Source organism: Elaeis guineensis, chromosome 10, assembly GCF_000442705.2.
Source record: "Elaeis guineensis isolate ETL-2024a chromosome 10, EG11, whole genome shotgun sequence".
Classification (NCBI taxonomy): Eukaryota; Viridiplantae; Streptophyta; class Magnoliopsida; order Arecales; family Arecaceae; genus Elaeis; species Elaeis guineensis.
The window spans coordinates 32828912-32901000 of NC_026002.2; the positions used below are offsets into that span (position 1 = coordinate 32828912).

The following is a 72089-nucleotide window of genomic DNA, read 5'->3' on the forward strand; positions in this document are numbered from 1 at the left end:
ATACGAAATACAAAGGCGAATAGCATGTTGTACAAAGGATTGCACCAAGAGGTGTTTATGACGTAAATGTTCATTCTGAGATAGAAGTAGATGAGGATTTCTTTTAGGAGGAACAGAATACAACTGACTTGAGACGGTACAGTGCCGATATTAGACGTATATCTCCTCTAATTAAAGATGACATGCAACCTGATAATATTGATGTTAGTGAATTAAATCTGAACATCTCGGAGGATAATGATGACAATGATGAGAACTTCATAAATAATGATGAGAAAGATTATACATTGGTGGATTATGATGATGAAGATGTTGATAATCTTGCTGGTGAAGATACAGATATTGAATAATAATATGTAATTTTTCAAAAAAAACTCATATATCTTATATTTCATATCATTGAGTATCAATGTAATTTTTATCCATATTATACTATCTCTAGTGTATTATTTGATACAGGCATGGCGCTAGGAGCATGACCGCATAGGGTGGACCCACATGAAGATGAGGCAGCCACATCATCTCCTGCAACAACAGATTGATTTTGTATATTATTATTTTTTATATTTAATTTATTTTAATTTTTTTTTCTTGTAGAAATAACTGATTTTAAGCTATGCCACTAGGAGGAACATCTCACAGGAGAGGGCCACATGGAGATATCGATGCATCTCTATCTTAGCAACATTCGAATCATCCAGAGGCAGGCACATCATCTCCTGCCTTGACAGGTTGATTTTACATATTATAGTTTCTTATATTTAATTTATTTTAATTTTTAATCATATATAAATATTGATTTTATACTATGCGACTAGAAGAACCATCTGAGAGGAGGGACCCACATGGAGATGTCGGTACCTCATCTCCACAACTGTCTACTGAGGCAGGCACATCATCTCCTGCTATGATAGATTGATTTTATATATTCTAATTTTTTTTATATTTAATTTATATTAAATTTTTATCATATATAAATAATTGATTTTAAGCTTTTATTTTGCTGTAGCTGATACTGTCATTAGACGGACTTGTGGAGCCGCAAGAAATGAGAAGCTTGAGGAGTGGAGGAGGGCACAATTCGAAAAGAGGATGAGGGTTGTCATCCCATTGAGATATGTCATGCCAGTTCAGCGCCACGTCAGAGACCCGTACGTATGCGAGGTTGACATCATTGTCTGAGCATACACTCCTCTAACGATATTTGACTGGCAGAGGGTTTCGAAGCCGTAGAAGCAGATCATCATTGACCATTTATTGATAACTAAATATAAATTATATTATATTTTTTTAATACAAATCTTTCTATTTATTTTATATTTAATTTGATATATACTTAACTTTTATTTTTTTAAATCTTATATGCTAAATATTATTTCTGCAGTACAACTTTGATATCGAGGAGATTGATACCCCGCACGTGTAGGAGGCTATTCTTAGGCATATAAACAAATTGCTTAAGGGATTCAGATATGAGCTCCATAGCCATTGAAAGGAGGTCTTCGATGCACGTGGGCTGGGGGGGCACGTGAGACACCCCACAGGAATATTTCATGCCTTGATTGGGATCTCCTCTGCAATAAGTACGAGGATCCTATATACCAGATATAACTATTATATATAATAAAAATATGAATTATTGAATTGATATAGTATAATATGTTCATTAATATCTTGAATGCATTTGCTTATTCGGCTTTTTGCGATACGAATGCACAGAATTGGTCGAGGCTCATGGTGATGCATTGTGGCAGATCGAAGTCATTTGCTGTATCAGTATGAGCTGGTAAGTGCATATACATATATCTCTAATAATTTTTTAGAATATGTGTGTGTGTCTGTATATTTATATTCATCAATTTTAGAGGAACATCGAGACAGGACAGCTGTCTAGGTGGATTGATGTCTACCAAAAGATCCATTGCCGAACGGTAGGGAAGTGGCTTCCTGGGATCAGGGAGAGGCATGTAAGTATTAATTAATTAAGTTCTATATTTCAATTTCATTATGAAGTTGAGACTTTTGATTACATTTTTTTTTTTTTTTAATTAGGATTGGATGATGGAGATACAATCCCAGCCCATCACTGAGGGCTCCACCCCACCCATAGATGACGATATGTATGATGAAGTGCTTGGTAGGAGACTCAGTTATATTACGGGATCGAAATATGCGGTTGCGGCTTCCAACTCCTCTAGAGTATCACATGTTTTTTGTGATTCTCGTCCGCAGAGAGGAGACATGAGGAGGAGATTCATCGAGCGGAGGACCACCATAGATCTCAGGAGAACATAGTGGTCCTACAACGTGACAATGTTGAGCTTAGGTCCCAGCTTACAGTATTTGGGGCAAAGCTTGATGAGTTAGTTCGCCACATGCCTCCTAGCATGCCTCCCCCACTGGCTCCCGATGTCCCTGTTGATGCCTATGATGATGACTCCATCGATGATGACGATGGATGTCTTTCTGTGATCGGTATTGTTTTATATTATTTTTAATTTATATGTTTTCTTTATTTAGTAAATAATTAGTTTGCTAACTTAATTTCTTAATCCATTGTAGGTTTGTGATACGGCTTGGCATATGCAGTTTTATTTTATATGGATATATATATTTTAAGTATAGATAAATTAACTATTTTCGATAATAATTTTACGTCGCTAAAACATCTTTTTGCCGATACTTATTTTAAGCGTAGGTAAATAATCAACGATGCTAAAAAAAGCATCGATAAAAATTAAAATTTGCTGATAGAAAGATCTTTATGTCGGCAAAAGGAATCAACGACCTCCCTTTTGCCGATGTATTTTATGTCGGTAGTCATATTTAGTTATATTTTTTTAATATTTAATTATACTTTTGTTCGTCGCTGATTGTCTTATTTTTTATAGTGAATTGAGATCGGTTAAGATGCCGAAGATTGTATGCAGCCCACAAATTTTTTTTTTTTTTTAGATAAGATGATATATTTATACAATCTTGATATAAACGCAATCAAAAATATCAGAACACATAAAATATCACGAAAGTCATATGGCATGGAGATCATATCAATCCAAATCACATCTTAAGAGTGCTCCGTCGCGAAGAAAGCGATCCAATCAATTTGCCGTGGTGTTAGCCTTTTTGTAGATATATCTGGTATATATGACAGGGGCCTCTCGCAACAACGCAATAACATCTCTTAGGAGCGATTGTGCAACATCGTCCCCGTCCCCACAGAGCCCTTCGTTTTCAAAATGAAGAGTGGGCGGCAATCCAGACATGCAACAATCGTGTCAGGTGCAAAAGGCGCATCGCAGAGGATCCCGCCCCCTTTTTTATGCCGGATGATCGGTAGAGTTTTACTCTATAAGCTTTTGACCCTCGATGGTCGGTAGAGATTTACTCACTATAGCTCATGGCGAAACCCGACCACCTCCCGTACGTGTCCCTACGCCCCACATCTCTGTTAGCTGACATGGCAAGGTCTGTGGCACGCTTTTATTGCATGGATTCAGTGGACGACAAGCTGCAATCCACCAAATCCGCACCCACAGGGCACGAGGCTATATAAGCACTTGATCACTGATCTCCTTCTCTCAAAGCCCAGAGTCGCACAGAGAGAGACCTCTGACCTCCACCCCTTCTCTCTCCAAAGCAACCATCGTTGCTTCTCCTCCCCCTCCAATTCACTGCCCAACTCTACCACCAACCACCCCTTGTCTCAAAAGAAAAGAAGTCAAAGATATAATTTACCACAAGCAAACATATAGACTAACGAGTGCAACAAAGTTATTATGCTTGCTCTAGACTTTTACTCCCAATTTGCCGCGTCTTCTACGGTTATAAACCTTTTCGTTTATAGCTTTTGGTAAGAAAAAGTTAGGTTGCACTGCGCCGATATAGATACACCCAGCTTCAACCATATTGACAAAATCGCGTCGTTTAAAGAGAAGTGGCTTCCATGGCCTATGAGGATGATATCGAGATAGGCTGAAAGATCGATAGATATATAGCTCCGGTGGACTTGCTGTTCTTCTCTTGTTATTATCTCTCATGATGTTGCTGGAAATTCTGAACCAGGTTTGCTTTCCGAGAATTCCTCCAGCAGACTGCCGGCCTGTCGGTGGGCCGATACTTCCGATAAGCTCCTTCCCGGTGCGTGTTCGGAAAGGGAAGGTGGTGGTGGTGATGGGCGCGACCGGCACCGGCAAGTCGAGGCTGGCGATCGACCTCGCGGTCCGCTTCAACGGGGAGGTGGTGAATTCCGACAAAATGCAGCTGTACGACGGCGTCGACGTCGTCACCAACAAGGTCACCGACGAGGAGACTCGCGGCATCCCTCACCACCTCCTCGGCGGGATCCTGCCGGATGCCGACTTCACCGCGTCGGACTTCCGCCGTGTGGCCGGCCGTGCCATCAGCTCCATCGCGCAGCGCGGGCGGCTGCCCGTCGTCGCCGGGGGCTCGAATTCCTACATCGAGGAATTGATCGAGGGGGGCGGGAGGGAGTGCGGGCGGTCGAGGTACGAGTGCTGCTTCCTGTGGGTGGACGTGCAGCCCAAGGAGTTGCACCGGTTCGTGGGGGAGCGGGTGGACCGGATGGTGGAGAGGGGGCTGGTGGAGGAGGTGCGAAGGGTGTTCGACCCGGAGGCGGACTACGGTAGGGGGATTCGGAAGGCGATCGGCGTGCCGGAGATGGACGGGTACCTGCGGGCCGAGAAGGAGGGTGTCGGCGAGTGGACGAAGGCGAGGCTGCTGGAGTTGGCGATCGACGAGATCAAGGCCAACACCCGCAAGCTGACCTGCCGCCAGCTGCAGAAGATTCATAGGCTACGGGCGCTGCCCGGGTGGGACGTGCACCGCGTGGACGCCACCGAGGTGTTCCGGAGGGGAGGGGAGGAGGCGGACCAGAGCTGGGACGAGCTCGTGAGCAGGCCCAGCATCGAGATCGTCGGACAATTTTTGAGCCAAGAGGAGAAGGTAGAGGAGAGAGAGGATGGACGGGAAGAAGTGTACTTTGTCGCCGGTAGCTGCGGCAAGGAGGGGAAGAGAGTGTTGAGCAATGAAACAGTGGTGAGAACGGGCGGCGCCGCCGCCCCAAGTTGGCCTCAGCGGTGGCAGTGGGGGCCACCGTGTGAGAGATGAAGAGGTGGGGCCCGCGGCACGTGTAGGAAAGTCGGGGCATGAGTGGGTGGTGGGACCTGAGGTGGGTGCCGCGCGGGCACAAGTGGGTGTGTGGGGAGCAGGTGGGTTGCTTTCAGAGCCGTTAATGGTTCCCTGCCCATACGAATTAATATATTTATATATAACATATATATAGAGAGAGAGAGAGAGAGAGAGAGAGCTGTTGAGGTCGTACGGGGATGGTGTCCGTCCGCATCGGCCCAATTGCAGGGTCGCACGCGCGGGTATCCGTACGTTGTGCGGCCGCACCGAGTTGCGTGGTGGTCCCGGCAGAGCATGGCTTTTGCTTCCGTTCCCTCATCATGCGTAACTAATAAATTAGGACGGCTTTCTCCTATTAGCTTTTTTGTTTTCCCCTCAAACTTTCTTCTTATTTGATGGGCATGTTTTTTTTTTTTTTTTTTTTTTTTTGTCAAGATATCAGTTTGTATCAACAAAAAGCAGCTATATTTACCAAAAAATAAAAAATAAAAAGCAGCTATTGGCATTATAATATCTATATGATAAGTATATTAGTTTGTGTCAACAAAAAGCAGCTATTAGCATTATAATAGGTATACGATCAGCATATGCTTGTGGTACATATTTGAAAGCAGTTATATGTATGGCTCCAAGGTGATTCTTCTGTCGTGGTTAATCAGAATTTGAGTGCCCCACTCATGCTTGAGAAATATATGGGACCCAACGAACTCTTCTGGAACATTTATCTGCACTACTCCATGCCAAGAAGCCAACCACACGGCTAACATGCTTGCTGATGTTGTTAGTCTAGTTTATCATTTTAAAAAAGGGATGATATTGTTAGTCCAGTTATTTTGTATTTAGACTTCTCCTCCATTCCTTAAGTCTGTCATCTTGCAAATCGTAGATCATATCTTAGGATATCTATTTTGAGCAGATGTGATGTGAGGTAACTAAAATTGTTGCTCCGTGAATTTCATAACATGCATTAAGAATTAAGATCATACTCAGATTGATGTGTGCATCTAGCACTTGCTGCATATTAAGATTAGTTTTCTTTACTAGTCGGTATAAATTAATATATCAACAAGTCAGCTAAAACTTTTCAAAATGTTAGGCCAATGTCTTGACGGACATCTTATTTATGTGGAGCACAATTGGTGAAATTACTTGAAATATCATAAGGTGTGGTCAAAAACTTCTCTTAAATATCACGAGGTGTGGTATGGAGTAATGTGGGGAAGAGGATACCATTTTATCATCTTCATTTTATGTGTTCGGACACGTATCTTACCTACAAAAGAATGATTGATCTTTTCTTGCGACACCAATCATTAGATTATAGTTCGTGCAGGCCTCAAAGCATTTCAAGTTCTTTCATTTATCTATTTACACAAATCTTATAGTAGTTATTATGTAGTTTAATGGTGCATATCTTGAAAAATCGTGGATCATTTTTCCATGCCAAAGACGCAATATGAACCGTCGTTTTACATGTCAAAACCGAGGAAGTTTTGACTGCGAAAGACGCCAAAAGGAGACTTTGGACCAAGCATGGCATGTCAACATCTGGAACTGGTATCTATTTTTTTTTTCTTTATTTTATTTTATTTTATTTGAGCATAACGGCACGCCAAGTGGACGAACCTTTTTTTAGTGCACTAGAAATAGAAGTATTGAGGCCCTACAGGTCCTAGCACTTACTTTATCCTTTTGTGCTGAGGGGGCCACGCATGAAGTGGGGAGAGCAAAGCAAAGCAGGTACCAAGCGGACACATATGATGGTCTCGCATTATCTCCTCTCTCTTTTTTTGGTTGATACCGTTCTCATGAGGACCTTGGTTTTGGCGAGGTAGGATGGGTCCAAACAAGACTTCCATGAGAAAGACCTTTCAGTGAAAGGAGTCATTAGCCTGTTGAAGAATACTGACAGCAGAAGAGCCAGCGAAGGATACCTTTCAATCCATGTCCTACCAATATCTTTTGTTAATTAAAGCTCAGTGCAAGCATGCTTAACAGAGCTGCTCACATATTTTGGTTTTTATTTTAATGGTTTCGTGGACTTCGACTCAAGACTGTAGGTTGGTTATATATTTATATATCAAGTGGTCATTGTGCAATGCATAGGGCATGGCTCTTCTGGTAGGGAGTGATGACCACAAAACACACACACAAAAAAAAAGTCTCCGTGGATGTAAGACAAGATTTTAAATCCCAATATCAAAGTAAGGATGATGTTGTCCAAAGCAAGAACAGAGCGAAAAAAAGTAATTATGATTTGAAAAGATATTAACAATTTTTAAGAGGTTTTAGGAAGTTAAGAAATTAATATTGGAGGGAGATATAAATTAGGAAGTAAAAGATTAGTTATAGGAAGGATGATCAATAATGCTACATGAGAAACACAGCCAAGAAAGCGCATTAAAACAACTACATTGGCTTTTGAGTGATTTACATAAAGAAAAAGGTTGTGTATTTGGATAACAAGCAAATACAAAATATTTATTATTCTATAGGTTAGTAATAGAGTTTTTCAATTTAGTTCATGTCATATATTATTTTACACACTAAAGTCGTTCATGGCTTACACGATTTAGTGTTTTGCAAGTGCGTTGCATAAATGGAATCATGCTTTGCTAGGTCTATTGGGGACCAAGCATAACCTGTTAAGGAAACCTACACCCTTCCCGGAAAGCAAAACGTAGGCTTTAGGTTAGGTTTTGAGGGCAAACTATGACATTGTTAGCGATCTTAGAGACGATGTAACACCTTACTTTAAATTAGTCTAGAACATGCAATTGAATAAAAATTCATAATTATTATTAGGTCAGACAAAATTTCGCTAAGGTTTTTTATTTGTGTAGAGGAAAATCTCCAAAGGTTTCAAACATATTAATTTTTCTCGGATTTCATATGAAAATTTTCTCTTAGACACCCATCGTAACTTTGTATATGTATCAAGTGAAAGCAGCTAATCCTCAAACAACTGTTTATTGTATATATATCACATAATCTCCAATATGGTACCATAGTTTTATTATTCTCATGCATATTTGGAATGATGAAAATATCGGTCTTGTATCATTGTAATCATTTTGGGCTGAAAAACTTTCATCTCCTATTTGAACATGATGGTTTACGTCCTTTTTTAAATTCAAGTCCCCACAAAACTTCACTAAACTTCAAAGATAAACTAAACCGGTCATATTTATCACAATAAATACTAACTTAATGCAAAGATTACAGTTTTGCTGTATACTGTATTATTATCGACTCATTTGATTAGCGGAAAAAAATTTTTCTGACTGAAATATTTTTTCTAAAAGATTGTTACTTCAGCATAGGATGTTAAAAATGATTTTTGTATATTTCTTTGATAAAGAAGAAAGCTGCTTTTAGGCTGTGGTGTGGCGCCGGTCAAAAGCATCAAGAGATGTAAAGGCAAGCATCCCACCTCATCAGATCTCATTGGCTCTTCTCAATATCAATCATGATGCACATTATTTTATTATCACTGGAAGAGCATTGCACTCATCACGTCCAAATAGAATACAAACAAATAGGTCTATTCCATTACATCAATAATGTTTAGTCCTATCCTCGGATGTACCATCATTAATATCTTTTTCAATCATGAACAGAAGGCAATAATGGCCGCAAGTTTCATCTTATATAAAACCTATTGTCATGTCATATCACACGTTATCGAGTGCCCTTGTCCACTATCTTCTCTAAGTTGCATCTAGAGAGAACTGACAGTAACCACAGACTTCTGAATTTTTAAGTCATTAGGCGCGAAGAATTTATTCAATGGCCCATCTATTTTATCCAGCCATTGGGATGGGAAGACCATGATGCCTTTCATATGGAAATTGACCCTTGTTCCTTGTCCTTTTTTCGAAATAATATAATAGAAAAAAAAGGGCTTAGATTCACCTTTTTTTTTTTTTTTTTGGGTACAGGCTCAGATTCACCATTTAATCTAGCTTTGGAACATTATTTTACCTCAATGTGAATCTTGTGAATAAACTCTGAAGATGGTTTAGGTTTAGGGTCAGCTCCAAAACATGGTAGAGGTAGTAGTGTGAAGAGCCAAACTAACTCTTCTTGAGTGGCTTGCCATAAAGCCGAAGGGCCATTCCGTTTCTTTATAAAAGAAATGTAAAGAATACACCAGCTGCAAAAATCTCAAATAGAATGATACCCATTCAGATCTTGGGCTAAATCTGGTCCCCTTGCTATGATTCCATGGATAGCTTGCATGCATATTATGGAATCGAATTCTCCTTGTCCACCATAAAATAGGTTGGATGTTGAAGGGGAGAGCGATGAAAACTGGCAGAATCTATCTACTAAAAGGCCTAGAATCAAGTATCCATACAGATATCATACTTAAATTAGAAAAAGAGTACCGTAAGCAGGTTTGTGCGGTTTAAATCATTCGAAGAAAATGCTCTCACTGTATTGGATGCTTGTTGCCTGTCAATGTTCATGGTCAAATAATCTTTAGAGACAAATTGCATCTTCCAGCTGATTTTCTAATAGTTAGTGATTTTGCACCCTTTTGAACAAAATAATCATACAATATCATCCCCACTTGTGTATCCCATGGAATAATCACTTTGTTAGAATTGTGAATGGAAAAGATTATATTGCATATCTCATACTCAACCTCATAAATACAGCTCTATATATATACTGAAGTAGAAAGGCTACTATGGTAGCTTTAATGAGAAGATTTAGAAGCCTGAAAACAGAGTTGACTTTGGTTTGTGCAGTAGATTGCTGGATGCAACTGACTAATCGGTTGCTGAAGTTTTCTGGCTCTTATTAGAAAGAAAAGGCTGTTCTGCCTTGCTTCAGACATGATTCAAAACCTTGAGATAATAGAGCAACATGAGATCAACCTTATAAGAACATAATGATAAAAAGGCCAAACAAGGATTTGCACTTCTGCATATAGATGAGAAAATCAAAAAATGCTACCATGATGACTGGTTCTGGGAAGAAGTTCTTCGAGGAAGAAGAGATCGATGTATTTCATTCCAAAGTATTATGCTACAAATAGACATTGAAATGTACTTCATTCCGAAGTATTATGATTTAAATAGACATTGGAACGTAGTATTTTGTTTATATTGGTAGCATACCCGATAATCTATCCAAAAAAAAAAAAAGCATGTCCAATAAATCTTTGGATTGAAATATTCTACTTGAAGAAGATTTAGTAAATGGTCGGTTTGATGGTCCATGGATCAACAGACGCTAGCAGCTAGAAAATAGTGATGAGAACATGAGAAAGATACATCAGAAATATCATGTTGATATTGGTGCTGCATTCTTCAAAGATCTATCCACAAAACATTGGTTTCTAAGAACATGGTTAAGTATGTGAATTCAAATATTACATTAATATATGACTGCCTTCTAAAATACAAATACAATAATTGTCTAATAATTAATGATGCAGGAGCTCCAAACATCCATTTCGCACACATAAACACATACTCAAGACCTAATATTTTTATAGGTATTTAATTAGCTATCCCTTGATTGATGCCACTTTAACAAAAACTCAATGTTGACCAAAATTCGATCCCTACTTACCGTAACCAAATAGTTTTGATGCGAGATGGCTTGAAAAAATACCTAAAATATCCTTTCACATTACGAAATATTTCTGATTCCATTCTTTTACCAAACATTCCTCTGTTTTTTGGAAGAAACGACAAAAGCCCATTCTTTGAGGGATTTTCTATCCAACTTCATCTTTCCAAATTTGTCAAAACTCAAGTGTGAATATTCTGATGTGGACATTCACTTTTTGAGAGATTTTCTGTTCATTTTGGCCTCTCTAATTTCTATTGTATTCAGATCAAAATATTCTGATGCAAACATTAGGTTTTAAGGAATTTCATTCAGATTTTTCAAAGATTTTGTTCTTTATTATAGTCGAAGTGATTTAAAGGAGCTCATCTATCATTTTAGATGACCTCATCTAGCTTTCTAATAGTCATGGATTCTAAAAACATCGAAAATTCAATTTTTATGACTGTATGCTCTTATGGTATGGAGGGCCATATTATTTCAATTTCACAAGACTCAACTCTCGATTACATTGTCAATGAAATAGTGGAGAGATGGAAGCATCTATCCTCTGCAATGATAGAAATCAAATTCTATATTCCTAACAATTCAAGAATATTTATTAAGCTCATCGTGGATAAAGATATTAGGAATATGTATGAAATATATTTGAAGTTAAAAATTGTGATAATTAAGATGGTTGTATCTCATTGTGTATCCTCAACTGAATCTCCTAAAGCGGTAATCAATATGAGATAATACAGAATTTAATTACAAATTATATATCTTTTTTTATTTTTAATTAGTTATTTTGTGCATTTATATGTAACTGCAGCATGAATATAGTACTTATGATATATGTAATAGTTCAAAATTGATTGGTAATATAATAAAAGAATAATCCTTTTATATTGTAGGATTAGTGATCCAATCCATGATGCTGAACATACAAATTGTTATAAAAATAGTTAAATAGTTGATTCATCTCGCTTTTCATCATTTGCTAGCTTAAGTAATTTCATTCGAGTTGTCAAAGAAATAAAAGCTACAATTGAAGATGAACCAAGTCAAAAAAATATATTGGATACTTGGAAGAGCTGCATAGAGGGTGTAGATCAAGAGTTCGATGATGTTAAAATTTTTTGTGCTACAATTCGTATGTTCTATATTGCAACTTACAGAGATTTTGTATTTGTTAAGAATGATCGTGTGTGCGTGATTGTGGAGTGTGCATATAATGGATGTGGATGGTGCATTCATGCTTCTTGCCTTAAGAATCAAGATAGGTTTGCAATTAAAATTATGAACAACGAACATACATGCAGAGTATGATTGCAAAATCGATATCATCCTAAGGCTTCAAAACACTGTGTTTCAAATATTATCAAAGAAAAACTCTAAGATATACCTTTATATAGGTTGGCTGATATTGTAAAAGATATTCGTCGTAAATTTAGTGTGGAATTACCATATTAACAAGCATGGCATGGAAAAGAGATTGCTATCAAGGAGATCTATGGTGAGAGGTCAATATCTTATGAAAGGATACGATAGTATTGTGATACCATTTTTCAGACCAACCCCAACAGCATAGCAATGTACGAAACCATTGAAGATCAATTTAGACGTCTATTCATTTCATTTAAAGCCTCAATCAATAGTTTCATAAAAGGTTGTAGACCTCTGATATTCATGGATGGAACATTTGTTAAGTATAAGGATGGAGGAGTTTTACTTAATGCTATAGATAAAGATGTGAATGATGATATGTTCTCCATTGCATATACTATTGTTGATATAGAAAATGATGACAATTGGGACTGATTTTATTGGATATTGAAAGAAGCCTTAAAGTCTTGCATTGACTATCATGAGCATCATTTTACCAGTATGACTGATAGACATCAAGGACTTATAAAAGCAATGTCGAAACACTTTACTGGTAGTTACCACTTATATTGTATCTGCCATATCAAAGATAATTACAAAAATTAGGTATGCATCATATTCTTCTAAATTTTTAAGTTAGATCTTCAAAATATCTGGGTTTGTTAAGTCATTGTTATCTTTTTATTGCTGTACATGCAGGTGCTTGTCCATTATCGTGCAACTGAAAGGAAGAGATTGCTTGATTTATTAAATACTACTGCATATACTCCAAATCTAAACAATTTCCAAAAATTAATCAGTAAACTTATAGCAGCAGCTCCAAGCACAAGTAACTTTATGATATATGCAGGGCCAGAGCATTAGGCAAATATAGTCTTTCCAGATCTATATTAGGATATCATGACATCTAATATAGCAGAATATTTCAACAGTTAGATTCTGGAGGCTCAGCATCTTCTCATTCCTCAGATGGTTGATCATATAAGACTCCAGATAATGGAGTTGATGCACGATCGAATGATTCGAGGTTACAATATGGAAACCCATCTTTGTCCTAATCCAGAAAAGGTATTGCAGAAAAATACAGAAGAAGATCGAAGGTTATCCGTCTTTACATCGAGCATCATGATTTATGATGTACAGGACATAAAGTACTCATGTAAGATTGACCTATAGGAATGCACTTGTTCTTGTAGCGAATGATGAATCTTTCGGATGCCATGTAAGCATGCATGTGCATGCATTGAGAAAGCTGATAGATCTTTGTAGCACTTCACTGATAACTATTTCGAAGCTGACATGTATAGAGCAGCATATGCACAATGTATCAATCTAATTCTTGATATTGAGTTTAGTCAAAGTACATGAGATGAGATACATATTTTATCTTTTATTACGAAGACTCATCTTGATAGGCTTAGAAAGAAGAGAAAAGCTTCACAGATAGATTCATCAAGTAATATAGCATGTGGGTTATGCAGAAAAGAAGGACACAATAGAAGGACTTGTAATGAGGCTATTGAATAACATATAGGATTGAATTTTGTTTCTAAAGAATAGAATGGTTGAATATTGTAAAAGTATTATTTATTATGAACCTGTAAAACCAAACAATATGTATCTTTTTTTAATTATCAATTGCTTTTGACATGAACTTATATGCTTTTTTTTTTTCATTTACTTTCATAGTAAAATTTGTATTTTATCTTACTAAATTTATTGCCATTATACAATGTAATTTGTGGACTTTATTAAAATTGCACACAATTATATGGCATACAGTTAAATGAATATGACATACAGTTAACTAAATATGGTACACAATTAAACTAACATGATATACAGTTAAATAAACATCGTATATAATTAAATTAATATTGTACATAATTATATATAAATATTGCATAGAGTTAAATTAACATCATACATAGTTAAGCTAATCTGGTACATTGTTAATTAAATACTGTACACAGTTAAATGAACTCTTCGCATAGTTAGATAAATTTTATACACAATTAATTGGACACTGCACATAGTTAATTGAATCCTACATACAGTTAATTGAACACTGCATATAGTTAATTGAATTTTGCACACAGTTAAATTAAAATCATACGCAGTTAATTCAACACTGTTAATTTATATGGTATATTGTTAATTCAACAAATATCTGTGTTGCTCATTCAAATCCAACACTAGGAGGTACCAATGCCAAGATGTGTTCATGGGGATGAACAAATATCTATAGTGCTTGAGATCTGATAATCGAATATCAACCAATCATTTCTGTATACTTGACTGTGCTGAATCTATGATCTGATTGGTGACTTCAGGGATCACTAAGATGACTCTTGAAAGAAATTGAAGCACAACAGTCTACACCAAAAAAGAAAAGAAAAAGAAGAGTATGTTTACACATCTATTAGTTGAAAACAAAATGCATGCTTATAATAAATTTTATACATGTATCTCACAGTGCAAAAATAAAGTTGCATTCTCCACGGGCTCCCTATACTCTATGTAGAATAGCTCCATTATACAGAAGTACATATTAACAAGCTGTAGATAATGCAAATAAAAGCATTAAGATCAATAAAAAAAATATTGGAGCAAGAAAAACATGTGAGTAGTTAATTTTTATACATCACTCTATATTGGCCCATCATTAAGGAGCTGATCCAATGCATAACATGTGCAAAAAGGTTTAGAAGTATCTTGATTTTTCTAGATAGTCTCACTACATAAAATATGTAGGTATTAACAAAAGAATTCATTATGAACAATGAGACAGAGAAAAAATATAATTCTATTAACTTACTCAAAATGATCACTATCAATATAGAAATCAATTGATGCTTCAATAAATGATGGGAGTATACCTCTCCCCTTCTCATGATAGGTGCGCCTGCATGCCAATTATATTGGCTTATCCGGTAGCACCGATGACTCAACATCTATAACTATAGTAGAATCTTGAATATACTAAAAGTGATAAAATATATAAAAAAAATTAGTAAGTATTTTGAATATTTAACATATGTCATACCAGCACACGATACAAAGACAATTACCGACATGATTCATAATTAATACATCAAAAAATTCCTAAACCTCTCTAGGGGAAAGGATCTCCTTGATCCTTAACTGCTTGACTTAGCTCTATCAATACAATAGTGATAGACTCCAAAATTGAACACTAATGAGCATCTGCATCATTCTCGCTAATGGGTAAGGCTGTGCTTCCTTCACCTATGTTTTCCTTCTGGTGTTTCTTCCTTACATGTTTGTAGGTCTTAGGAAGGAATGATATGGTCTTTCCCTTCTCCATGGGCTTTCTCTCGCGAGCTTCCATTTTTACCTGCCTGCATAATGAGAACATATGTTTTGAGGCAGCACCTTCTTTCTCGCACTCCCCTTCAACCACGAAATTGATCTGAAAAAAAAAAAATGCAAGTACAAAGTTAATAAGCATTCATATTATAATAAAAAAATATATCTTTAACTACAAATTAATGAAAATTACCTCCATCGCTTCACTGCTACAAGATATAGCAGGATCCACGTCAGTCGGATGGGGTTCTTCAAGTACAAAAAAAATGCTCTATCCTCACCTAATAATAAAGATTAATTAGATCAGGAATAACATCATTTTCAAATTTTCATATTACAATTACAGCAAAGTACTCACCTGGATAGGATCTGCTTTCATGGCTACAATGTCTTCTGGTGGCATCAAGCCTTTATCGTGGAGCATCTTCTCGATGCACGAAAGCCTCCATCGAAGGCAAGAATTCGTGCATCCTTCGCTGCGACATCCTTGATGGATTGAGGGTCCTCTAAGTGAAAGCTGTGACTAATCAGGGACCTCTCAAATGCAATGATACGTGCCTCTAAATCATTAATTGGATGTCGTCTGGGTAGGCTAGATGACAGAACCTAAAAAAAAAAAAATCTTAAAGATTATATACCATAAGTAATGTGCAATGAGGAGCTATATATATTCCTACTTAGTAAAATTTTATGTATACCATTTAAATATAGCATGCCAAATAGTGTGCCAGCACATAATAGCTATGTGCCAAATAGAAATAAGTATATTCCATATGAAGACAATGATATACTTCAAAGAATTAAAAAGAATGTAGCAAAATCTCAATTGTCTACAAATGCATTATAAGTGTGTGCAAGGTGGAATTTACTGTGTGTCGGCACATAGCATATGTATGCCAAATAGAAAATAATCCATGAGTCATGTAACTAATATAAAGTATACAAAATAAAAAAAAAAAATCAAATTTTATACGTGCTTACCCCTGTATCGAAACTGCCCCCTGTGGCCTTTCTTATGACAGGAGGTACACCTCATCCTCCTTGGACTGTATCATCTGGATCACCTGTTATGAAACAAAAAAAAAATTCAAAAAAATAGTTATACTTCAATTGAAATGTGTATGATGTTAGATATAAAAGGTAATACCTCAAATTTTTTTAATTTTTTTATTGTTTCGATAATCATCGCCTCCACCTTGTGAGGGAATGGGGCATTGCTCCAACGCAAGAGACGGAGATAAACGAATGGTGGTTTGTGCTTTCCAAGTAGAACATTGACATGTTCAACAGCCCATGCCTATCATACCAAAATAATATTAGATTAATTATGTACCATAATAAATTAACTATGTACGAATATATATTAACTGTGTATTATAACAGATTAACTGTATACTAATATAGCTCAACTATGTACCATAATAGATTAATTATGTACCAATATAGATTAACTGTATACTATAATAGATTAACTGTGTATCAATATATATTAACTATGTACCATAATAAATTAACTGTGTATCAATATGGATTAACTGTCTACCCATATAGAATAACTATACATTATAATAGATTAACTGTGCATCATAATAAATTAAGTGTGTACCAATATAGATTAACTACATACCATAATAGATTAATTGTGTACCAATATAGATTAACTGTGTACTAATATATATTAATTGTATACCAATATATATTAACTGTATATCATAACAAATTAGCTGTATGCCATTCTATATTAATTATACCATGCTAGACTAATTATGTACCATATTAAAGTAACTGATACAATATTAAATTGACTATCAAATAATTGAATTGGAAGTAAACACAGACAAGCTTACCACCAGAGCCACCGTGCATCTATCCATATAGCCAGCAGATCCTCTTCCAATTATATTTCTTATGCGCACACTCTCTACTATACTAGAGATCTGCTATTGAAGAAAAAAAATTGCAAGACCCCAATTATATGATCCTAGATGATCCAAATTATCAAGATATGGATATAATACCTTTGGAACATGGTAGCATACAGTTGGAAAAAGAATAGTTATAAAAAAATAAAAAATTCGATACTTGGTAAAGTCCTCTACATCCTACAACCTGGACTTCCCAATAAGAGACATCAATTTATTTTTAACTAAATCTCTAGTGGTCTTTTTATAGTGACCATCAAAATATCAATGATGAGGTCCGATTGAACACATCCCTCTCTATACAATTCAACCTCATCACTCGTAGCCCTCAAACTAAAGATGAGGACAATGTCAGTCTCCACAAAAGGAATCATGTCCTACCCAGTCTAAAGCCCTCCTTCTCATCATTCCAGAAGAAAAGCAATGCATCCAACAATGACCTGCTTTGCTTGATATATGGAGGCTGGAGCAAATGGGCAAATGGAGTCGCAGCCACCATTATTTTCTACTCTTCGGACATAGACTCCATAAGTATGTCTATGATCTCGATATAATAACTGAAATAGCATCTTTCATTCACCATATTCATTGGGCTAATATAAAATTCTCTGGCCCTCCTTGAACTAGCCATCATAACACTGCATCACAAAGCAAATTCAAACAATATATATTAGGTTACATTATCATAAAAGCTAATTTTGACTAACAAAATCAGATTACATATGAACATGGTTGAAATTCAAATTGTGTATCATTAAAATAAGATTTATAAATTTTTAAAAGTTTCAAATTTTTAGGAAAAAGTACAAACAATTGGTGGGACTTGATTTCTTTTTCTCAGTAGCATTACTCTTTCTAATATTTTCTTCTGAAATAATTATTTGATAGTTTTGGTATAACCAACTGTATTTTCATTTGGTTACTTAAAACAGATAATGAGCATTCATGTAATTAAACCAACTAGTTATATTTACAGAACCAATTCATAAGTAACAAAACCCCTACTCTAAGTAAGAGAACCATTCATAACTAAGAGCATTCATACAGTCCCATGCATAAAGAAGGGAATCTCTGCTCCAATAATGCATTGACTGAGACCGCTAAAATCCACGGAGAGAGAAGAGAGGGGGAAAGAGAGAAGATAGAAGAGAGAAGAGAGGAAGAGAGAGAACATTACCGATGGATTTTGCCTCCACACATGTCCGCTATCTCAGTTATCATTTCCATTGAAGAGAAGCCATGGAATAGCACTGTGGCCCTTGCCACCAGTAGTGTGAGTAAAATCATGCAGTAATAGATCACCAGAGCAGAGGTACTTGTTGGAATAAAAGAAACTGAAGAGATAGAAATTTGGAGAGATAGGAGGATTCAATTCGAGGGCATTTTGGTCTTATTGAGGGACCTAAAGTTAAAATATCATTTGTAATGGATCGAGAGTTATAAGTTGGATCAACAAGGCTGAAAAATTAAACTTCGATCTACAAATAGGCTGGCCATTAATTTTCCATATTTTAAAATGGCCTAACAAATACTATTTAACCAATTTTGACTTGGACTAGAAGATGGGCCAGGTATATAAGCACTCAAAATGGGTTGGTCTAAAATAAGTAGTCGATTCTTTTGACATCAACACTTTCTACAGCATGGAACACGTCATTAAGTTTTGCTGTCGAGAGCCTCCGATCCTTGACTCGCTGTGGCTAGGCTCAGTCTTGTACCGAGGTGGATATCGATCGTCTACTGATGTAAAGATAGCTTTCATTAGAGGTGGAGTGCTCCTTTTTCAGGAAGACCTGCGAAAAAATCTAGTCCCTGGAGATTTTTGGTTCAAGGATTCTCCGATGCTTAAGTTAGTCGATACTTCAACAATCAAAAAAGTAGAGAGTAGAAAAAATAGTAAAACTTGGGCTCTGTTTTCATAGAGTGTGAATTATTTACCTGAAGTTTTCCTTCGCCCCCATTTATATAGAGGGGGAGTAGCTACCCATTACCATCAAGCTCGGTAATGAGTCTGAAAAATCTATACCTACTGGAGATAGTGAGGCACCTATTATGCATGTCAGGTACAGTTGGGAGTTACACGTTATCTGCGAGAATTACATGTGACGGTTAAGCCTATGTGTATGTAAATAGGAGAAACAGTCCCAAGATCTTTGAATAAACAATCAGTTTCGGTTATCCACCAAGCAACTAAGTCATCGTTGCTTTCCAAGGTTGGTCAGTCATATACCACTAATTGAGCCAGCTCTTCAATGTGGCATCATACTTGGCCTGGGCGAACCCACATCTCTGTGTCGAGGTTTTAAGTGGCTGCTGGTGATATCATGGGTGTTCATGGAAGCTTTAGAAAGATTCTAACTTGAGATTCACCCCCTGTGACTCATCCTTGGGGATCCGGATCTCATCATTAAAAGGGGAAAGAGGTCTCGATGACTTGGTCGGTACACAGTCAAAGTGGGATCTTGACTAAATCCAAAGTAGTCGATCCTTCTGGTAGGTCGATTCTATGGTCGGCCAGCATCCAAGCTCGAGATCGGCTGATATCTGAGATCATATTTCTCCTTAAGTCGTGGTTATTCTAGGGTTCTTTGACCTCTATGCTTTTCCTTCATCGAGCTAGTCAATGAAAATGGTAAATAATCTCCTCGTCCAGTGGTCAAGCTATACTGGTCGGGAAAAAGGCTTACTTCCCCAACAAGTTCTTTGAAAATAAATGCATTAGAAATTCCTTATCCTTCAATTCCCAACCACTATGTTTTTGATACTCTTTGAAAGATGAAATTCAGTTTCAAGAACTTCCAAGTTTTGCTTTCTAATAGAAATTTAAAATTTAAAATTCTCCACTCAAATTAAACATTGGTGATGTAGAAGTAATGGGACTGAGGAATCCGTAGGCGACATGGAAATTTTAGTATGAGGTTCAAGAACTATAACAGGAACTACCTAAGCTTTAGAAGAAGAATTAGGAGGACATGGTATCACTGTTTTAGAGCTTCTGGGAAAAATTCAAACTTCATCTGTTTCCTCTATTATCTCTTTGTCGTAAAGCTGATGTTGTATGGGAATAACCACTTCTAATAGTTGATCCTTAAAAGAAACTTCAAATGTAATTAATTAAAAAACCATAGCTTTAAGGTTGATCAAGTTACTATTAAAAATATCTCACTCTTGTTCTTTAAATCGATTTGCTTGTTCGCTAAATTTTTTTTTTGGTTCATGCGGACGATCACACCACTTTAATATGGGTACATCCCAAATAGTTAAAAAACAAAAGGTCCTGCAAGGCCTGCAGGCAAGCCTCGCCCTATCGCCAGATTCAATCTTTGGTGTACTCAATAATGTATGATGCAATCCAATCTACTATATTGTTCGCCTCCTGAAAGACATGCCGATTAGACACCATGACGAAATCACATAGGAAACTCCAGATGTCATGGAGGAGCGAATGGATCTCTAGTTGTTTCATCTTATCCTTAATCTAGTCGATAATGATGGTAAAATTTTTCTCTATGAAAATCTTTTATTCGGCTTGAAGCGCAGCTCCCAGAATGAAAGGTTCAAATAGACATGAGCCTCCCACCACTAACAACCTGACATCCGGACCCCGGATGATGTAGCAACACTATCCCTATCATCCTTAACACTACTATCAAAGTTAACATTGATAAATCCCCAATAAAAAGAATCCTCCGGATTACTGTAGGGGCAGCATAAGAGTCTCATGAGTTCAAAATGTTAAGAGACGGGCCAGCGACATCGAAACAACTATACTCTGCAGCTAAGCAAATACTCTCTCTAACACCCGATGCACAAGTACAATCTCAGCTTCGAAGACTAGGCCATTCTTGGAAAGTTAGTTCTAATAGGCGACATAGCCATCCTATCTCCCCAAGTACAGGTCAACACCTCGATTATACTCCGACAGATTACATTGAAGAAGGGGTCCAGTGAAGGGCTGCTGCTTGCCTCCCAAGGATGACCACCTGCTATCCTTCAAATCAATCTCATCCTCAAACAATACAGGATGGCATACTCCATCGACTCATCATACAACCTGCAAATCAGACAAGAAATTGAAAGCTCTATGCCCCTGTCCTTGAATAACGTAGACATCGAAAATCGATCCCAAGCAATCTTTCAGAGAAAGAACCTCATTTTAAGATGAGCAGCCACTTTCCAAATCTAAGCAGCCTCAGTCCTCCTTAACGCAGACCTGCACATCTCAGAAAGGGCCCTCGTAGGAGGCTTTTGGCAATATGATCGACCCCATAACCTCAAGTCCTAGCTCTGATGGACATGAATTGAAATGACACAAATCCAATCAGCAAGCTGACCATCAAAAAGATAGATGATATTCTGTGCTCTCCAACTCCTACCATCAGCAATAAACAAGTCATAAATCCACAGATGATCATCCACCTCCATACTGATGTGGATTGACCAACGAGAGAGAGGCAAATTAGAAACCTAAACACCCTAACTCACATCAATCGATGTTCTATCCCCAATCAACTATTTAACTTGGGCCAACACTGATAGAGCACGAACACAAATCTCTTTCCAAATGAAAGAGCAATTGCCGTGATCAATCCAAATCTAAGATCGCTGATTCCACACCTTGTATCGAGTCTTCTTCGCTAAATCCTTCGTCTAGTTTTCGTTCTATTTCTGAATTAAGCAATCACGATCAGTTCAGATCTAAGATCCCTAACTCTACGCCCCATACCAAACTCTCTTTGCTAAATCCTTCATCTAGCCTTCGTTTTATTTGAATTGAGCATTCTTCATGCTAACAAGATAACTCTCCGTAATGTTGAAATTTATCATGCCTATTGTCCGTGCAAGCCAAGATTTGAGAAATGAGATGTTTTTTGAAGATTAAAACAAAGAACATATTGAGAAATCAAATTGATATCATAGTAGTAGTTGATGCCACAAATTATAAGGAGTTGAACAACTGCAATAAAAAATTTTTCCACCGGGTTCAAATAGATGTTGATTCAAAGATTCCAATTGTTCAGTTTTCATAGATTCATTCCCCATAAAATCCCAATTGTTCAGTTTTCATAGATTCATTTTCTACATAAAATCATATTAAATCTGTGCCTTTTATATTAATACATGAGTACATTTTGAAAGGCATCATAATTGCCTTTTTAAACTTTAAAAGACATATCTGTACTATAATTAATGATGTCTAGAAACTCAAGTACGCCTGCCACATTCAAAAACACATTTAAGATTCAATCACCAAATATTAAAACTGATAAATATTTTTGACTAGATTTTGACGTCTTGACTTAGAATGAACTAGGTATGCCGGCACTCCAAAATGGATCGACCAAAAATAAGCAGTCCATTGCTCTTACATCACTAAGCCAGAAAACTCATAACAGACAAATGGATTTCTTGTTGATTAGCCTTGACTAACGTAACCTGTATTTCAGTAAAGTTGGATTACAGATGTAGAAACAGAAAATTAGTTCTGGAACACAATTAGGTTGATTTTTGACTTGTACTCATCAAATGCAAGTAGCTGGCAAATAATCAAAAAAAAATCATAAATTAATATACTCAACAACAATCAAGTAATAAAATCTGGACATACATGCAAAAAAAGCTATGAGTAAAAAAGGCAAATGACAAATGAGAAAAAGGTACACAAAGGGGAAAAAAAAAGAAAAGAAAATTGGAAACCAAATTCAAAAGTTATATATATATATATATATATATATATAGAGAGAGAGAGAGAGAGTGAGAGAGAGAGAGAGAGAGAGAGAGAGAGAGAGAGAGAGATCTAATTCCACGGATCATCCCATCCTTTCGGTCCTTCCCTCTTCACAAAATCTAGGATGGCCTGAACTGCTTCTTGTACCCTATTAGAGAGAGAATGATTTGCCCATTCTATTTCAACCTTCTCGGCACCTCCCAAAGCCTGACATAGTCTGCAGGATTATGCAAACGAAGTGATTCATGCAACTCTAATAAGAAGTGCTTCATTAATAACTATATAGACATCCTTGGTCGTGGGATAAGCTTGAGAACTACCTTTCTACCAGTGCTTTCTTATCAACATAGTCTGGCACATTCTCATCAGCCATGGAGAAAATAACCTGCAGCCAAATAATCAGAAACACAATTCAAAGCAATATTTTGTACCAGAAAATATGAGGAACGTCAAAAACGAACATTAGCTAAAAGAATCCCAGAGTCTACAACATTCTGCAAATTTTACAACACAAAGTAAAGCAGAAGGTTTAATTTAGTCACTCAATTACTTCACAAAGTAAAAGAGTCACAACTTTATCCTCCATTTGGTGCAAATCAGAAGGCTTAATCTAGTTACTCAATTACTTCACATGGTGGCACAGTAGTGCCGAAGGCAACATGTTTGTCCAGGAGATTGATTGATCTAGTGTAAGGAATGGAGATGATAAAACATCTCTATCTGGATCCCCGGATGAAATCTCAAGAGCCAGTAATGAAAAGTCCTGTGCAGTTGCAAACAAATATTATTGGCTAGGAACTCAGAAGATAAGTAAAGAGGATCGGCACTAAAAAATCTTACTAAACACTACCCATTTGGTCCTTTAAGCTTACTGTTAACTTGTTTCAGGCTTTTATAAACCAAGATTTTGCGAATCATTCTAATAGGTTGAGCCACTTGTAGTTGAGGGATCTGAAGCAGTAGCCTTAGTGTGAAGTTGCATAACAGCTGTGAAAAAATATAAATAAAATTTTGGTGCTTCATGAGAACAAAATAATTCTTAAACAGACACTGTTATCAGTGGTTGAAGAATCGAGAAAAAGGTGATAATGATAGCGCACATACCAATATTTTAAAAAACACTAGGCAACGCATATCTACCAGGTTAACCCAAACATAATGAAAAAAAATTAGCAAATTTGACTGCAACAATTTGTTGAAGAAAAAAAATAACAAGGGGGGAGACTCACTAGACCAGATTCTGGAGAAAATTCAGGTATGGCCTACAATCCTATAAATTTGAATAGAAAGTAATTCCATTATTGGTTGATGATTATATGCATTTAAGAATGAGTTTGAATATTGGAAATTTAGATGCCATGATGTAATGCCAACCAGATACAAGAAAAGAGAGGGAGAGAGTTTTTTTTTTTTTTCAACATTCTAGAATGAGGGTAGACCTTGGCACAATAGTAAGGTTGCTTTATTGGCTTAGGTATTACGGGTAAGGTTTTGCATCCCGATGGGATGGGGGAACAAAAATCATATGGGGTGGGCATTATAGGCCATCATATGAGATGGGCCTAATTTCATGCCACATTTCTTTTTTTTCACATCTTAAAGAGAAAACCTAAAAATCAAATAACGATTGAATTTCTCCTACTAATGGAGCCCACTAATTCCATAACTGAAACAAAAAAAGAAACAAAATGCATGCCTAAGAGAGACCCTTCGTAATCATCCATATCCCTTTTCTTTCTTATCAAGCCTCTCAATCCATTATCTTCCTCATCAATCTGTTTCTCCAATCCATAAGGTCTTCCTCCCGAGTCTCTTTCTCCTCTTTCAAATCTCTCTTCTTTGCTAAAATCTTTGCATCTAAAAGTTTATAGAAACTGTATATCATTTTATCTAAAGATATGTATTAGGATGAAGGATAAATATTTTGTTAGGTGTGCATTAACTAATCATATACTACATACTGGTGAATACTGAGTTCGATAAATTATGTATCAATTTATCTGTAAATATTATTGGGTCATTGTTGGATATGTACCAAAAAAACTTACAATATGCATCAGTAAGCTATCTAGTATGTATCATTTGGTCATGTGCTGTATACTGATGAGTGCTATATTTTAAAAATTATATATCATTTTATCTAGATATGTGTATTGGAATGTCGGATGAATATTTTACTAGATGTGTATCAACTGGCAATATACTGTATACTGATAAATACTAAATTCGATAAATCATATATCAATTTATCTGTAGATGTGTATTGGATCGTTACAGGGTGTGTATCAAAAAAGCTTACAATATGTATCACTTAGCTATATACTGTATATTAGTAAACTCCATATTTTGAAATTTATGTATAAATTTATTTATAGATATGTATTGACTTATTTGATGATTAATTTATTTAGAGTATATGATATGATTATATAGTATGTATTGTTAAAAAGTATATGTTGAAAATGAGGGAGAAAGAGAATGTCTTTTTTTTTTTTTTAATCACGAGACTAGTTAACTCTGTTAGTAAAAATAGTCTTTGATTTTTAGACTTATTCTTTAAAATTGATATTAAAAAACATGTGGCAAACTATGAAGCCTGCCCTATATGATTTTTGTTCGAGATAGGGGGCATCCCGGCTGTCCTGTCCCATTTCTATGAGAAAATGGGACTTGGACGGATTTGGGACTCTGAAATTCATCCATAGAGGGAGAGAAGAAGAAAGAGAAGAGAAGGAAAGGAAGAAAGAAATGAAGAAAAGGAAAAAAATGAAAGAAAAGAAGATAAAAAATGAAAAAGAGAGTAAGGGAGAATAAAAAGAAAAGAAAAAGAAAGGAAAGAAGATAGAGGAAAAGAAAGAAAAGAAGGAAGAAAGAAAGAAAGAAAGGAAAGAAGAAAGGGAGAAAGATAGAGAATATTTACTGGGATGCATGGCTGGGACTGTTGTCGGGACGAGATGGAACAGTGGGACATTCTGTTCCATAAAAAAACCAGGACATCTTCATCCCATGGGATTTAAAATCTGGGTTACATGTTCGAAACTCATAAACAATCTCTCTCTAGGAGGTAAGGCTGCATACATCCGACCTCCCACAGACAATGCAGTGGAGAGAGTTTCATGCAATGGGATGCCCTTTTATTTAGAATGAAATATGACCGGCAGACAACTTGCATCGACATAAATTGATGGAAATGCACAAAGCCTATTAGGACTGAACAAGACAACTAGAAGTTGAGAGAGAGCCTGGTGTTGAAATTAAAAGCACTGAGTAGAAAGAATTCAGTTTGGGAAATAACAACTAAAAGGACAAGAGGCAAGACAAGGATGATGTTCATAGAGCTTCAAAAGAATAGTGCTCGAGACTCAAGAGAGTGGTTGGACCACAATTTTTTACAATAAATTTATAACCAAAAAGAATGCCTAAAACAATATAAAAGTTATTACAGAACGCATTTTGCTGATTATCATGATGGTTTCACATAATCATGCATTACAGACTGTTCCTAAAGAAGTCTTTTGCATGAAATTCAACAAATAATTGGATGGACTGATGTTCAAACTGTGTCTAAGGACTAAATGCAACATAAAATGGCACTCAAACAAAGGGTCAGGTGTTGAATTCCCTTATATCAAATGCACAAAAAAAGCAAGCATAAAACTTCTTCATGCTTTTGTGGATCTTAACATAATTCATTGATTCATCATTGATGCTATCAGCATCGTTAACAATGCTAGTTATGTGGCAAGCAGGAAAAACTATCTAGAAAGTAAATCATACAAATGCACCAGTTCTATTCTTTTATTCAGTACAAATGACAAGATGAAAATGAAAATGTGAATGCTTCATCCAGCAGTAATCAATCAGAAAATTAATGCCATGCCCTGATTCAGCATGATATGAAGCACTGTTGAAACACATTACGCCTTTGAAAATAGTGAATTCAATAAACAAAAACAGACATAAAAGAGTGATTACCTGGCAAGGTGTACTTGACATGTGACCAAGTCTCAACCTCAACTGGTCCTCACTTAGATCTGAACTGAACATGTCATCATCCCCCATGTATGCACAAAGTGAGTGGTACCTTTTAATTACTTTGTAATGTTAGTAGAAAAGATTAACTAAAACCATAAATGCATACTACCAAGAAGTATGCTTGCGAAGTAACAGTCCGACCAAGAGAATAATAGAGATTCACATCAATATTTGCTAGCTCCTCCCTAGCAAACAAGCCGAAATTCTTCTTTAGGAAGACATCTAACCATTTTAATAATGAACCAAAGATTCAGATCTCAACGGAACATCCCGTGGGACACCGAAATAGAATACCATCCCATGTTGCGGGACAAAACCATCCCGCTAGCATCCCAATAAGGACGTCTTAAGACATCCTCTGTCCCAAGTGTCGGAACGAAGCACGACAGTGGCGCGTCTCATCTCAGGACAACCCCATCCCACAATATTTAAAATCTTGTAATGAACTATATCTCAATTAATGTGGTTTCTGTATGAAGGCTTGGATAGTCAGCTCAATCTGATTATGGTGAAATTTTGGTGATTCACTACTTGACATGTGGTCCCAGTAATGATATCATGATTGCTATCAGGCATTTAACACAAGATAGTTATAGGATTCACATCTATGCTACTAGCCCATTTTTGTGGTGCCAAATTTTATTTGGCAAGTGCACTTCACACATAAGGTAACTAAGGAGTATGAGAAATATATTGATTATGTATACGAACTGGTGATTTAGGTGCCATACTAGTAATGTACCGATAGTGATATGCCCCTTGGTTGAGTGCCTAAAAAAGTTAAGTAGAGAGGTGCTCCTATGATATTGTGTGATCAACGCATACTTTGATGACCTGAAATAAAAATTTATATAACGAGATTTACTATGTTGTATGACTCGGAACATTACACAATAAAGAGGGTTCTAAAGAACAAGTTGAGTGCAACAGGAACACGAGGATGAGATGGGAGATGATGTACATTCTTATTTTAGCAATTGGTGATGATTGAACGCTCTCTTGTGCGAGTAGTAAAAGAAAAGTTATGTCCAGGAACCTGACAATTATGCAGCAAAACATATTTTAAGGTTTAATACTTTGTGTACCACTCATGTTAAGCCTTCCATTAAAAAGCTAAATACAACAAAAACAAATAAGCATGAAGGTACGTTAAGCATGCATCCACATATAACACTGTATGACAACAGTCACAATTTCAGTTCAAATATTTGAATTAGAAGTCACCAACTTAAATTTCACATATATATTTTTTGTGGTTCAAATCATCAACTTCATATAAGGTCTAACAATTCTTTATTTTTGAAATAACGAAAAAGATTTTAAAAAATCAGAACAGATATGTATATATAAAGAGGGAGTAGAGCTAAGGTGCTCTAAACAGGATAGCTTAGATAGTCGTCTTGTCTTCAAAATCAATGATAGGGCATTCAGTTTGAATATCCAAACTGTTGAACATACATTTAGAAATGCCGAAATCAAACTTCATATATTTTAGTCTCTAAACCATGCATTGGATTTATGATCATCAAGTGTATCCATATTCCACATATCCACCATTCTCAATTATGAGCCCTGGTTAATGGGTATCCTTATAAATCAGAATTTAGTTTTGAGTTCCTTTAACCTAAATGATTCAGCTGATAGCCAGCTAACATGTTCTACAAACCTCAAAATGAATATGTAAAATCCACAGCCATTGGATACAGGATAAAGATATTAAATATTGCAGTGCTCAAATGGAATAGTACAAAGTGGCAAATATTGCATTTCATGATTTGACAAGTGAAGCACCAATTAATTTCCTGTAGCAAACACAAGTAGAGCAAAATCTGCTGAAGATCATGGACCTCTTAATAGACTAGCATAAATAATGTGGAAAATAAAGATGATTTTAGAACCAGACAGTAGAAGACAGGCCATTTTGAAATGTAGGTCTACATCAAAGGCTACAAACCTACAACTTAGAGTGGTGAAAGGTAACAGCAGAAGTTCCCTTGAAACCAAAGGTCAACAAAATTTGATTATTCATACGTAAATCAGATTAAATGATTTAAAGACAAAATTGTTAGCACAATCATATAGAGTAAGAGCATATATTAAACAATGGAACTGCTGTAATTTTCACCTGTAGGCAGTTATTGGGGCATCTGGATTTGCTTCCCTGGGCATTAATTCCATTCCCCTACCTTCACTTATCATTTTTGCTGCCAAGTCTATCATCACAGCAGTTTCAGGAAGAGTTGCTCTGTATTCCCGGTCACTAACTGGGGCCTAATGAGTTACATCAAATTAAGCACATAAGATATGAATGATAATTATATACACAGTTTTGGCAGCATACATTCCTCAAAGAATCTTTGCCATTTTACCAAAGAGTGAATTTTTAAATGAAAACTTTGTTGGGGGACCGGGGGGGGGGGGGTTGAGTGAATGGGTGGAAATTAGTAATCATTAACATATATAATTATAGAAATCATACACATATAGGACTAGAAGTGGGTCTGGGCTGGCCCAAGGCCTATTGGGTCAAACCAGCTCTGGCTTTGGCTTTGGCTTGGCCCAAAAGGGTCCAATTGGGTTCGGGCACAAGTTGTAGATCCCGAACAAAAACTCAGCCTCACCTAAACCTGGCCCAAAGCGCAACCATGCTCAGCCCACCATGAACCCATTTCCACATTCCCCGACCCACATGCTGCCTCTCTCCTAGTCTTCTCGCCACCTCCTTCTCCCACCCTTCTCTCTAGCCCTCTCTCCATTCTCGAGCCTCAGCCCCTCACCCTCATCCTCCCCTCCCTCCTCTCCCCCTACACGCCTCAACTTCCTATGTAAAGCCCCTCTTCAGCTCAAAAAATCCATCTAGCAGCTTCCACCCTCCTCGTCCCCCAACCTCCACCTGCTTCTTGTTGCTGCCATCCATGACTCCAACACTTCTCTCTGCTCTCGAGATCAACTCCTCACCCTCGCTGCCACAACCAATGATGCCCCAAACTAGCACCCATCCCCTCTACCTCTGCTGCTAGATCTCCTCCCCTCACTCCTCCCAAACACCTCACAATTACCTTGTTGCCACCACCACTGCCACCATCGCCAACTCCCTCTACCTCCTCTTTATCGGCCTTGTCAACTCCATTCTGGGATTGTCTCATACACAGCCACTAGGTGGGTGCCGCTAGGTTTGAGCAAAGTTTGCTCAGGCTCAATTTTGGTTGGGCCTGTCAGGCTTCAGGTTGATCTCGGATCAAGCTCGGGCCTTTTTGGTCTTTGGCCTCACCTAAAGCCCGTAAAATATTCAGACGGGCTCAAACAAGGGTATGACCTACCCCAACCCGGCCCACTTCCAGCCTTGTAGACGTTGTATCTAAGATGGAAAGCATTTAGAACCAAAAGGGAAGTCCATCAACCTTGAATTTTATATCAAGTTTGGAATGTATATTTTGTCATTGAAAAGTATCTCATTGATTTATCCTCAGTTATAATAGTAAAGCACTAACGAGTTATCTATTAGTAGCAACCCTGCACAAGCACGACGTTTACTAACACATCATAATTGTAGCAGCTACAGATATATAATACTAGCATCTGAAAAAATACAACAGTAACTTTCTTGAATAAATCAAGATAGTCATGTCAGAAGTTCAAAGACTATAATCATTAATGCATACATGCTTTAAATGGTTAAAAAGATGTCTTTTATCCTATGTTTCCTGAATTTCTCACACTTTGTATTCTGATTTACAATAGCCTTGGTTAATTTTGTTCACAATAACCCCAATCTACTGAAAACACATGACCCAGACATTGGTGGAAATTGCCTCAGGAATCAAGTATTCTGAACTTAAGTAAAAAGTTGTAAGTGACTGGAGAACTGCAGAACATAAGAGGCTTGACATCCAGTTCATGACTAATATACCCCTTAAATGATGCAACAATGCAAGAAGATCAATAAGCATTTTTACCTTTCACATGAAGAGACTTTGCTTTGACATTGGGTTTCAGTTCAAAGAAAACAGAGGAGATACTACTTTTTTTCTGTGTACAGTGCGCTCGGTTGCATTTCACGGTCGTCTTTCAAGGCACCAAATGGTTTCACTTCAAAGATATCATAGCACCTGATTAGTAAGTGGATGAGACGGTCATGGTTGAAGACATCTCCTCAGAATAAGGGACAGCTAGTGTTGAAGGGACATGGGACAACATGTATCTTTTATTTGATTCTCAATCACCCGTGATGAAGGGAAACAGATGTCCTGAGACTTTGACGATTAGGTTCAGAAGGTGCCCTATCTATAAGCAATTTAGATAGCTTATAAAAACGAAATGCTGACTTATAAGCACATGGATAACTTCCTTGAGGATAAAATATTGAGAATCATTTTCCTGGAATCAGGCCTTATAGCTGTTTTTTGTTGTCAAGGAAGGCAGCAACAGCAACCTATGCAGACTTTCTAACTGTATCAGCTGTCTGCCTCCACATCAGCTTGTTGAGGGATGTACTTAGTTCACTCAGGTGACACCCTTAGCTTTTTTTTGGATGATATGGATCAAAGAATTGACAAAATCTTTTGAAAGGAATTCTAAAATAAAGATGAATATTGTCGAGGACGTCCAATAGGCAAGTCAACCCCTTAATGCAGAGCCATAAACTTCTTTTGGCTTTCTTCATGTTGTATTCTAGGCTCTTCTGTGCTTCAAACTGGGAAATCTTTTAGGAGAATCAGCCAGGAGAATTATCAGCCTGAGACAGTTCCCTTTTTTGGTTATTTTTCAGTCTTCCAACATATAAATTACTTCCTCCTTTTGGTTTTGCATTATTAAGTTTTGGATAAGAATTTGGCTTTGGTGGGAGATTAAGCTTCTATAACCTCCCTGCAACCTTACTTGTTCTTCTGTTTATTGAAAAAGAGCATCATAAACTCCCCTACATTTCCTAAAAATTTAAGAAGCATTGGCATTGATGGATGAACTTGCAAAGTTTTGTGACATAATCAACATTTTTTTTAAACTTAAGACATTCTTAATTCATATGAAACCATAAATGTAGAAAAAGAGATGACGAATAAGAAAATACCTGTAAAATGACTCCACGAACTGCCCTGGAGCATGCAAAATTTGTATGCATATAATGCACGATATCCTGTATTAAGTGTTCATGGGTCCAGTTAATATACTTGGTATGTCGCTAGGTGGTAAAGCAAGATAAGCTTCAACTAAATGTTTGAATTTCACATATATGAACCTGGCAACCAGTACTGTGACCAAGCAGCACAACACCCTCCGAATTTTCCTTATTTATTAAGTAACCAATAAGCTGATCTATTTCCAAGGAGTCCTTCGATATAGAATAAGAATACAGAGTTAGAGCAATAATATATGCAAATGAAGAAAAAAAGAAATATACATGAAATATGGTAACAGAATCTAAACTTACTTTATGTTTAAGAAAGTAATAATGTTACTCAAGAAATCGTGCTGGATCATGTTAACTTCATATTAGATCATATTAAATGCAGTAGATAGTTTAGTAGGAACTAGAAGTTATGGCACATGCAAAGCATATCTACTACCAGACTTCATATATGAATTCTGCTATATGTTAATTTCTTGAAGTTTAATATCTAGGGTAATATAGTTAGATCAATAATCAAATTACTTGTGCAGGCAAGCAAAATACAAACCGTTCCCTACCTGCCCATATTATGTACATACATTTATCAATCTGCGATGGCAAAATGCATCAAAAACTGCCTGTAACTTTGTATCAAGAACAACCAAGATTCAACTCCAGTCACAAACTTCCAAAATTATTTGAAGATTTCTTAATAACTATCTGAACTTATTATCAAAGGTCTGACGACTCTGACCCAAACGGTATCATGAGTACAGTACTTATTGTATGTTTCCATACATAAGTCATAGTCTTACAAATACTCTATTTTCTAAAATTCTCTAAATTTTGTTGTATGCCATACCCCATATCAAATGTTCCTCATACTCTTCAATGTCTCTTTATTCCACAATATTTTGAGCTCCTATGTCATCAAGACTTTCAACAGAATTTCTTTTCAAAAAAAAATAAAAGAAAAAAGATCATTTTTTGCCGAGTTGAAATAATAACTAACTCTTTAGACAACCTTTACAGTTTTTTACATTTCATTTTCAACAATTTCTTGTCCTGGACCAATTTAAAATACATGCTTCGATTAAAAGGTTTGCCAAGTCAACCAAATAAACAAATTCAGAAAGAATACATTCTCTCTCTCTCTCTCTCTCTGTGCCACCCTGTTGCTTATTGGCATTGAAGATATTCTGTACAAGAGTTGGAATTTATGAGTACTTATAATGGAGGTTACACACTTCTTTTGGTAACAAAGTTAAAAGATATATATACAATATGATGGGCCAGTGAACAAACAGAGCCCAGTGCACAATGATCCATGCAACTTCTTTGCCCTTAAATGCAGTAACTGGTATATTTAATCTAAAAATAAATTGATGACTTGTGAGAGGAAGAATTAGAATGAAGAAGGCTGATCAACATCAAGAATTAAAGACCCTCTGAAACAGGACAGATACTGTTGGTACTGCATCATTCTAAAGGAAAACCAGCAGCAGTACAGGGTGCAGGATGCTGATCCTTGATTGGATCGGAGCATCCCGCATAACCCAGCCAAAGCGGCTGGAACAGGCCTGTGCCAGGTCACCACATTTGGAAGAAAAAAAAGAGAGAGAGCTTTGATGCCTTACTCTCTTTCCTTTTTCCTTCGGTCACAGGTTTGCTATGGGTGAGAGACCAGAAAAGGGAAGGGGGGGAGGGGAAGAGGGAGAGAGAGAGAGGAAGGAAAGAGAGATGAAGGGAGAGGAAAAGTTAGTAGGTGTTGGCACCACTATTGGCGCCATACATACGTCGAACCATCTCGAAAATTATTTAAGCATGAAAAAATAAAAAATATTCACTAAAAAATTACTTAAAAGTAAAAGCTTTAAAAAATAATAAAAACATAAAAAAAGGTCCTAATACAATACCGAGACACAGAATTGTCCCAAGAATCAGAAGCTTCAAAAATATATAGTCTCAAAATCGTGTCAACCCCATGAAATATCGGTATGGACTTTAGTACCAGTATTCAAAACCTTGATTGGGATGGTTGGATGCAATGTCAAATAGATATAAACTGACATAAAGGACAGAAAGGTACTAGAGAATAGGAGGTATTTAAATAACAGGAATGGAACATGATGGGCTCCTGACCGTTTAGATGGAAAAAGATCCAAATATCTAATCTTCGCTGGATAGAATGACTAAAATATCAAGTCACCACTCTTTGCAACTTGACTGCGGTCTTTGTATCAAGTTTATTCAATAGGAAAATGAAATCCTAAACATGCCTAATCCTCCAATTTTATATTTAATGTTTAACACTTCTATCAAATTATTTTTATTCTAATTTTTACTCAAAAAAAAAAAAAAAGCTTCCTTCCAGCCCACAGTGAAAAGAAAACATCTTTGCCACCTAGAGACCTACTAAAACAAGTATTCTGTCTGATATTACTCTTACAAAGAAGGCGGAACCGTCCCAAACCGCCCATGTTGGGCATACCAAGCGGCACCGATACTAGACCAGGATGGTTCCGACAATAAAATTGAAAAACCAGCAAGCAATTAGAAAGGGAGCAGGAACAAAGGAAAAGAGAGACAGAGTGTGTGTGTGTGTGTGTGAGAGAGAGAGAGAGAGAGGAGAGGGTAGCAGTGAGCGGTGGCCACCGAAATAAGGCCAAGAGAGGAGGGGAAGAGGGCTTTCGAAGCCCTCTCTCCTCTATGCATCAGAATGGGGGAGAGCCCTATTTTGGTCTCAAAACAAGGGCTTTGGCCCCTTTTTCTTTTTCTTTTTTTTTGATTTTTTAAAATGAAGTCCATAATATGGATGCCCACTTCACTTAAAAAATTTCAAAAAAAAAAAAAAATAAGTGAAGGTGTAGTGTCTGCCGACTTCCCTTAAAAAAAAAATCAAAAAAAAAAGAGGCCAAAGCCTCTATTCCAATGCATGGAAAAAGGGCTTTGAAAGCCCTCTGCCCCCTCCCTCGGCCCTGTTCCAGCGGTTGCCGCTCACCACTGCCCTCTCCCTCCCTTCCTCTCTCTCTTCCCTCCTCTCTCACTTTCTCTCTCTTTTCCTCTCCCTATCCCCCTCCCTCCACCTCTCTCTCTCCTCTCTCCCCCTCCCTGGCCAGTTTTTCTATCGATTCATGCCGGAATGGCATGGAACAAGGGCATAGTATATTGTGCCGTGCACAAGTGGCGGTTCCAGTATTGTAGACCTTGCTCTTATCACAAATTAACAACAAAGCTTCTTCAACATTATGCATTATACAGTGCTGTAACATTTAGGACTCATTTGGTTCATGAAAAGAATTTTTCTTTTCAGACAGTAATTTGTCAGAAAGTATTTTCTGAGAAGTTATTTTCTCGAAATAGAATTTTGGCATATTTGGTTGACCATTAGAAAGTGACTTATTGTAGAGTAGCTTATGTTTGGTTGAGCATCCATTTTCGTAGAAAAACTGTGTAAAATATCTATTATATCCTTAGTAGATATAAGATCATATTTTTTTACTCCTAAACTTTATATAAATATTAATATAATATTTATATTAATATAAATATAATATTAATATAATATAATATAATATTAAACTATAATAATTTATTATGTTAATATAATACTAATATATATTAATATAATAAATTTATTATAGCTATAAATATAATATTAAATATAATATTATATTAATAAAAATATTATATTAGTATAACTATTAAAATATAATAAATATTATATTTATATAAATATTAAGATAATATTAATATAATATTATATTACTATTCAGTATTCTATCCTAACCATCCATTGATATTTTGTAAAATCTTAGCCATTGATCTAAAGGGATATTTTAGAAAAAAAAAAGTAGCACTACTTTCCATCCAATGAAAAGTGTCAAAACCTACCTCCCCGATGGGTATTCACTTCCTATGGAATGTAGGAAGTGACTTTCCACGGAAAGAACTTTTTTCACTCTCTCCTTTTAAAACTCCAACCAAACAAAAAACCCCCTGTCCACTTTCTAGGAAGTACCTCTTGCCCCCTCCACTTCCAACAACCAAATGAGTCCTTAAGGTATTCTTGAAGACAATGGTTGAGATGAACAGAAATTCATTGTCAAACTCTTCTAAATCACTCCAACAGCACAAGCTTGCTTTTTGCTACTGCTTATTGCAACCATTGCTTCCAGATGCTCTTCTTAGACTATGAATGATATACTTGCAGCATGACTTCTTCCAACTTAGGACTCGTTTGGTTCACAAAAAGAATTTTTCTTTCCGGAAAGTTACTTTTCAGGAAATAACTTTCTGAAAAGTTATTTCTTGAGAATAGAATTTTGGTATTTTTAGTTAACCATAGGAAAGTGACTTATTACAGAGTAGCATATATCTGGTTGAACACCCATTTTTCTGAAAAAACAGTATAAAATAACTATTATACCCTTTGTAGATAAAAGACTATATCTTTTTGTTCCTAAACTTTATATAAATATTAATATTATATTTATATTAATATAAATATAATATTAATATATTATAACATAACATTAGACCATAATAATTTAGTGTCAATATAATCTAATATATATTAATATTTTAATAAAAATATTAATATATATAAATATAATATTAAATATAATATAATATTAATATTAATATTAATATTATATTAATATTAACAAAAATATTATATTAGTATAAATATTAAAATATAATAAATATTATAATATTAATATTAGAATAAATTATAGGAACACCCTTTCAATTTTAGCTCAATTTTATTTACATCCCCTATACTTTAAAAAAATGTCAAACTAGCCTTTCTAGTTATCAATATGTTCCAATATGGTCCAACCATTTATTTTATCAATAAATGATGTTAGATTTCTCTCTTAATGAATGAAAATGTCCTTTATTCATGGATGAACTTGGAGGAAGAAGATGAGAAGAAAAAGTGGATGAGGAGAAAGGAGAGAAGGAGAGAATGATCGTGGGTAAGGAATGGGTTAAAGGAGAAGAAGGATAAGAAGGAGAAGAGGGTGGGGAGGAAGAAGAGGAGAAACAATGGATTATCGACAGAAAGGGGTGGAGGTGGAAGGGGCCGTCATGAAGGAGATAACTTATGGACGGTTTGGAGGAAAAAGAGGATAAGGAGGTGAAATGGATAAAGAAAAAAAAGGAGGTGGAAGGAGTCATCATGAAAGAAGAGATGAGTGAGGAGGAAGGGGAGGAAAAAGATTTTTTTTGCCAGTGAGAAGGGGCGGATTTAAAGGGGCTATCTCAAGAGATAGGGTTCAACGGTTGGTTTGGAAGAGAAAAAGAATGAGAAGGAATAGGAGGGGAGAGAGGCCGCCAGCAAGGAATAGGGTGGAGGAGGAAGGAGAGGAAAAGAGAATGGAGAGGAAGAAGATGAAGAAGGAAAAAATAGACGAAAATGGAGGAGGGCGCCATAAAGAGGGATAGTTTGTGGGTGGCTTGGAGAAAAAAGATGAGAAAAAGTGCATGGGAAAGAAGGAGAGGAGAAAAGGGAGGAGAATGGGTGGAGAAAGAGGAGAAGAAAGGGAAGGAAGAGAATGGGTGAAGAAAGGAGAGGAGAAGAAAGGAGGGAGAAAGAGGAAGGGGAAGTGTAGGAAGGGGTGAGAAAGAAGAGGAGAAGGAAAAGGGAGAAAGAGGGACGCCTGCCATGGAGGAGGGGATCAATCGGAGAGGAAAGAGGAGGGAAGAGCAAAGATATGGATATTTTTGTAATTTTAAAAAAAATTATTAATGGAGATAGACAGCTAGATCATATTGGAACGTATCGATAACTAGAAGAATCGGTTTAATACTTTTTAAAGTACAGGGGGTGTAAGTGAAATTGAGCTAAAATTGAAGAGATGTTCTTATAATTTACCCTTAATATTAATATTAATATTATATTTATATAAATATTACGATAATATTAGTATAATATTATATCATTATTCAGTATTTCATCATAACCATTCATTGATATTTTGTAAAATCTTAGCTGTGGATTTTAAAAGGATATTTTAGAAAAGAAAAAAAGTACTACTTTCCATCCCATAAAAAGTACCAAAACCCATCTCCCCTATGGATTTTCACTTCCCATGAAATATGGGAAGTGACTTTCTATGGGAAGAATTTTTTTCACTCTCTCTCCTTTTAAAACACCAATCAAACAAGAGACTCCCTCTCCACTTCCCAGGAATTGCCTCTTCTCCCCTCTACTTTCTATCAACCAAACGAGTCCTTAATGGCATCACGACATTCCAAACCAAGAAAACTATCTTAGAAACTTCATTTCCTTGGACCTCTAAAGTCTAAATTCATTAAACCAAGCACAGGATAAGAATCTCTTAATTGTTACAAATATATTTCTTCATTCAAATGGCATGACCAGAAAAATTTTATTGTGTCATGCTTGCATGATATTTTGGGTGATCATGTGCAATGGATTTAGTGAGATCATTTTCCTATTACTAGAACATAGTTTAAAATTAATTAGCAAGAAGCTACATAGGAGTTATGAATATTTTGGTGCAAATCCTCCTTGAGATATAGATCATCACATGAATAAACATTTTGACCTATGGCTGCCTTCCTCAACAGCATCTAGCAAAAATACCCAAAATAAGCAAATAACTTGAAAGCTCCTTGGGATGCTGTTGAGAGGGTCTTCAAAACTTTAAATGACATGATAGTGTCTTTTGCAATTTTGTTCCAAAAATATGTTGAAGCATTTTAGCAATAAGTTTAATCTCATCATCAGGAAATATGTCATTTCAAAACAATGATTTATTCCTAGACATGCATAAGGGTAGTTCTCCGTGGATTAAAAACCTTAGAGATCACTAGGAATAACAAAATGGTGCCAACAAATTTAGTGTGTCAAACATGCACAGTCATCTATTTTAAAACTATTCAGAATTTTCAAATATTCCCAAATATTTTCATATCTCGATATAAATTATCATGAAATTATAATTAGCAAAAATTAAAAAATAATTACCAGATTTGACAAATGGAATATAATATAAATTCTTTTACCTCTACTAATTTTTCCTGACTACATCAACCACATGACTCATGGGCTTCGTTCAGTTTAACTCTCCTATCTTTCATGGCTTTTAACCATCATTTTCTCAACTTTTTGCCAATCTGTAATGGATCAAACATGGTACAAACCTGTTGTGCTACGTTCAACTTTTTAATATGTCTGACCTGTGTTTTTCCAATACAAGATATTTAGTAAGAAATTATGCCACTTTTCAAACCAAAACTTTTAACTGTGTCAAGTTATTCAGACTTGCTTAGCAAAAGGTCCAGTGAAGACACTTGTGCAATGGAGCAATGATATTAGCTTTGCTATTGAAGTTTATTGCTAGTCTAGTTAACTAAAGAACATGTTATCTTAAAAAAAATGACAAGGAATTCTAGATGGCATCAGCAATCTAGTAGCCAATTTAAGAAATCATACTTGTTCTAAGCTGGAAGTACCATATCCAACATAAGATGAAGAAAGTAAGGGTTGCACCAAGGACCATTTCTCATTCTCCAAGGCAATTGACAAAGGTTCCAAATACCTGCAAAACAGGAAATTTCTGAACACTCGGAAGAAATTATATCAATAAAAAATAGTTTGAATTTACATCTAGAAATAGTTATATTACATGCATCTTGATCAATAATAACAACGAAAAAATTGAACCTAGGAAATTTTCTCTAGGAAATTTAACTTAAAACCATTCAAGTCAGGAATCCCTCAATCAAAATCCAAAGTCAAATCTATGTATAGGAAAACTGATAATTTAAATTTCAGGAAGTGAGACCTGTTTTAGGTCGACCAAAACCAATTTACCCAAGCTTGCACACTTCGACATGACTGTGGGAAATAATTTCATATTTCAGTGAGGTAAGAGCTAAATAAAAATATTAAATGATTAAAAACTATTTAAATAAATTAGTTTCTTACACCTTATAAAAAGGTGACACCAGAGTTTTGATTCAAAATACAATTTTAATTTAAACACAATAACAGGACATTAGTGTCAGGTGGTAAAATTCATAAATTGTTAGTAATCAACTATAGCAGCAACATGTTCTTGTACACATTTATTGGTGGAACTGGGCCAACAAAATTTTTTCTTGCTCCACATAATATATGAGAGTACTTTAAGATCTGCAACAGCTTATCAGATGAACATTGATCAGAGACATGATCTATAAAGCTTGTCAGTGCAAATAAGGAGAGTATATCAGAACATTACAGTGTCATTGGCCACTCCATGGAGGGGGGCAAAATGAAAAAAACTCTCATTTCTAATTACAGATGCAAACTACCCAGGATTATACCAAGCACAAACCTAAACACAGTACACAACGTATTTGTCAAATCCACATGTTAGACCCATTCCCTATCAAGCAATGCAGAATATAAATCAGCGTAATATTCAAAGAAGATGATAATATCAATATAGACTACTACAAAAAGAATAGTCTCAACTGACCAAATTACTTAATAAGAAGTTGGATCCAAACAAAAACAAATTAATAACTGGATCAAGTAGGGGCGGACACAGCCCCTGAACTAACTGATCCCATCTCAGACCATGTTGAACCTGGGCCAAACCCCATCAACCAATTTAGTTTAAACTGCTTTACATAAGAATATTCTAACTTAGTGCCATTTCACATTAGGATCAAAAATATGTTTTAAAAATTAATTTATTTTTAAGAGACTAAAAACCACACAATAGCCAGGCAGTACATAAGACATAAAAAATATTTAATGAAAACAATGAATAAAACAAGAAAAAGATGTCCCAGAAGCATGTCAATATACTCAGTTGCCAAAAGTCCCTCTGTCAATCCACCGATAAAAATGACTTGTTGGTTAAAATCACCGGTTTTGAATGCCACCTGTGAGAAAAAAATATTCCAGTGGAAATAAGAATATCATACAACCAAGTATTGAAAATATTATATATGTTGAACAATGCACGTAGATGCTATAGTGTCTAAAGAAGAAACCATGGTCATTATAAACGGATATGCTGGCCCTTCCCAAGGCACTGATTCCAATTCACAAATCACAGCGTACTACATCATTGACTTCATACAGAAACAATCATTTGCAAATACATTGATGCAGTCCCCAGAACCAAAATCACATGATTCAGAGGGTAACAGGTTGACCGGCATAATATTGGACAACATGAAGATCAATATTAGTGTCTGCATTAAGTGTTAGCAGTGCAGATATAGATCATCTGCAACTATATTAAAATGTCAAATTCGAATTTGTTCTGTGGAAATCTCAATCATGAGCTTTTCACTGCCATGAAATAATATCAAGGCCTGTCAGGAGGGCAAACAAGCCACTTCATTTCCTGATCATATTTAAAATAGTTAACCCCATGTTAACTTAACAGAAAAGATTCCATGGGCCAAGATGTCAGAGAGATCTTAAAATCAGTGTCCAGATTTCAGTGTCTTTTTTCTTCTCCAGATGGCACCATGCATGTGAAAATATAACCTCAAATATACCGATATGCGTGTAACATTTTGAGATCTTTTCTACAATTGGCTCTATATTTGAGATCAGATCTATGGATAGTCATCAAGATTCTACAGGAGGTAGCCATAGAAGGAGCAGGGCCTGCCACCAGACCTGGAATGCCTGTGTGCAAGTAGAACATACTACCTGTGTTACTGCTTAAGCAATTAAGGCCAAACAAATGAGCTACTCTCAAAGATCTAGAAAAAGGTCCAAATGGAGATGGAAGAAGGTAAGGTTTGATAAAGGAAATATGTTCATCTTTCAGGCTCAAAGCTACAGAATCCTATACATAAGTCTAAATAAGGAGTAAGAGATCCAAGGACATGACAAAATTCAAGAAAACAAGAATATTAGAATAAAGTAAAGATAAGCAACCCTGATTTCAGATTACAGACCTTATAAAATGAGCTTCATGTTAGTGGGATCTATATAAATATATAATAAAAAAGCGACAGTTTGCTTATCAGATCTCCATTATGAGCAGATTCAAACATACTAATATAAAATATAAATGAATATGAGGGCGGCATCTGGAGTTACTAGTTGCTATTGATTACAAAATATACAGTGACATGTGAACAAGTCTTGGAATCGACAGGAAATAGCCCTCAAAGATTTGTAGTAAAATTGAGTCAGGTTTTATCAATCAGATCAGTTTGAGATTTAATGTAAAGAAAGATAAAAGCACATAATAGTGACGGTGATAACTGATAATCACAAGAGGAAGAAAAGAATAGAAGAGGAACATAATAGAGCAGATTTATCTAAGATCATATAACTCTAAAACCATGCATTTGCACGCTTTCATTACTTTATGCCAATTATAACTATATCAGTAATGACTAAGATGCTACCATGGTATACGCTCTAATAACAATATATATAATGACTAAGATTCTACAATTGTATACCCCTTAGTAACTGCAAATGTCAACCTAGACATCAGTTCAAAAACAATTATGTAAGTAATACAAAATAAAATAGTGTCTCCCAATATGATGTGTTTATGAATCGATTAGAAAGAAGTCTAATAAGAAAGAAGAGGAATAAGAATAACAAAGAGTATGACAATACAAACATAATAGCTTCTTAATAACTTAGGAAGGCCTCCTTTTATGTACACATACATATATATGTATATGTACTAATGTACATACAAACACATACATAAATAAATACATATAAATAAAGAACAAAGGGGGAAGTTCGAAGGTTGGGAAGAGGTGCAGTACAATCTTTCTGCTTATATCGAAGCACCTCTATTGCACGAATTGGACAAAAGCGTCAGTTGCTTGTGTACATCTAGCTGCTAGATCCTTCTAATTCCTAGAACTTAAGATATAGGAGCATCAAATGGAATGGCATAAAGCATGTCTCACCAATCAAGAGGCAAGAAATCCAGGCTTCTTTCACTGAATCTCATGCCTCCATCCATTCCCCCCTACTTATAAACAACTTTGTTGACCTTATGTTTGATTTTGATGATGACCATATTTAAGTAATTATGATACTAATCATGTGTTTCAAGAGTGGATATAGGATTTTTAAAATATTCACCATCAAGAAATCATCCTCGGAAGAAATCCTCTCAAGATGCCAAGCCAAAGCACTTAAAAGATCAAGTTCTCACAAATTTGGATGGCTCATCATGAAGAAAATGAAATTAGAATAAGCAAATATCATTTGAAAGCATTTGGACCAAAAAATTCAAGTTTGAGAGGCCAAAATATGAAAAAGAATAAAGTTGGAAGATCTTTAGTCGACTCAAGCATCTCTTGAGCTAACTCTGACACAAATTCAGCTTTTGGCACAGACCTTGAGCCGACTCAAGCATGCAGACCGGCACCGGCACAAACCTTAAGCCGACTTAAAAACTATTTGAGTCGACTCAACGGCCTCTGACAGCAATAACGGCTAATTTTCTATACTTTTTCAATAGCTAGTTTTTGGATTTAACAGCTATTCCAAGGGCTCCAATGGTTAAAATTCACTCTCCAGCCACTTCTAAGCCTATTAAAGGCGAGAGAATCAATTGAGAAGGCAGCCAAGTGAATTAAAAAAAGATATTCATCAGTTTGAGTGACAATTATTGAATATCATTGAAAAGAGAGAAAAATGAGGATTTGTGTGCATAAATTTCAGCAAGCTTTTAAGATCAATCTTCTCCATCATCTTCAACATCCTCTCGAACATTAACAAGAGAAATTTAAGCTTCATTTGAGCGATCCATTAGCAGCTTCTTCGGGCTTCAAAGAGTTCAAATTTTTTATTTTTACTTTGTGCTGAAATTCTTATTCTTATATTTTATTTTCTTTATAAGTTTCTTTGGAGGAAAGAAACTTGGGGTTTAGGTCCATCCAAATCCGAAATTAAACATTGTAGATTTTGGTTGGTGAGTCCGAAAAATCAACCGGATTGATTGTGAGCCTAGAAAATAATCGGTGTATAGATTTTGGTTAGTGATCCCAGAAAATCAACTAGATTTATTTATGATTCCAAATAAAACAAATATGCTGTAATCGGACTGATTATAGTAAAATTTTCAAAGAAAGCTTGGGGAGTGGACGTAGGTGCGGGGTTGCATCAAACCACTATAAATTATTTTGTATTTATATTGTACCTTCTCTTATTTACTTTACTTGCTTTTAATTTCTGCTTTCCATTGGTTAAACTCTTGATTTGTATTCACCATCTTAGTTCTGCTGTAACTTACAGCATACACCTCACAATTACTTAAATTAGCTTAATTTGAAGCATATTATTATTTAGATTTCAGATTTAGTTAAAATTTTTAAAAAACCCAATTCACCCCCCTCCTTGAGTTGCTATCTTTCTAGGCAGCAAGTGGTATCAGAGCAGATACTCTAATATTTGTTATTGATCTAGCAATCTTGAGTTAAAGATCATGACAACCCCGATTGGTTCATCCTTTGCTGAAGGCCAATCCACATCTAGACCACCACTATTTAATGGCACTAATTACATTTTTTGAAAAACTAGAGTGAGGATTTTCATATAAATTTTAGATTATGACATGTGGAGAGTCATAACTAGAGGACTACACCACCCACAATCGAAGTAAATGGAGTGTCTCTTCTCAAATCGGAAAAGGATTGGGATGAATATGATAAAAAAGATGGCTCAATTAAATGCTAAAATTATTAATATTTTATATTATTTTTAGTTATACATGAGTTTAATAGAATATCAACTTGTACATCAACAAAAAAAAATTGGGATAAATTAGAAATAACTCATAAAGGACAAGTCAAGTTAAAGAATCTAAAATTAATTTGCTTGTTCATAAATATGAAATATTCAAAATGGAACAATATGAGTCTATTTCTGATATGTTCTCAAGATTTACTAATGTTATTAATACTTTGAATAGTCTTGGCAAAAAATATACTAACCATAAGCTTGTTTGTAAGGTTTTGAGGTGTTTGCCAAAGATATGGAAGGCCAAAGTAATAGCCACACAAGAAGCGAAAGATCTTATCAAGATGTCTTTGGAGGAGTTGATTGGTTCACTCATGATACATGAGTTAAACATGCATCAAAAGAAGGAAGAAGAAGAGTCAAAGAAGAAGAAGACCATTGCGTTCAAATCAACCATCAAACTTGAAGATAGCGATAAATCGGAGGATGAAAAGGAAGAAGAAAGTGAAGATCAAGATGAAGACTTGGCACTACTCCGAAATTCAAAAAATTTCTCAAAAAAAAATGGTTGAAGAAGGAAGACAATGAAGAAAAAGAAAGAAGGAATGTCATTTGCTACAAGTGCAACAAAAGGGGACATTACAAGCCGAATTGCCCCCTACTCAAAAGGAACCCCAAAAGGAGCAACAAAAATGCAATGATGGCTATATGGGGTGATAGTGACATTTCTAGCTCGGATGAAGAAGAATAAGATATTGCAAATCTATGCCTCATGGCCAATGATGATGAGATATATTTTGAAAACTTCTGATTTTTCTTTTGATGAATTATATGAAGCTTTTAATGATTTAATGGATGAATATAAAAAGATAAGACTGAAAAATAAAAAAATTAAAAAGACCAATCTGTTTTTGGCTGAAGAAAAGAATAAAATATTGATCGAAAAAAATGAACTTTTAAATGAAAAGAAAATCTTAACTGAGAAAAAAAATCTTGTAAAATCTGAAAAATTTTTAGTTGAAGAAAATAAAAGATTAAGAAAAGAAATTGAAGTTTTGAAATCTATAGTTGAAAGTTTACCCTTAGTTCTCAAAATCTTCAATTAATATTGAATAATCAAATGACTGTTTTGAATAAAGCAGGAATTGATTTTAATTCTTCAAGAACATAGCAATTTGTTAAAAATATGTTTACAAGAGCTTCACATGAAAATCATTCTATAGTTTGTTTCAAATGTAACAAAGTAGGCCATAAAATTTCAGAATATAATATTAAAAAAAATTATCATACTTTGATTAGATGAATTTGGATTTCAAAAAGAATCATGTGTACTAACTCTAATGAACCCAAGATGGCTTGGGTACCAAAATTTAGAAAATAATTTTGCAGGTTTGCTAAGCATCTGATGGTTTGAAAGGAGCAAATTCTTGAAAATGGATGCTTAGGATTTAAGATGAATGGGTGATGTTGCTTGGTAAAAGCTAAATTTTCTCACATCATACCATCACTAATTTTTGATTTTGTTTCAGTGATTGATTTTGATGCTTGATACCAAGGTTCGCTGTACCGGTACCGGACGGCATGCCGGTGCTAGACCGGTACGGTATGGTATCGGTACCGTACCATACCGACACACAGTACGTCTAGGCGTATTGGTCCGATACCAGTACACAATATTTTTTCGATTTTTAAATTTTTTTTTTGAATTTTTGAAGTTAATAATTGATAAATACAACCTCAATATGGCATTATATTGCATATTATTGACATATTTGGATTCAATTTGGAGTTAGGTTGTGGTATAAAGACTCTTGATCCAAAATTTCAAACATATATTTATTTACATTATATTTCAACTATGTCATCTTAAAATTAAAGAAAAAATATATAAAATACGCATTAAAATATATCTCAATATTTAAGTACAAAGCGCAATAACTGATATACGAACCTTAAGATGTACTCTGCATTTAATTTCTTATCGAGTGTCTGTGACGTTCGTAGATGTCTGGATCATCAATATAGTCTGAAGGGATATCAGTCCAACCCTCTAGTCAAGCTGCACCATACTCTCGAATATTCATCATCTCATAAGGCATCCTCTCTGGATTGTAAGACATCTCAAACCTCTCGCTAAAATTCTGACTCTGAAAAGTATCCTTAAGATGATGGTACGGTTGTGGAGGAGCCCATCCAAATATGCCAGTAGCAAAATCTGATCCGTAAGATGCTCCAGGCTACATAGGGTAGTAACCACTAGAAGATGATGCCTCGAATGCACCATATGCATATGGATCATAAGGTGGCTGTGGATAATAGGATCCATAATGTGAGGATGATCCAGATACATCCATGGACCCTGCTCCACGTGCAAGATCGTCCGCAGTATATATATATATATAATTAAAATATATACAAGTATAACAAAACACGATAGTTTAATGATAATTAAAATAATTATATATAATTTTAAAATAATTTTAATAATTATTTTAAAACTTATAAATTCAAAATAAATATGTTATATGCTTCAAATAATATTTTTAAATTAACTAAAATATAATATTATTTTTATATATTTTTTATTTTATAATTAAATTTTTTAATTTAAATAATTAAAAAAATAATTTTTTAATTTCAAATATTTAAAAAAAATTGAAATTAGATTTAAGTAGCTTGAATCATTCTAAACATGATTCCCAAACTCTAATTTTTTTCTCTAAAATTTAATTTTTTTTAATTTTTAAATAAATAAATATTTAAAAATATTTAAAAAATATATAATTAACGAAAATTAATAATTTTGATGTCATCGTGTAGATCTTTCAAAGATCTATCACATATCATTAAATCATACCAAAATCATAAGATTTTGGCATGATTTTCTCCTATTTTTATTTTACCTCATTTTTATCCTATTTCTAACAATAAAAATAAAAAAAAATATTTACTAACAAAATAACAGATTATCTTATCTCCGGCCAAAGATCAGCCTCTTCTCAAATCACTCCTCCAATTTCACGAAATTTTGCCTTCTTTTCTAATTTTTTGGAGGTCTCAACGATTAAGTTGCCCACGACCATGGGTGTTCTCTGAGAACTCTCAAAGAACACCGAAGGCCTGATGCTTATTAAAGCACCAGGCCCTCCCCCCATGTAAAGTGGGCCACGCCCATTTCTCTCCCCCCTCCCTCCCTCCAACCACATGAAAAGGCCCACACCTTCCCCCCTCCCCCATGTGAAATGGTCCCCTGGGCGGTACGGCTCGGTTCCCTCCGAACTGACGGCGAACCGAGCTATACCGCCCGATTTCAAGTGGTATGGGCCCGAACCGCACCGAACCGGACGGTTCGATGCGGTTCGGGGTCGTTTTCCGAAAAACAGGCCCGGACCGGTCCGGCTCAGTACGCCCCGTACCGGACGGTTCGGCCCGATACGGCAAACCCTGTTTGATACATATGCTTGATATTATGATGATTTTTCAGTGCTCACTTGAATATATTGATAAATATGTTCTCTTAATTCTAGTATCATATTGATTGGTAGAAGCATAATTTTATTTTAAATTCAGCATGCTCTCAAACCCCTCATAACATGATATCACTTGTAAAACTTAAATTAAAATAAGCTTGATGGATTATAAAAATATTTGAGTGTAAAACTCTCAAATTAATTTTTGACACTCTCATAAGATATGTAATTATTGAAATATCTTAAAAAAATTGCTTGATTTAAGGAACATCAAGATAAGTCATCAATTCATAAAAGATTACATGCTTGATATGGTTGATTTGCATTGCATCCTAGATTGATCCTTAAGATTTTGAATATCCCATAGCTAAACCTAAACTTTTAAAGCCTTTATCTAGTTTTCTCTAAATTTGGTCATATTTGATTTGATTGATTATCATATCCTCTAATCGATTAATTCATGATCCCCCACTTGATTCATTTATTCTAATATCATTTTTATCATTAATTTGATTTGCCTTTGATCCCTAACCTATTTGAGCTATTCTTCTTTGGATCAAAATTTTTTGAACTATTTTCTATATTGGAGAGTCGACTCATGATTTCTTAGGATGCTAAAATTCTCTCTTAGTGCATTAGTATCCCTAGCAATCCATCTTTTTGATACATGTAGCCCTCGTGCATTTTGAATATATTGATGTATTAATCAACTCTTGAAATCACATTTTGACAAATCAATAAAAATCTAATCTTTTTTAAAAATTGAGTATGTTTGATGATGTTATTTGTTTAATTTCTATGTTTATTTATTTGATTCAATATTTTCTTGATTTATAAAACTAAGGGAAAGAAAATGTAAAGCTTATTTTTCTTGAAATTAATTAAATGTGCATAATTTGAAAGAAAAAGGAGGAGTATGAAGATAAGTGAATTATTTGGCACTAGTCATGAAAAACAAGGGGAGATAACATTATTGGAACTTAAAGGAGAAATCACTCTGAAACTTAATGAAAATAAAAATTATTGATGATTATTTGTACACTCCTATTGCTTTGATTTGTGTTTGAAAAATCATTTATACTTGATTTCGTCATTCATACTTTGCATGGTTTGATTGTACCAACTTTTTGACAATTAATTAGCATCCTAAAAAAAAATATTTTGCATCGATTGATCATCTTTTGAAAAATAAACTTGAAAAATGCTTTTCATAGCTTGTATAAAGCTGAATTTGAAATACAAATCCTTATTTTGTTCAAATAATTAATCTAAAAAGTGATTTTCTTTGATCTTTAAGTAGTATCAAACTTTTAAGAAAATCATGATTTGGTTTGAATTTAATCGATTTATCTTTTTCAATCAAAAACTTTCACAATTGGTATCAGACAATATACTATTGCTTTGTACTCTATTGCTTTATCTCTTGGTAAAAAGAAAAGAATGCTTTGTTTCAAGTTTATTTTCACTTTGATATCTCATTTTACTCTGATGCACTCATAATTTGATATCATTTGAAACTATCTACCAAAATTGATATCTTTTCTAAATTTAAATTTATTGATACTAATTAAAGAAAAAAAAGATGAATTTTGTAAATATCTTTCATGTTTGACTTTGATACTCTATTCTTTGTTTTGAAAAGCTCTATCATTATTGGATCTTTAAAGCTGAAGCAATTTTCTACTAAATTTGAGAATCTATTTAATGCATCTATTTTATTCAAAAAAAGAGGAGATGTGTTTTAAAACTATATTGTTCAAGGGAGGAGAAGTATTTTTTTTAAATCTATATTGTTCCAAAATGGAAGAAGCAATTCAATTTGAATTTGATGCTAACTTTCAAAAAGATGAAACAAATCATGAAATTTGAATTTGAAAATTGGATTCAAATTAAATTTAAAAAAGGAGGAGAAGTGTTTTTGAGTATATTTTGTCCAAACAAAAAAAGTTCTAAAATCTGAAATTTGATACAGTTTTTTTGAATTTAATTTATTTTCTATTTGATTTTGATGATTCATTTTAAAATCCTTTCCTTGAGCTTTTTGATACTGTCAAAAAAAAAAAGAGTTATATTGAGTATATGCTTGAGATGATCATATGCTTGAAATGCTTGAGTTGATCACTTGATTCATTATGCTTGAGATACTTATTTGCTTACTTGAGAAAATCATATGAAATGAGTATGTTATGTTAAATATAATTTTAGATGTATATACTCTTGAATATAATGGTAACATTCATGAAGTATTTACAAATGTTTACTTATTCACTTCATGTTTATATTGGTAAATTAATTGAAATACATTATATTTATTTGCGCATATCTCAAAGTTTTGTCATCATCAAAAACGAGAGATTGTTGACCCTATGCCTGATTTTGTTAATTATCAAATTTTGAGTAATTATAATACTAATCATATATTTCAAGAGTAGATGTAGGATTTCTAAAGTATTCACAATCAAAAAATCATCCTTGGAAGTAATCCGTTTAAGATGCCAAGCCAAAGCACTTAAAAGATCAAGTTCTCACAAATTTGGATGGCTCATCATGAAGAAAATGAAATTAGAAGAAGCAGATATCCTTTGGAAGTATTTGGCCCAAGAAATTAAAGTTTGAGAAGCCAAAATATGAAAAGAATGAAGTTAGAAAGTCTTGAGTTGACTCAAGCATCTCTTGAGCCGACTCTAGCATAAATTCAATTTTTGGTACAAGCCTTAAGCCAACTCAAGCATGCAGACTGGTACTGGCACAGACCTTGAACCGACTCAAGGATTGCTTGAGTCGACTCAACAACCTCTAACAGCAATAACGACTAATTTTCTACACTTTTCCAATGACCATTCCAAGAGCTCCAACAGCCAAAACTCACTCTTCAGCCACTTCTAAGCCTATTAAAAGCTAGAGAATCAATTGAAAAAGCAACCAAATAGATTAAAAATAGATGTTCATCAATTTGAGTGAGAATTATTGAATATCATTGAAAAAAAGAAAAGAGAAGATTTTTGTGTACAGATTTCAGCAAATTTTTTAGATCAACCTTCTCCATCATCTTTCACATCCTCTCAAACATTAACAAGAGAAGTTCAAGCTTCATTTGAGCGATCTATCAGCAACTTCTTCGGACTTCAAAGAGTTCAAATTTTCTATTTTGACTTTGTGCGAAAATTCTTATTCTTATATTTTATTTTTTTTACAAATTTCTTTGGGGAAAGAAACTTAGAATTTAGGCTCGTCCAAGTTCAGAATTAGATATTACAGGTTTTGATTGGTGAGTCCGAAAAATCAACTGAGTTGATTGTGAACCCGAAAAATAATCGGTGTATAGATTTTGGTTGGTGATCCCGAAAAATCAACTGAGTTTATTTGTGATTTCAGGTAAAACAAATATGCTGTAATCGGACTAATTATAATAGAATTTTCAAAAAGAGCTTGGAGAGTACACGTAGATGAGGGGTTACACCAATCCACTATAAATTATTTTGTACTGTGCCTTCTTTTATTTACTTTACTTGCTTTTAATTTATGCTTTACATTGGTTAAACTCTTGATTTGCATTCATTATCTTAGTTCCACTGTAGCTTAAAGCATACACCTTACAATCACTTAAATTAGCTCAATTTGAAGTATATAATTATTTAGATTTCAGATTTAGCTGAAATTTTTAAAAAACCCAATTCACCCCTCCTCTTGGGTTGCTACCTTTCTGGGCAACAAACTTAAGCCATTAACCTCCTCGAGTATGTTACCAATGCAGTCACGAAGAAATAAAGGGAAAGAAAAAGGCTTCCCCTCTCTATCTTCATTCAAATTCTCAAACTCATTTGTGCATCACTTGGCATCAAAAGAAAGTATCCTCCAGCAAAGCAGTTACAACCTACAAGAACCTCAAGACATTATTAACCATATGTGATCCACTATCTTCTTGATGCCATCTTTACCTAGGCTTAAGTGTCTGCACCATCTCCAATATATCCACATGCCAAGGTACGTAGGAATTGCTAGGATAAATACTCATTAAATAGTCTTTTCCTAATAAAGATTGAGAAGGCAGGACTTCTGACCCATCTTTCCTCAAAGATGGGAATGCTAGAACTTCTGTTTGACTCGAGTAATTATACGTGTAAGTTGAGAATATTGCATGTACCAAGTACAGTATGACAATATCCCCAACGGCAAATATGGGCAGTGGCCAAAGAAGCACAGCTAGCATCACGACACAATCAAGAAAATTTTTAACAAAATAACCATCGGTAATTTGAAGATATGATTACTTTATTGGATATTTTTTGACATCATGAATTTTGTTTACGGTAACAAAATACCAAACAAGAGGCCCATATCCTACCTTACTCATACACCTACAACAGCAAAGCAACAACACATACCATACTGCAGTTAAGCAGAGAATCAACACTACGCAATTGATAAATTCCAAAAAAACTAACAACACAAAGACTACCCTGACCTCCCATCCATCAAAGATCAGCCTCACAAACAAAATTAACCACGGAGACAGACAACCCGAACCTCCCATCCATCAAAGAACAGCCACACAAACAAACATATGATCAAGAACCATACATTTATCGTATAGAACAGCTATAAAGAGGTCGGATCGGATCAGCACATTCTACAATAGAGTTCTGTTACACAAACAACAAGAAGATAACTTTTCCTTGGATTTTTTTTTTTCCATTCTTGTTTTTTACCTGGACGGGCTTGGGGCCGTACTTAAAGAGAACGCCACGGAGCTGGTTCTTGCGGGAGCCGGATCCGAGGCCGTTGGTGGCGGCGGGGATGGAGGAGGCGCCGCCGCCAGTACCGGCGGCGGAATTGAGGGAGCGGCCGCGGACGAGACCGGCGAGCCAGGAGGAAGAGGAAGAGGACGAGGAGGAGGAGGCCGGGGCGGGGGCGGGGGCGGTGACCGAGGGATCCATAGGGAGCGATCGGCTGCTTCTCCTGCTTCCCCGCCCATGTGATGGGGAGAAGATGGGAATTTAATTATTTCTTTGTTTTTTTTTTTTTTTTTTGTGGTGGGGAGATCTCTCAAATGGATGGCTGTGATTCAATGGTCTAACGATTGGTGATCTATCAATATTTTAAACTTAAAATTGCTTGCGATTGTCCGTCTTCCACGTAGGTGCTCGGTCAGCATTCCACCATCCACCAATCCTCGGAGTGTCCTGTGTCCACCTGCTCCTGCCACCGATGAAAAGAACTTTTCTTGCTGGCCGTCCTAATAGTGACGGATTTATTATTATTATTATTATTATTATTATTATTATTATTATTATTATTATTATTATTATTATTATTATTAATTTATTATCAATTTATTTTATAGTGACGTATTTACTATATAAATTATTTTTATAATAAATTAATAACAACAATATTTTTTATAATTATAATAATAATATGATAATTACTATACAATAATAGAAAGACTATATTACTATAGTAATCATTGTTTTAATATTATAATAATAACTTAAAAATAATTATTATAATCAAGTATACTTATTATTCATAGTATAATATCATATTGATTCTTATCATAATCTATACATAATATTATAATAATAATAATTGATTTGTATTGGTAATAATATATGTAATTATTTTTATGTTGAATTATTTTATAGTGATATAATTACTACATTAATAGCTATTAATATACTCTAATAATGATTTAACAGTACTACGTTATATTATTATTATTATATAGATTATCAAGAGGTGATGCATTGTGAATATACTTATGTCTTTTCATATCTCAATTTGGATTCAAAATCTCATGAATTCTTGTCCAAATCTTGGCAAAGATTTATGCTTGATAAAAAATTTTTATTTTATTTCATGTGTTGATTATATAATTTATATTCATGCTGCAATCCTTACATATTACATTAGCAATGGTTAATCATTTAGTTGCAATAAACCCTTATACAATGACCATATACCAAGCATGTTATAATCTGCTTTGCAATCCTCAGTAACAAATAATTAAAAAATAATAATTTTTGCAACTACAATTCTAATTATAGCAAATGAAGTAACAGTCTCCATTTAAATTATATACAATAAAATTATAGGCAAACCAGTAGCTTGAAGAAATTTTGTAACCATCTTTTTCTGCTTCCTATTGCCGTATTATTTCCTAACTTCATTTTCCATCCTAATAATCATGAAATTCATCTGGTTTTTTTTAAGAAAAAAAAGAGCAAAGCTGCACCTTGTGACCAACTTAATAACAATGCATATTACTCTCCGTAAATTTTTTAGATTACGATAAACAAAATTTATTTTTACATACAAAAACCAACTGTTGTGAATGGCCATTTGTATGGCCAAATGATAAACATCATATAGGATATAATTTATTCATAAAAAAATATAATTTTTTTTACCGAATCAAAAATTATTGATTAGAATCATCTTATACCATCCAATAAAAAATTAGCACGTCATTCAAAAAAAATTTGTTTTATTCAAACCAGCAAAAAACAATCAACTAGCTAATTATCGCTAACGGTTAATTTTTTTTCAATCAAAATTTTCAATTAAATTTAGATAATAATAAATATTTTTTATAATATATGATATATCGATTTTTTATTGAATGGCTATAGAACGATTCCGACCGATAATTTATCCACCGCATCCGTTTGAAAACAACTTTGGCGAGCTGCACCAATAACCTCATGACACGGGTGGTACAGTAAAACTTTCGAGTGAACTGCACCGTGACCGACACTTTTCTCGTCCCTTTTCCTGGAAGCATCAACGGCTCATACTTCGTCTCTCACGCTTCCTCTTTTTCTCCCTCGACTCCAGCCCGCGTCTGTTCCATCAGCTACTTAAAGCTGAGGTCAGTCGCTTGCCCTTTCCTCTTCTTCCTATTGTTTTTCCTCGTCTTGGAGCTCCCGATCTCCATCGGTATCAGTTCGCGTGTTCTTCTTCTTTCCTTTCTTTGTTTTCTTTATCGTCAAGGTTGAATTTATGTGAAAAAAACAGATTTTTTGCCTTTTTTTGGTTTTTTTTGTGATTCATTATTTCGATTTTGTTAGGTTTCTTTGTGGTGAAATTTTGGCAGGTAGATGATGTTGCGCTCCATTTAAAAGTTGATCTCTTTTTTTTTTTTATGTTTTGGCAGATTACGAGCTCCGAGAAGATGACTTTCAAGTCGGTCTTTTGTTGTCTGCAGGATGTTTTCCCCCAAGTAAGAAACAGCCTTATAATCGTAGTCACTGATTTTGATTGTTGAATAGAATTCAGTAAGTAATTTTTTAAGAAAAAAAACAAAAGATGATTTCTCGAGGTGAGGATGACCGGCTGTGTATAGAGTTTTTCTTGTAATTAGCCTTCTAATCTAAGCTAACATAATCTTGTGCTTATTTGTAGGAAGTTATGTCTTCTGCTTATTTGTATACTAGGAATTTTCTGTATCTCTCGGAGATATGCTAACAAGTCTCATAAACCTAAGCCTAATGGTGCTTATGATCAACCACAACAATTAACAAGGCATATATATATATATATATATATATCTGTGTGTGTGTGTGTGTGGGGCTATAGTTTATTGGACTGAGCTATACAGTTTCTGCTCATGGCAAAATAATATGAATATTAATCTTGTTACTGTGATCATTAAGTTATTAAAGATTTGTCCTCAATTTGAGTAATTAAAGAGGTTGATTTATTCAAGTCAAACTTCTTGACATATTTCTGTGAATGAAGATTTTCAGTATGGAATAGTAATTGCTACTCTATGATTTTCTGTCTGTCTGTCATCTTGCCAATAGTCCGCCTAGGCTCTCACTTGAGTGGAAGCATAATATTTTTCTTTAATTACACCATCTGATATCACTGTAAAGTTTAATATATAAACCTTGAAGCTCTGATTTTAAATGTGAAGAACTCATGCTTGCAGATTAGTACAAAGTCTATGAGGATAATGTCTCTAGGTTCCTTGCAACACCTTCCATACCTGATGGGTCCACAAACAATTTGCTTATGATGCACTCATCGCCATCAAGTATCAACTGATTAAAAATGAAGGCCTTGTAAACTAGGGCATTTATAAACATGCCAGGATCTCTCCCATGCATGACTTGTGGTAGTAACTTGAATGACTGATTTCCTTGAATACTTTATGAAAACTTCTTTAGTAGGCCTTTCTCTCAACAAGAGTCTAGCATATATGTTGCATGTGATGTGAGTGGTGGTATGGATGTATGTCATGCTCCACACTAGTTGAATATTTTCTTATATTATTCTTATAATTTGATGAATACATGCACTCCTCTTATTTCCCTCCCTCAAAGTAAACACTGGGTTAAGCGGGGTATTTTAATTTAAGATATTTGTAGTTATTGTCAGTGAGATGAATGACTGTGTGACACAGAGCTTCACAGACAGATTTGGAAGTTTTGATTTAATATTTTAATATATAATTAGGCATATAAAATGTTTAGCTAGGAGCTTTTTTAAGGTTTACCATGTGAGTGCCTGAGAATGCAACTGCTTTTTCCATGGCATGTGGGCTGTGGAGTACCATCCAGCAGCCCCCAATTGAATTGGTGTGCCCTAGTTATCACCCATGATGTTTTAATTCTAAAGGCTGTTGGATGCCATTCCACAACCCACATGGTTTGCATCACGATCAACCTTTGATAGCAGCTACCTAGAAGATATACTCCTTTTTGTGTAACTATAATACATAGAACATCTTGAGATCTAAACAGTTGATGCGACCATGCATAAGCCCAAAGCTTAAACTTAGGAAAACTTAGTTCTCTTTGTGCCATATTCCAGAGAAAAAAAAGTCAATGACCATTGAAGAAGCTTTCCTAACAAGTTTACAAAGGGATGATCTTTTTGCATTATCTAGATTTTTTGTGTAGATTATCTCAAATTGAAAATTTTATATGGAAGAACCAGCAAGCCCCCCCCCCCCCCCCCTCTTCTCTCTCTCTCTCTCTCAATCTGTGCCTTGTTAAAAGCTACTAGTAAATTGTCTTTTGAAGTTTATTATTTTCCCATTTCATGTATTTCGGGTCTTTACCTTAAGGTTTGCACTTACATTGATTACTGAACACATCATAACAACCTATAAATGGCAGCACATACTTAAGGTTATTATGGCTATATGAGATAAATCCTTTCTCTCTCTCTCCCTCTCTCTCTCTCTCTAAAATATATATACACACACCCCCTCCTCCCTGTGGCTCTCTTTTTCTCCTAAGCAAAGGATTTAGTCAAGATGTTATGCAGGTTATATCTAATTAAATTGAAGTGGTTTCCTCACAGAAAGGCATAGTTATATCTAATAATGATAGTTTTGATGGTTTAATTATCATGCAGTAAGTCCACAACAATCTTCATGAGACTAGGTATTTGAGGTTTGTGCTATTTGAATGGAATACAAAAGAGTTTGAAACTGAAATGGAATGTAAAAAGTTGTCTTTCACATGATATGACACCAACTTTGCACTTAAGATACTTCAAACATCATATAATAGCCTTAAGTATCTATGTTAGAATTACTTTTTGGTAATTCAATCAAATAGGTTGGTTGTCGTACAAGGCTTGTTCAGGAATTCAGTTAACTTCTAAATTCTTGAATTTATTAATTGGAAACCAATATATGCCACATAAATATAAATGTAAGTTTATTATTCTTGTTGCCTGCTCACGGAATTGTTGCATTTACAAAGTAATAATCGATTCTTTTTTCATGACTTCCTCCAGGTAGATCTTCGTATCCTAAAGGCTGTTGCCATTGAACATTCAAAGGATGTTGATGCAGCTGTTGAATTTGTTCTTTCAGAAGTTTTACCATGTATAAGTGAATCAAGGGATACATCTTATACTCTTGATAATGCTTATGACATGGAACATTCACTTGCCAGTGGTAGGTGTTCCTTTGATGATGTCATATATTATTAATGGAACTACTCATCTTTTGGGCTTGTTGATCATGGCATGATTTTTTCTGCTCCATACATGTGTGGGACAAACATGTAAAAGATAATGTACTTTTGCTTTTTCTTTTTGGTAGCTAATACTAGACAATGTGTTGGATGTGTAGCTGGAATAAACAAGCAGGATAGTTTGTTGGGACATCAGGGAGCCAAAGAGAATAGAAGTCTGCTCCCAGAACCACTTGTTGTATGTGAAAGCACTTTTTCTGATATTTACACACATGCAGCTAATGCTAAGTCATCATGCATGGAGAAATCAGAAGGCAAAGGTTCACATATTGAACATGTAGGTGGGCCAAATAAGCCAAGTTTGTTATTGTGTCCACATGAAGCTGTTGAAGTTACTGCAAGTCCATCATCACAAGCAAAACTGATGGAAGATGTAATAGACCTTATTTTTGATCATACAATTAATTCTTTTCACTCAAAGCCACACTCCTTGGATGAAATAGTTATGGACACTACACCTTCCAATATCCATGTCCATGATCACCTATCCAATGCAGCACATCGAAAGGCAGTCGATCTGGTAGAACAAATAGTTGAACCAAGTCAGGGATTGGCAAAAGATGAGTGTGTTTCTTTTGATGGTAATGTCCAAGAATTGTATAGGACAGAGGCTAACAGTACTGTAACATGTGTTGGTGTGCAAGCTCAGCATTTTTCATCCTCAATCCTTGAAGATGGTACAGATATAATGGAATCTGGTGCTGCTGTAGAGAAGGATATGAATGGTTATGAAGGTGAACATAAAGAACAATTATCAAGATGTTTAACAGAGGCTGCAAATATCCAGGATTTATGTGATTTAGAAGTTAATCACTCTGTTGTAACTTCCTTTACCCCGTGTGGTGATATCTCATCATCTAATCTTGAAAACAGTACGGACTCTGTGAAGTGTGAAACTGGACATGTGAATACCGACACTTCTATATCTGAATTTGAAAAACAGCAGCCGAGGTGTCTTACTGAGAATGATGCTGAGTTGTTGGCCTTTGAGAATAAGATGGCTTCTGTGGGTGATAATTGTCAATCTTCCATGGTAGCTACTCAATCTGGCCAGGATGTAAACATTAATTTTCTCAAAGATTTTATCCTTGATGCTAAAAACAGCAAGGTACGACTTGTGCAATATAGTGTAGTTCATTTTTAGATCACTTCTATTCAGTTTTATTTTGTTTTACGATCAATGAACTCTTTTAATGTGAAATAAACTAGTATTTTGATGAATCTAGCATTTAGTGAATATATTGTTTTTCCCTAGGTCTTCAACAGCACACTTTCTGTAGGATCATACAGTACTGTGGTCATCTTATTCTTATTCTGATGATGGGTGATTTAAAAACAGCTGAATTATACTAGTATCAAATCTATACCTAACAGTTTTATCCTTTTTGTATGGAGAATCATATTTAGATGTTAAAGGCAAGATGAAACTTAAGCTCATAAAGTAAACATCATTCTCAATATGTACTAGATACCTGGTAAGGAATAACCAGAATGAAAGTTAAGTTACAAATATGCTAATTTAAATCAAAGAATTAGGATATTTGTGCAAAATGCGAGTTCAATTTTTAGTGCATGTAACATGTTTTTGGGAGCACTACATAAGGTTAGTTCTAGGCTTCTAGCCATCCTTTTGCAACTGAAGGCTAAGATCAAGGGTTTATATTAATGTTTGCTTTTCCTTGATTTTTAGATATGGTGGTAGTGTAGATAGTGAGATCAAACCCAGCAAATCAATGAGAACCCTTATTTAAAGGTCTAGAATAGGCTTCTTGGTGGGGAATTTTTATTGGATCTTCTTTAAGATGGATCTTTCATCATTCATAGACATTCTGGAGACTTATCCAAAAGGACCAAGCTATCCTAGGGCTTACTTTTTTTTTTTTCCCAAAACCATCAGATTGTATTAATTAAATGTAGATGTCACTCATATAATTTATGATATTTGTCCAGAAGATGATTGTGATGAGGAGAGCATCATTAGCCATCTTTGCATGTGGATAATCTCTTTCTTCCAGGCCATTTTTTTCCTCTTGGTTGAGACTCTAGATTCTAGAAGATAAATGTAGTCTAGAAATTCATTTATTTTTTTCTTCTGTACCCTTTAAATAGCAAAGCTCTTCATTTATATCGGAAAGAAGATGATGTGCAGATTCATGTGCAACAAGAGGTTATAAAAGAGTGTGATAGGCAGTACCTATCTGCTTCCTAATTCAGTTTAAGAATACTTGCGCTTTTATTTGAAGAGGGATTAGAAGGAGGAAAAGGGAAGGAATGGGTGAATGCAGTATGAAAAAACTTTTCTGAGAATTTTTTTCTTTTTAAACTCATGGTTTTGATGAATCTCTAAAAACAGAATTAAGGCAGCATTTCTTTTTTTTTTTCTTTTCTTTTTTTACCTCATGTAAAACTAGACTTGAAAGGTGGATTTAATTTTATGATTAATTGTGAAAAATGGAGATATGTTGCCCACAAGTTACTTTTGTCGCATTATGTTATGCACGAGTTATGAGGTTTAAAAAATGAAGGTGAATTTCTCATATTTTGTTTTTCTTTTATGCGTCCTTATAGATCCTTTTTCTATTTTTCATCTTGCAAAGTTATCCCCTAGTTGACCACATTTGTTCTTGAATAAAGAAAAGAGAAAAAAGAAAGGTGAAAGGACTACTTCCTTATCTCAAGATAAGGTCTGGTGTTGGAACATGCAACTTTTAAACTAATTAAGTAGTAATGGCTGTTGTAATTCACTGAATCAGATGAGGTGAAAGTACAAATATTTAAGATAATGGAAGCATATAATATGAAACTAATTCATCTATAGGTGACAGGAGTACATAATGTTATGTCCAGTTGGGGTGCCAGTGGCCAAATTCAAAACTCAAACAACCTCCATCGCAGTAACTTTAGCCATTTCTTGTTTTTACCTTTTATAGTGTCTCTTCACAACTGTTCCTCTTGACAGTCAAACCAACTGAATATCAGTATGTACTCATCACTCATATACATCTGTATCTTACACGGATTAAACTGATTAATATAATTATTTCTTTTTAAATTTTCCTCTTCTTTATCACTGGAAAGTGAGCTACCGATCTGTTTAGTTTCTACATTTGCATTCACTGATTAGCCAGGGCATGATATTTCACAATCTTGTTTCTGTCAAATATAGCTTTGTATTTTTTAAGTTCTGGCTGTATTGTCTTTACCCACTTTATATTCTTTTGAATGGCTATGGATCATACACTGTTTCTGCTTTGCATATTGGTAGCTGCATGCTATAATTTCCATCTTCTCCTATGTGGGTGCATCTGTCTTTGTTTTTGCTTCTTTCAAGTTTTGAGTATTGCAAAGCAGTTTGCTTGTTTAAGGCCGCCTCAAAATAAGTGCAGGGCAGAGTTTCCCACCAATTGGCTAAGAGCTTATATTTTATAATTACTGTTGAAGTATATGTAATTTCTTCACTGAAAACTGTGCAGAAAACATTGGCATCTGCCTTGGAATCAGTTATTAATATGGTAAAAGCAGTAGAGCTTCATGAGGAGAGAGCCAAACAAGCTAAAGAAGAAGTTATCATGGCTGGTCAGGATATTCTTACCAAGGTGGAGGACCTCAAACAGATGGTGAAACATGCACAGGAATCAAACGATAAGGTTGTGCACTTGATTTTATTATGGTTTCTTCTTCAGTTTGATGGTAAGGGAACTGATCTTATTTCCTAATTTTGGCAGAGAGCTGGGGAAGTTTATCATGAGAAATCCATATTAACAACTGAAGTTCAGGAGCTTCAGTCCCGGCTTATCAATATGTCAGATGAAAGAAACAAATCCCTTTTAATCCTTGACAAGGTGAAAAGGGAAATACATTTAATTCGTATTCCCATTACGTGCTTTTCTCTACCATGCAATGAGTATTTGTGCTTTTTAAATTTTTAAAGTAAAATTTTCTGGTTATAGCTATCCAAGGATTATAGCTTCACATGTAAATTGCACGTCAGAGGCATTCAATGCTCTTACATCCAGAGCTCTCTTTGATGTTTCAAATATATAATTTTACTTAGCATTTGAAATATCATATATCATACCTTTAGGGGGTGTTTGGTTCGCAATCGGAATCAAAATGGGAATGAAAATCGGAATGGCTTGAAATCGGAATCGGAATGGCCAAATCTCCTGAAGTGTTTGGTTCGTGACCGGAATCGAAATCGGAATCGAAATTGGAATGAAAAATTGAATCCATAGAGAAGAGTAGGGCTTGAGTTCTATATAGATTGAGCCATTCCCATTCCACCCCGGAATCGGAATGGAACTCCTTCCAACCAAACGGTTGGAATGGGAGTCATCCATTCCGATTCCGATTCCAGACCCCCACTCTCCCAACCAAACACCCCTTTAGTGTTCAGTTCCTGAATTCTTTTAATGTTTCTGGTGCAATATCATAGATTTAAGTCATAGTCCAACAACTTGAATGCAATAAATAACCAAAATGAGAAAGAAAACTAAAATTCCTCATAATTTACAATATAAGATAGACAGTTGAACATTTACTTGTACTGGATTAGTTACTTTTGGGTTTATTGCAATCCAACCCATGTTTATGCAATTTAAATCCATATTGAAGGAGAATGAAAATCTCTTAAAAAGTTACAGCTATTTGAAAGTCCCTAACATGCTTTAGGCCCCTTGTAGCTATGCGAAACATATCAAACTTTTCTAATGATGCAATGAAATTACAACAATATATAATTTATAGTGAATAAAATAATAATATCACCATTATTGCAAGGTTAGTAGTTATTGATAACTACTATTCGTCAATGTTCTTCATCCTATTTGGAGCCTAAATGCTCAAGCTGGATCTAATTTTCATGAAATTCAGACAGGAAACTATGATTATAATTAATGTGTTATATTTAACCCAAGTTTCACGGATTTGGTATCGAAATCCGTGCCAGTTGCCGACCGATACGGTACTAACAATAAAAAATTTTAAAAAAAATCCTACCCAATGGTCAAAAAAAAAGAAAATCATGCCGAACCGATACCGTACCGAACCAACTGGTTCGGTCTGGTTTAGGTCATTTTTCGAAAAACAGGCTTGAATCAAATCGGTTCTCCACCGATATAGTACGATACAGGGTGTACCGGCTAGTTCGGACTGGTACAGAATACCATGATTAAACCATTATTTTTATGGACTAAGATTAATTCTGGTTCCTGAATAAGATTTACTCATTGAATTACACCAAAGCCCTATGCAAGCAACCTGGCCTATCCATAAAGCCCAAAACAAACCAGCCCACAATCCTTTGTTTAGTGAATAGGGTTTGGATCTGGGCTGAGATCCAAAACTGACCTGAACCATAGGCTGGAGCTACTATGCCTTCTCCTTTCCTAATTTAAACCAGCGAAGGAAACAAAAAGCAGCCATGGTCAATCATAGCCGAACCTCCCATGGCCATGCTGTGGTGTATGATAAAGTGTGGAAACCACCCATCAGCTATCCAACTATTAGGATAAACTGATGGGCACCTTGATGCCAGCAGCCAATGATGAGTGTGGGAACTCAAATTGAAAGGGATAGGGGCCATTAGTATGGTCAACCATAGAGATGGCTAGCCAAAGGGCACCCACCAGTCAGCCACCATGTTGCCAATATACCAGCTGGTGACTGGTCTGGCATGGTGGGGATGGCGGTCTCTTGCAAGATTTTTTAATCTTTCTTTCATAGAAGAAAATGTACTTTTACCTTGCTATGATGTAGTCCAGCGACCAATCCATGATGTGGTTGCCACCATGATGTTGGTAGTACTTGAATCCTTGACAATGTTCATGAACACAAATCTCTTTCCAATGTAAAATTTCTGTCAAGAAAGAGGACATTTTTTTAAAATAATCTCACTAGTAGCAAGAACACCATCTGATCATGAGAAAACTGAACCCCCTGATTTACCCCTTTTTAATTCCAAAAATGAATATGAAACCATTATATGTTAATTTTAGAATTAAGAGTAATTCTTTAATCCCAAAAAAAATTGATCTAAAATTTCTGATCTTGCCATGGTTTGCTTAATCATAGAACACAGACTATGGTGCTCTAGTCTTACATATAAGATTATGTACAATAATGCATAGGATCATTGTTCTCATGATCAAGGAAAATCACAAATGGTATTAAGGTTGGATTGCATACCTTACATTGACAATGGCTGGAATACTCCTATAAATTATAATCGAATCACTAAGCATCCTAGTCTTCTCTCTTCTCACTCTCCACGTAGAGTATTGCTGGTAGTCGATACTATACCATATTGGACGTACCTTATTGTACCATACCGATGCTTGGTATGTCGAATCTTACTGTACCATATACGTTCCGGCACTGTAATAGGATAGTACCAATATGGGGTTCGGTATCGAGATGACAAATCTTGTCTGTGAGTGTACCTTGCTACAAGTTAGAGAGAGGGATTGAAACCCTCATATATATAGTTGCTAGTTTTGTAAACCTTCAAGATCCCTAGTCTATGTAGGACTTTAGTTTCATCTCCAAGTAATTGGAATAGGCAACTTAACTGATCAGGCTAACCTTATGCAGAGTCCTGGTTTATTAAAACAAAACATGGAGCCACAACTTATGTCTACAAGTGATTTTTTAGGCCACTTTACATGGATAAATTCTAACATGCACACATGCATGATCAAAGCTCCCCTTGACTAAAGTTTCAATGCAGTTGTCCAACTACAGGGCTGCACTGGCAAGCAGTGAACCCTTAACACCATTTTCCTTTGCCATTAACTCCCCCCTCCCCCATTTGCCAGGTCTTCCCCATCCCTAGGTTCTGAGTTGTCTTAGAGAACTCAACACCCACGAAACTGATAGTATTTAATGCCTTTTTCTTTAAAATTGTCTTTGCTAACAATTCAACCAAGGTCATAGATTCAAAATTTAGAAAATATAGAGGAATTCGCCATAAATTCACAAAAACGAATCCACAAGTTTACTGTATTCCTTTACACATTTTTGTGCAACCCTTTATTGTCTCTACTGCAGCTATGGAAAACCAATATCAGGTCCAGTAATTCCTTTGGCATTGTTGCAATTGATTGTCATTGATATGTTACATATAATTTTAACAGAATGGGTTACATGCTTTATAAGTTGTTGGAAGCCAATGGATAATGTGAAATGATGTATATTTTAACTGCAGTTTGTGTTTTCTGCTCCTGACCTCAGCTTCCTTCTTGCTAGATTCGCCAAAATCTTGAAGCACGATTAGCTGCTGCAGAGGAAGCACGGGCAAGAGCTGAGCAGGAAAAGCTTGAAAAGGAAGAATTGGCTCGCCAGGTTCTTAACGAGGAGGCCACCATCATGATGACCGTGGAGCATGAGTCCAGAAGACTCCAACAGGAAGCAGAGGAGAACTCCAAGGTAACCATTTATTAATTCTACCATATAACCCAAAATCTGGAGTGGAGCTCTCATGAAGCTCCCTTCTTGATGTTTCCATGGCAACATGCATGCATGCTCTAATATATGGTTAAAAATAAAACTTGGTATCCATTTGTGCTATGAACACTCCACCTGCATTAAGAATGAAATGCTAGTCAGCAGCATTATAATCTTCTGGTTACTATGGTGCAGTTGAGGGAGTTCTTAATGGATCGTGGCCGCATTCTTGACATCTTGCAGTAAGTTTCCGCATGCTTAGTTAATTTAACTTTGAATTTGTTTGTGAACTCCAATTGTATGCAAGCTTCTATTTTCCAAACTTTCGACTGCAGTACGACTTTCTTGTCTGGTGATTATTGCATGCGTTTGTTGTTTAACTTGCTCAGTGCTTTTAAATGGAAACAATAATCTTGACCATAAATCTAGTATCTGTTTAAATCCGGGAATGTAGAAGTCCACATAGTGCATTCTTTTCTTTCCGGTGAACAACACACCCTAAGTTGTTTCAAATGAATAAACTATATCTCATGTAATTAAGAATGTTAGAAATAGAACACATGGACAAGAAGAAAATTAACTAATTAAAGCTTCACTTTGCAGAGGAGAGATAGCCGTTATTTGTGAGAATGTGCTGTTGTTCAAAGAAAGAGTTGATGGACATGCTTCACTCAACAAATCAAAAACATTGCTGACTTGCAGCTCGGCCTCCTCAACCAGCTCTTTATATAATAAAAGGTTATTCTCTGACCAAGTTCTTCATCCTCCAGATAGAGAGAGCTCAAGAATTAATGAAAAGTCATCTGAAAATGAGCTTCTGGAAGGATTTGTCTGCGAGAATCACGATGCATCTCTTGATGATGACTGGGAAATTTGTGATGCTTAGACTGAGGTGTACAGCTGATAACCTGTGGTTATGTCTGAACAGCTTGTATCAGATATTGAAGGCTTGCTTCTTGACCTGCATCAAATTATCCTTCCATTTCCCTTTTTGGTTTCTTAAAAGTAAGATAGGAACTACATTAAAGATTGTCTATGCATCAGTTGTACACATGTATGGTTGATTGCCACTCTTTGCAGTTGTAAATATGTGTGTGTTCATCTTAAAAACACTTTTATTCCAATCCCTTCTTCAATTTTTTGCCTTTCTGCAAATGGTTTTAGATTTAGATCCTGGAGATCTCAATATTTAACTCATTGGTGTTGCTGATTTGATCTAGGGCACAGATGGATCAACATCCCGACGAGAATATCAAAATTAAGTACTTTAAAATCATGTGAATAGGCCACTGCATTCCTTTCCCTTATCCGGAGGTCCGGTGCACAAAAATCCAATTGCTTAAGATCACCAGTCTCTTGCAACGAGGTCGAATAATTAACCGTTACTTGCTCATTAATTCATTGCTTGGGCGATTTTCCAGGATGGGTTGATAAGTCGGCATTTGATTTTGCAACCATGCTCGGAAACGTAGTTGTTAAACTCAGACCGGCTCACTGTCCGGCGTGATTTTTGTGATAGGATCGGAAAATGCAAATGCCACGGTGAGAACCAATCAAACCTGCCGGTTGTTATGATAACCAGTGAACCAAAAAGTAAGGGAAGCAGAGTGGTAAAATTCAAACCTTCGCTATTTGTTTGAGGAAGCTCTTAACCTCTCAAACCATGGTTGATTTATGATGCCTTATAAAAATTATATTTGTTTAAAAAGAGTTATTTGCTTGGTATTTCTATAATGAGTAAATTATAATGATGCATCTTAAAGTTTGAGGTAATTATAGATTCCCCATCCAAAGTTTTAGAAATATACATTCTATTACTTAACTTTTATTATATGCATATCATGTAATCTCCTACTAATATTTTTCTATTAAATAAACTAATAATCTTATTAAAATCATCACTATTTAATCTATTTAAGTCTTAAATAATGCTATTTTTTTATTTTGATAATTTTTTTTAATTTTAATTTTTTATATTTGATTAAGAAGTTACGTGTATATTTCTAAAATGTTGGTTGGGATTATGTTAATTACCCTAAACTTTGAGAGAGGTCAAGGATAATTTGCTCTTCTATTATCATTTTTTTTCAATAAAAATAATTACTTCCTTTTTCCTTTACTACAAAAATAATTAAAAAAATATATACTTTATTTGATTTATTTAGAAATTTTTAAAATTTATTACTTAAAAAATAAAAATATCAATATATATTTAAAGAAAAAGATAAATAATATTTTTTTTCTTTACTCTGCAACTAAAGAATAGCATAGAGTACAGATCGTCATTATTAAAAGATTAATATTAAAATAAAAAATTATCAATAATTATATATTTTTATATTATATATTTTAATATTTTAAAATTATTTGATATTTTTTAGTTATTCCTACCCGATGTCCTATTGATCATGTGGGATCAATGACCTCCAATAACTACGCCCGAAATCCGACCTGGTAGCTATCCGACCCGGCATCATTCCGCGATGATCCAAGTTTGACCCAATCTAGACCTGACCCGACCTGACTCGGTCTAACACGCCAATCCATCGCGAACCTACTGCCGCCGCTTCCGATCAATCCCTCTCCGAACTCGGATCGGATCAGGCCCTTAGCATATCGGGTTGGATCGGATTTTGGGTCGGGTTATGACCCGACCCGTGTACTGGTGCCGGGTGCGGGGGTAACCGCTCGAACCGCCTCCCTTCCTCAAACCATTTTGAACTCTTTGTAAGCCCGCGTTTCCCACTTCCCAGACCAACGTAACCACCTTCTCCCATGGACGCCTCCACGGACGCCACCACCACCACCACCACCGCCATCGGCTTCTCTCCCCAATCGCAACCCCACCATAACAACACCTTCTCTCCTCTTCCTCCTCCCCCAACCTTGGCCGCCGCTCCGCCGCTCCTCCACTGGTCCACGACCAACACCACCTCCAATGGCGGCGTCTTCTCTTCCGGGGGTCTCAACCTTCCCCTCCCTTCCCCGGACTTTACCCCCTACCTTCCCCCCACCGCCACCCCCAAGAAGCCGAGACCCCCTCGACGGAAACCGGATGCCGCCGCCTCCACCTCCGCCGCCACCGCCAAGACCACTCCACCCTGCACCGAGTGCGGCAAGCGCTTCTCCTCGTGGAAGGCTCTCTTCGGCCACATGCGCTGCCACCCCGAGCGCCAGTGGCGTGGCATCAACCCACCACCCCATTTCCGACGCCTGTCATCTCCCGGGGCGGCCCAATTCTCCGACGAGGAGTACCAAGTCGCCACCAGCCTCATCATGCTAGCCAACGGCCCCCCGAGGGATGAGCATGGCATCGATGCGACCGTCGGTAGCAAGGTGGTGTCTGGGTGGCCGCAGCGCAGAGCGAGGCAGATGAATCCAAGGAGCGAAGGAGAGGAAGGAGTGGTCCAGAAAGAATGGATGGACAGTGAGGCATTAGGATCTGCTCGCAATTGTAATCTCTGCTATAAGGGTTTCTCTAGTGGGCAGGCTCTCGGGGGGCACAAGAGGTGCCACTGGGAGAGGGGAGAGGACCAAGAGGGGAGTTCTTCTTCATCGGCCAAGAACTATGTTTTGGACCTCAACTTGCCACCACCAACGGAGAGCGGTGAGAGTAGTCCAAGACCTGTTGTGGATTTAAGGCTGGGGATTTGAGGGGATTAGATTGTGGCAATGCAATACTTAGGTATATGTTATACTTTTCTGTCATCCAAATTTGAATCTGATTTGTACTTGAACATCGGTGTTCTACGAAGTGGAACATGGATGGAAAAATGTTCAAGGTTGTGTTCTGATATTTAATCAATTCAAATAACCGTCTACTTGATTCCTAGTTTGGTTTATTTTTCATTGTTTATATAAGTTGTGGTCATTTTGTTGTCCGTTCATACTAGTGGCGGCATGGAGTAATAAGCAGTACTCACACTTGTTTTCCCTCAATTACAAGTTTTAATGATATCATTCAAATTCAGTTTCAGTTTCCTCTCTGTCTGCTTGTTGAGCATCCGTTGTTTTCTGAAATGAATGAGAACAATATCCGGCACAGACAGTGATTAGCTACATAATATGTGACTCCATTCCCCTTTTTATTAATATGATTCCATTTGAAATATTGTTTTCAATAAGCAAAGGCCAACTAAATTGAATCAAGGGTATAGAGTATAGACAACATATAGTATCAGCAAAGCAAAGGTGATGTGAAGGAATTGAGAAGTCCGCAGTGGGGAGCAAAAAGGTGAGTGCAGAACTGCCTAATTACCAGCAATCAGACTTTCAGCAATCCAAGGTACTCCTTTTGCCTTTTGCTCAATCAACTGCACTAGTTTCTGTCTATCAATCAATTTTGTGGATTGAGCAATTGAACTTTTCTTCCTTCCAAATTCTGGTGGTTAATTAATTTAAAAATAATTCATGATTGTGAAAATTTGTTTCTACTTATGTACTCTGGTTTTAGGTTTTAAGTTGCAGCCCTTTTATTTGATATGAAGACCGGTTTGAAGCCTGCAACATATGTAGTGAATTCTTCGCCATGCTGTGCTTAAATTGTTTGTTTTGATTACCTCACGTTGCATGAAAGGAAAAAAGGAAAAAGAAAAAAGAACTACTGTGATTCGGATTTCTTTAATCAATGGCTATCTGTACCAAAAGTTACCAAGCTTTATGAGTTCTCTTATGAAAATTTATATACAGTAGTTTTCGTTCGGAACTTTGTGTAAATTGTTCAGCTAATTGCATGTATGAACGGTCTTGATCATGCTGATCCAAAGTTGCTCACTTATCTTTGGACACCACTTTTGCCTGAAAATGACATCCTACACCAAAGGTAAAATTCTGACTCTTATCTTCTGATATCATAATACCTTTTTCTTGTCTTTTGCTTCTCACTGTTAATAACCATCTCTTAACTCAGAAGGCATTTGTTATTTCAAACAGGAAGTATGTGGCTACTCTCATGACATGCTAGATTTTTGATCCTGTAATAAGTTTCTAGAATTCGAGTTTGCATGGTTTGAGTATTCCTTGATTTTGCTTTCGAGTGCTTCTGTTATAGCCCAAAACCAATTCAGCCCACCAAAGCCCAAAACAGAAAAAAAAAAACAGGGGAATAAAACCGGGAAGAAGACTCCCGGTAGGAGTCTTCTTCTCCGACGAAACCCAGGCAAAATCGGACTCCTAAGACCCCTCGGAGTCCTAGGGTTCCCTATAAGAATACCCCCTCCCCCTTGAGATCGACCATCGGCCTCTTCTCCCTCTCTTTCTCTCTGATTTTTCCGAAAAAGAGCCGCGGGCACTGTTGGGTTTCTCGCCGTGATTTCTCGCCGGTGAGGTCATCGGAGGCCGGGGGTGAGCCTTCCTTTCCTTCCTCTCTTCCTTTCCTTTCTTTTCGTATTTTTGATTGAGGCTGCCGGCGACGAGTGTCGCCGATCTATAGTCGGGAAAGAGACTCTGTTTTTGGGTCTCTTTTCCTTGAATTTTCCGGCGCCGGCGATCAGAATCGATCGCCGGCCACGCTCCTCCGTGACCGGGGGAGTGGCCCCCGTCGGCCGCCGGCCTCCGCCGTGGCGGCCGCGGCCCGAACGGCCGATCAAGGCCGGAGGACCAAGGGTCCTCTGTTCCGGCGCGGGACGAGTCGAGAAGAAGAAGAAGAAGAAAAAGAAAAGAAAAGAAAAAGAAAAGAAAAAGAAAAGAAAAGAAGAAAAAGAAGAAAAGAAAAGAAAAGAAAAATAAGAAAAAGAAAAAAAAAGAAAAAGAAAAGAAAAGAAAAGAAAAGAAAAGAAAAAAAATAATAATAATAAAAATATATATATATATATATATGAACAAATAAATAAATAAATAAATAAATAAATAAATAAAACTAAAAAAAATTGATGAGAGAGAGAGTTTCTCTCTCTTCTCTCTCTTCTTTCAGTCTGAACCCTGACTTTCTCTCTCTGGAATTGGACTTTCTCTCTCTACTTTCTCTCTCTAAAATTTTCTCTCTCTAGGATGTTTCTCTCTCTCTAAAGTTATTCCTCTAGGATTAGCATAGTGGGAGGTCTCATCTGATGATTTTGATCGAGTTTAGGAAAGAGTCGATTTTAAGTGAGGTTTTGAATTGAGATTTGTTTAGATTTAATTTTGAATTAAAATTAATGAAAAAATATAATTTTGGATAATAGGTACGGAAGAATCTTCTAGAAGTTAGTCGATCTATTCATTCAGTGCTCCGTGAAAGGTAAGTAATGAATCATCTTCTCGAGATA

The 72089-nt window shown here is 35.7% G+C and overlaps 4 protein-coding genes, 1 long non-coding RNA gene and 2 pseudogenes across 6 annotated transcripts; 4 read left to right on the forward strand and 3 right to left on the reverse strand.

The window, feature by feature from the left end:
- The first annotated feature begins 3599 nt into the window (after nt 1-3599).
- LOC105052792 (adenylate isopentenyltransferase 5, chloroplastic-like) lies at nt 3600-7198 on the forward strand. The gene is given in 2 exon segments (XM_073244593.1): nt 3600-5080; nt 5083-7198. Coding segments are annotated over 2 exon segments (1083 nt in total). The 5' UTR covers nt 3600-4038; the 3' UTR covers nt 5124-7198.
- A 3947-nt stretch (nt 7199-11145) lies between these two features.
- Nucleotides 11146-13632, forward strand: LOC140852210 (uncharacterized; annotated as a pseudogene).
- A 1530-nt stretch (nt 13633-15162) lies between these two features.
- LOC114914566 (uncharacterized) lies at nt 15163-16896 on the reverse strand. The gene is made up of 5 exons (XR_003802050.2): nt 16583-16896; nt 16417-16499; nt 15794-16041; nt 15629-15716; nt 15163-15538 (listed from the first exon to the last, which is right to left on the reverse strand). It is a non-coding gene; the product is annotated as an uncharacterized lncRNA (long non-coding RNA).
- A 136-nt stretch (nt 16897-17032) lies between these two features.
- On the reverse strand, nt 17033-22601 carry LOC140851914 (uncharacterized; annotated as a pseudogene).
- A 146-nt stretch (nt 22602-22747) lies between these two features.
- LOC105052732 (UPF0613 protein PB24D3.06c) lies at nt 22748-53393 on the reverse strand. The gene is made up of 9 exons (XM_010933655.3): nt 53116-53393; nt 41061-41137; nt 39696-39801; nt 32357-32449; nt 32189-32254; nt 29246-29391; nt 27061-27169; nt 23406-23470; nt 22748-23302 (listed from the first exon to the last, which is right to left on the reverse strand). The coding sequence occupies exons 1-9, from the start codon at nt 53341-53343 to the stop codon at nt 23155-23157; spliced, it is 1038 nt and encodes a 345-aa protein (XP_010931957.1). The 5' UTR covers nt 53344-53393; the 3' UTR covers nt 22748-23154.
- A 1737-nt stretch (nt 53394-55130) lies between these two features.
- Nucleotides 55131-66980, forward strand: LOC105052733 (uncharacterized). 2 transcript variants are annotated; one of them, XM_010933660.4, is made up of 9 exons: nt 55131-55277; nt 55563-55628; nt 58160-58322; nt 58500-59509; nt 61875-62048; nt 62127-62243; nt 65647-65826; nt 66040-66086; nt 66448-66980. In XM_010933660.4, exons 2-9 carry the CDS (start codon nt 55581-55583, stop codon nt 66728-66730), a joined length of 2022 nt encoding a protein of 673 aa, XP_010931962.1. In that variant the 5' UTR covers nt 55131-55277; nt 55563-55580; the 3' UTR covers nt 66731-66980. The 2 variants fall into 2 exon arrangements, with proteins under 2 accessions (XP_010931962.1, XP_010931961.1); XM_010933659.4 differs by having other exon boundaries at nt 55205-55345.
- A 1521-nt stretch (nt 66981-68501) lies between these two features.
- Nucleotides 68502-69550, forward strand: LOC105052793 (zinc finger protein ZAT2-like). Its single transcript, XM_010933721.3, has one exon. It carries the CDS (start codon nt 68620-68622, stop codon nt 69496-69498), a length of 879 nt encoding a protein of 292 aa, XP_010932023.1. The 5' UTR covers nt 68502-68619; the 3' UTR covers nt 69499-69550.
- The last annotated feature ends 2539 nt before the right edge of the window (nt 69551-72089 follow it).

Bases quoted from the DNA above. Each gene is read 5' to 3' on its own strand.
- LOC105052732 (XM_010933655.3), bottom strand. From the start codon at position 53,343: ATGGATCCCTCGGTCACCGCCCCCGCCCCCGCCCCGGCCTCCTCCTCC. The intron at 39,802-41,060 runs GTATATTGACAT...CCTGTTTTGCAG, and splicing joins GAGGGACTTTTGGCAACTGA to GTATTTGGAACCTTTGTCAA. The intron at 27,170-29,245 runs GTGAAAATTACA...AGTAATTAAAAG, and splicing joins GCCCCAATAACTGCCTACAG to GTACCACTCACTTTGTGCAT.
- LOC105052733 (XM_010933660.4), top strand. From the start codon at position 55,581: ATGACTTTCAAGTCGGTCTTTTGTTGTCTGCAGGATGTTTTCCCCCAA. The intron at 55,629-58,159 runs GTAAGAAACAGC...GACTTCCTCCAG, and splicing joins TGCAGGATGTTTTCCCCCAA to GTAGATCTTCGTATCCTAAA. The intron at 59,510-61,874 runs GTACGACTTGTG...AAAACTGTGCAG, and splicing joins TTGATGCTAAAAACAGCAAG to AAAACATTGGCATCTGCCTT.
- LOC105052793 (XM_010933721.3), top strand. From the start codon at position 68,620: ATGGACGCCTCCACGGACGCCACCACCACCACCACCACCGCCATCGGC.